Source organism: Aegilops tauschii, chromosome 2, assembly GCF_002575655.3.
Source record: "Aegilops tauschii subsp. strangulata cultivar AL8/78 chromosome 2, Aet v6.0, whole genome shotgun sequence".
In the NCBI taxonomy this organism is placed as follows: domain Eukaryota; kingdom Viridiplantae; phylum Streptophyta; class Magnoliopsida; order Poales; family Poaceae; genus Aegilops; species Aegilops tauschii.
The window spans coordinates 572,216,087-572,288,175 of NC_053036.3; positions in this window are offsets into that span (position 1 = coordinate 572,216,087).

The following is a 72,089-nucleotide window of genomic DNA, read 5'->3' on the forward strand; positions in this document are numbered from 1 at the left end:
GTAGATAGGGTTTTTGCCGCGGTAGTTCGGACTAGGATGCCAGCCTGGGGGCGGTTGAACAGATGACTATGCGGACGGCCCGGCGGCAGGAGCCGGCCTGGAAGGCGGCGCTGGTGTAGACGACAGAGGAGGACGAGCCGCAGCATGAAAGACCTTGGGGCGAGAGTCCTTGCGAGCTTGTGTTTCCGCCGCGAGTTGTAGCAAGGAACGAACTTTAGCGAAGGTAGGAGGGGGCCGTATCATCGGTATGAACGAGGCTTGCTTGTCAAAGTCTTCACTGAGGCCGACGACGACGATATTGATTAGCTGTGAGTCGCTAACTGTATCGCCGAGTTCGCGGAGCTCATCACCAATGGTCTTAACGCGCTGGCAGAACAGGTTCACCGGGGCGTCTCCTTGCATCATATTGCGAAGCTCGGTGTGGAGAGCGTTTTTCCAAGCGTCGGTGTTGCTTTGGAAGAGCTGACGGAGGGAGTGCCAGATGTTGGCAGCGGTGGCGCCGTCGTGATCAAGCATGTTGAAGATCTCGGTGGTGATGCGGGTGTAGAACCACTGGACGATCGCGAGATCGTCTTTCAACCATTGCGGATCGTCGGGGCGGGGAAGACAGTTGGCGGCGACATGCGAGCGCAGGTTGCAGCGGCCGAGGTGGAGATCGAAGAGATGTCTCCAATGGTAGTAGTTGTGGGCGGCGAGATCAAGAACTATGGGGATGTAGGGGCTGACGTCGGAGATTGTGTCAGCAAGAGATATTGGTGCGGCGAGGATGGGTGCAGGGTAGTTTTGTGGAGCTATGGTGAGGGCCGAGAGAGAGGCGGCCGCGGCGTTGGCAGCCTTGGCGACGAGTGCGGCCCGGCGCTCGAAGTAGCCGGGCGGCGGCGGCGGCGGTGGCGTTGGCGGAGCCATACCCTAAACCCTGGGACCGGTATCTGATACCATGAAAGTTGAATAAAACTGTTGCTTGTTGATGATTTGGTGCGGCATACAAGAGTATATAAGAGGGTACAAACCGACTTGGGGTAGGGGTACAAAACTGACTTGGACTAAAAGTCGTATACCATAATAACTACTCTAACACTCAATCTTGTGGGCTATCTGAATGAATGCAGAGACATAACTTGCTAGCTAGACATACTACTATCATTTGTGTGACCCTATTATGAAAATATAATGCTAAAATTATATATTGAATTTACTTGGGCGAATCTACTAATATTGTACGTATTTCTTCTTTTGCATAGACGATATCGGATAAAATGTTATGCGTCAACTAACCTGTGGGCACTTCTAATTCTTTCAGTGGTCAGGCTTCAAACTTGCATCAGCAGTTTATTTCGTTCTTTGAGTTGTTGATTCTCTCGCTTAAATTGTATGCACCATGCATAGTTGGCGGTGTTCATCTCTCTCTCTCTCTCTTCAATTTTATTCCTTCATATTGTGCAGATTGGAACTCGTGTCCAGATTGGAATTCGCCTGAATACTTTAGTGGCCTCCAAACATGTTTCTTTGTCCCTTTTTATTAATACAAAAAACATGAAATTGCTATGGTGTTACACCACAAATTCGCAACGGTGACTCGATTTTTTGTTTGCGTTGTTGAAGTTCATACATTGTCATTCAATTTAAGCGCGGCTTCAAGACACAAGGGTCAAGAGAAAGAGGAGAGAGCAGTAGCAGGCTAGCATTCTCTTTCTTTTGATGCAACAATGATTTATAGATCTGTTCACGCGCTCATATCTGTTAGATTAGATCATGAGAATGGACTTTTTGTTCCAGTTGGTAAAGTGCCTGTCAGACCATTTTTGATGCTGGGTAACAATGGATCACATCACAGGGAAAACTGAAACGGCGCTCTTCAGCTTTGTACGTGTTATACTCCCATTTGAAAATTCTTTTAGAAAAGAAGCATAAGGTTTAGGGTTTAGGGTTCAACTGAAACATCAAACATGTTTGGCCAATTGTCCATGGATATGAATATCGGGCGCTCTTTACCATTTCATCACGGGTACCAATTCTGTAGGAGGTCACACTAGAGTGACGTAGGACAAAAATGAGTGTACCACATTTTAGATTATTATAAATGTATCAACATGCACTTTCTGTCTTCCAAGATGCACTATACATGGTGACAATAAATTTATCCTTCCCGGTTTTGCTTCTATTCATAACTTTCCTTTTTGTGATTACGATCTTATACAAATAATTATCTTATTTAAAATTTATATTCACTACATACATAGAATAAAAACATTATATATAAACATGATCTATCAATGTGCGTGGCGTGCCGCCGCGCGGGCATGCTAGTATATATATGCGACTCAACCAACTCACACAAAACTAGGAAAGCAAAGCTACAGATTAGGTCTACAAAGTACATAGCACACGTTCGCTAAAGCCAACTCCAACGCACGACCCTAAACGGACGTCTGTGTAGGTCCGGATTCGGTCCATTTTGGGGTGGCAAAACAGACGCCCATGTCTTGTTTGGGCCGTCCGTGGGTCGGGGCACCCAACGCACATCCCAAAATTCGTCCGTGTTAGACTAAAAAACACACCAAAAAAGGAGTTAAAATTAAAAAAAGCATTGCAAAATAGCTTAAAACATACATAACTTAGTTAAAAAGTCCATCATAGTCACGGCCACGCACAATACTTAAGATGAAATTAACATAACAAAAAGATAATATGGTCGCCCCGCGCGCCGCAGAAGTAGTCGCCGCCGAGGCAGTAGCCGTTGAAGCCGTCCCCGTCGCCGTCTTCCAGCGCCACCATCCTCACTGTCGCTCGTCAGGTTGATGTAGGGTGAGGGCGTCTAGAGGTGGGGCGGCGGCCCCCAGAATGGGTCGGGCGCGTGCTGCGCAGACTGCGGCGGCGGTGACCACGACGCCCATGCACGCTCCTTCATGGCCTCCTCCTTCACCTTCACCTGCTGCTTCACGTCCAGCTCCGGCACGTAGACGTCTCTAGAGGCCGACAACTCGAGCATCTCCTGCATGCCCTCCCATTCCTCCTCATGGAGGCACTTGTACTCCCGCTCGGAGCCCTCCATGATGGCCTGCACGAGCCGCTCCTCCTCCTCGGCCGTCATGGCGGGAGGCCGCGGGGGCGGCAGCGACGGGGAGGGAGAGGGCGGCGGCGTCAGGCTGCGCGCTCTGGGCAGGCTTGGTGCGCGCACACGAGGCACAGGGGTCGGGCTACGACCACATCTCTGGGCGGACGACGAACCCGCCTCATGGTCGTACTTGCACTTCTTGTCGGGGTGCCACTTCCAGAACCCCATGGCCGGCGGCTAGGGTTTGGTGCGCGCGACGCCGGCGCGGGCTCGAGACGACACGCACCTCTCTCCATCTTGCTTGCGCTCCACAAAGCCAAGGTGGTACCGCCTGCCGATTTTAATGAGCCTCGGACCTATCTCGGGCCGTCCCTGCGCCCAGTCCATGCGCCGTCCCTCTCTGCAACTGGGCCACACCCCATCCACCCTAGGTCTGGTGCTGACGTCGTGCCTGCATGCTGGCCTTGCATACACGCACTCGAGTGCTCCTCACCCATCCACGCCTTGCCTTGTCACCTCCGCAGGCTAGCTACAGTCGCCCATCGCCAGCCGGCGAAAGCCTATCCACCTACCCTACCCTTCCCCAGAGGCGGAGCTGGAGCTAATCTTACCCTGATGCACCACTTAACCATTGCAAAAAAAAAATCTAGCAACCGATGTGTTAAACAAAGGTGCGTTTCATAGCTTGTAACACGGATTACCAAACATAATAAAAGTCGATTTATAAAAGGTTAAAAACAATCCAACAGTCACACTGCTCAATATAATGCTAAAATAAATGACAAAATTTATTGAAAAGGATGTCTTGCATCCTCAAATTCCAAAACACATTATCAGACACCAAGGCTCAGTAACCTACAATAACAAAACTAGAATTACAGTTTCAAGTACTACCTCTGTTCATTTTTATAAGACGTTTAGACATTCAGACACTGTTCAAAACAATACAAAGCAAGCTGTCTGAAACGTCTTATAAAAACAAACGGAGGGAGTAGAACATAATAAAATGCCTAAGAAAGTGTTTTTTCTTACCAGATCTTTCAGATTTTGGATGATAATGTTCTATCAATTTTATCTTGCCCGGGTCATTCAATCTGCTAGCAACAATTTCATTGATTTAATTGTGGCAACATACAAAAATATGTAGGACAAACAGCACAAATAAGGGGTAAATTCGACTCAATAGATGACCTTAATCTAGACAAAAAAAATCAAAAACACATTGATATATTGCTAAGAGAGAAGAAGAGAAAATTACGACGCCACCGGTGCCGGCTGCCGCTGCCGTGCGGACGTTCGGATCGACGACGAAGACAGGAACGGATCCGTGCTACTGCTGCGGGCTGCTTCGAATCGTCACTTCGTCAGGACTCAGGAATAGATCAATTCCAAATTTTAAATCGAACCCTGCAGAAAGAGTAGCTACAGTAGAAGTACCTACTAGCTAGCTCTTGCCTCTTGGAGTCTTGGTTCGATCGCCGCCCCCGCTGCACAGGTTCTCAATATCGACCGATCGCCGTCGGCCGCTGCACACGTCGCCGAATCGCTGTGCGCGGCGGTACGCCCTTTTTCTCGGATCGATTGTTTTGTTCGCTATACGGGAAGCCACGTAGATCGTTGACTAGTTGCTAAATGTCTAGTTGTCTAAGTAGATGGCTTCGTGCGTGATGGGCTGCTGGAAGCGGACTAAAGGAGGCCTGGGGCGCCTGGTATTATGGGCCCTGTAGCACTCTTTCCGGCCTACCCTGTTGCCCTGGGCCAAAAACTTGATATTTAGTACGTAAAAACAAATCGGACCCTGTAGCCTGTGCTACAGGGTTGGCCCATTGGGCTCCGCCCCCTGCCAGCAATCGCTTGGCCATGGCGTCTCATCTCGACACCGCTGCTGCCTCGTCTCTCGTGCGTGAGGTGAGGTGAGGTTGCACGCCTCGGCTTCGCTCGCTCACCTAGCCAAAGCCAACCCCATCCCAGCACACTAGCTAGCTCCTAGCTACACCCCCATGCCGTGACGCTCTACTCAGGCCACGCACCGCACCGTGTCAGCCCGCCCGTCGCGCGCGGTGACATTTCCCCTCTCCTCTCCTCCCACGACCTCGCCTGGTCCGTCGTCTTCTCCCACGACCTCGCCTGGACCGAGGCCTACTACTCAAAACCGATTATATAGGGGTAAACATTTGGTTTTAAGGGGTTATTAAACGGACCTAGCAATCCCTGATCGAATTTTTTTACTCCTCGCGTCGGCCACCACCTATATTTACTCGACCGAGGCACGTTCACTAGAAAAAAAAAAGAAAAATCTCCTTCTCCCTCGCTCACACCGCATCCACTCCAGTGCCACCCAAATCCACCCTCGCCGACACTTCCAATCGCTTTGCACAATGAGGAGTACATGGCTGAGCTCTGCCAGATGCATCCGGAGCTCATCACCGAGGAGCGTCGGCGGCTCAAGCTGCACAAGAAGGGGGCTACCGACAAGGACGAGGTCGAGCTGTCCGATGGGGAGGACGGACCGGAAGTGATCGATCTCCCCCACCCCGCCACGAAGGTGTGAATTGGAATATATCCTGGCCTAAAAATACTACAACTAGTTTTTTTTAGTTTTTCGTTCGAATCAACTGGTTTAAATCTGTGTTATGCAATGTAGTTTAAACCGAATTGTGTTATCTATGTTTATATTCTTTTTTTTGAGTGAACTCTATGTTTGTATACGTGTTATGCATTGTAGTTTGAACCGAATTGTGTTATCTATGTTCATATTCGTGTTATGCAATGTAGTTTGAACCGAATTGGGTTATCTATGTTTATATTTGTGTTAATGCAATGTAATTTGAACCGCAATGTGCTATCTATGTTTATATTCGTGTTATGCAATGTAGTTTGAACCGAATTGGGCTAGCGATGTTTAATTTGTGTGGTTTTTTAGGGAGTTAAATTCAAGAGTCCAACACCATCCACAACATTTGGGTCATACCTCTGGTCACCGGCCTAGACATCAACTTGTGTCCCACCATGGCCCTATCCATCATTCTATGGAAAATTTGGGACTCTCCAAATGCGCTTGTCCTCTGCAGTGATTTGCATGCTTCAAATGTAACGATTCAAATCCATTCAATGTTTATATACCCCGGCACTCGCTTGGCCATGCCAAACACCGGCGTCTCGTCTCGACACCGCTGCTGCCTCGTCTCTCGTGCGTGAGGTGAGGTGAGGACTGAGGAGGTTGCCAACCCCATCCCAGCACGTGATCACTCCCAGCACAGAGCACACTAGCTACGCCCGTGCCGTGACGCTCTACCCACGCACCGCACCGCACCGTGTCATCCCGCCCGTCGCGGTGACATCCTCTGCTCTGCTCTGCTCGTTGGGCACGCCGGCAACCGGTCCGCCGTCTATTTCCATGACCTCGCCTGGACCGAGGCCTACTACGAGGCGAGCTGTCGCACGCTGCCTGCCCCGCTCGCGACTGCTACCTTACCTGGAGCACATCGGCAGCGTCGGTCACGCTGATTTCAGCCGTTTGGTTTTAGACTAAATTTGCGCAAGGCGGTTGTCACATCTAAGATTAGACAAGTTTAACCAATTTAGGTGTGTGTTTGGTTCAAGCCACATTAGGGTCCTACATAACATACACTCAAAAAATGTGGCAAGATTTTTTTTAAATTTGTCAACTTATGGCTCTCATTTTAAAAAACTAATCTTAGACAAGTTTGATAATATTGTATAGCAAAATGTGACACTCCTAGGCCCTAGAACCAAACAACCCCGTTCGTCTCCGTTCGCGCCCGACGCGTGGTTATCAGCTCCCACCCGTTGTCTTACTCCGCCTGCCCGACCATTGTCGGCTCACCGGAGCTCCTGCCCGCCGTCATGACCTTCCTGCTCCCTCAAAACCGATTATAGAAGTAAAAATTTGGTTTTAAGGGGTTAAACCGACATAGTGATCCCCGACCGAACTTTTTTTACTCGCGTCGGCCACCGATTATATTTACTTGGCCGAGGCATGTTTACTGGAAAAAAAATCTCCTTTCCCCTCGCTCATACCGCATCCACTCTAGTGCCACCCCCACACTGCAACTACCCCCACACCCTCGCTCACACTTCCAATCGGTTTGCACAATGAGGAGTACATAGCCGAGCCTTGCCGGATGCATCCGGAGCTCGTCGCCGAGGAGCGTCGGCGGCTCAAGCTGCACAAGAAGGGGGCTACCGACGAGGAGGAGATCATGCCGTCCGATGGAGAGGACGAATCGGAAGTCATCGATCTTTCATCCATCTACTCTCACCCCGACCATGACGGTGTGAATTGGAAGGTATCCTTGCCTAAAAAGAATACAACTATTTTTTTAGTTGTTTCGTTCAAATCAACTAATTTAAATCCGTGTTATGCAATGTAGTCTTAACGGAATTGTGTTATCTATGTTTATATTCGTATTATGCAATGTTGTTTGAACCGAATTGGGTTATCTATGTTTATATTTGTGTTAATGCAATGTAGTTTGAACCGAATTGTGCTATCTATGTTTATATTCATGTGATGCAAAGTTGTTTGAGTCAGATTGGGCTAGCATGTTTAATTTGTGTGAATTTTTAGGGAGTTAAAATCAAGAGCCCAACACCATCCACAACATTTGGGCCATACCTCCGGTCACCGGCCTAGACATCTGCATGTGGCCCACCATGGCCCTATCCAACCTATGGAAAATTTGGGACTCTCGAAATGCGCATGTACGAGACATCTACCTGTGGCCCACCATGTTCCTATCCATCTTATGGAAAATTTAGGACTCTCGAAATGCACATGCCTTCCACAATGACATGCTTCAAATGTAACGATCCAAAATATTATTCGAGACATCTACTCGTGACCCACCATGTGCCTATCCATCCTATGTAAAATTTGGGACTCTCGAATTGCGCATGTCTTCCGCAATGATTTACATGCTTGAAATGTAACGATCCAAAACATTATTCGAGACATCTCCTTGTAGACCTTTGGATGTAATGCTCCCTCTCTAAAGGTGACGGCCATGTCTTTCGTTTCTAACAACTACACTTTGAGTAATGATTCAGTTGGCGGCCCTCTCCCCTCGGTGATTGTTAAAAAAACACACATGAAAAATTAGCATTAGCTATGACACAACTTATAAAAGCAATTCTCTATTCGGTATCTCCCCTATATCATCAACTATCATACACCGCAGAATTAAGAGAGATTTTTGTTTTTGAAGTTGAATTAAGAGACATTTTGATATAATCATCAAAATGTGTCCACGAACTTTGGAGCCATCTTGCCTCGACGCTGGCCCAACTTCTTGTCCCGCTGACGCGTGGGGCCTCCCAGCCAACAAAAAGTTTGCAGCAACCATTTCCGTTCGCCGTGGGACCCACTCGTCAGTAATCCCCAAACCACGACCACGAGGCTCCTCCGCCCCTCCAGGCCGCCGGCGAGCCGGGCCGCCGCGCAGCACGTAGCATCCCCGTCGCGCTTCGTGCGGAGCCACGGCGGTCGCCGACCTCAAGTGAGGGAAATGGAGGGAGGGGAGGCGCCTGGCTAGGCCAACTGCGGTCGAGCACCCTAGGGGCTTGGCCGACGGTGACGTGCGCCTCGTGGACGCAGTGCGCCGCCGCGATGCCCTGCAAGCTCTTCGGAATCGGCGGTAACTTGAATCTAAACCCGCCCCGTTTCCCGAAATCACGTTAAACTTACCGATTTCGCGGGAGGCGCCTCGCGGACAGACAGACTTCTTAATCTGAATTTTACTGACTGCAACTGTAATCTGGTCTGATCCAAGTCTTTAATTGCGGCATCCACCACGCAGCAGCACGACACACCACACAGCTTCAGTCTCCCTGCATATATCATTGTAGGTTTGATGGGATGGTGCCATGGAGTTACCTACAGCAAAATGCTAGCCAGAAGTTTTTTCTGAATTGTTGCTAGCCAGAAGTTCAGAACCATGCCATGATGATCATGCTTGTTAGTTTATTTAATTTCTGTTTCATTAGTGACCCACTTTGCTGAGACTAGCCAGAGGTAGTACTGAGTAGTAGTAGTAGTAGTAGTAGTACGTAATTCGACTTCAACGATGTTCTTGCTTATCTAAGAGGCGCAGGAGGGGTTGGTAGGTCTGATTAAACATACAAGTTTGCTGTACGTACGCTAAGTCGTTAATTGGGATCTGTAATACATTTAGTTGAATGGTGGTATGTATGAACACATCCGTTTATCATGTATCAGGAAGAAAAACGATTGGCACTCCTTGTCGCTTCCTGCCTGGCAAGGCACTATCTTGATGTGTATCCTGAGTGAGTGGGTGGGTCGGTGGGAGGCACAGATATTTTTTTAAATGCCCAAACACGTGACAAGAACAAGCCAAGCTTCCAAGTAGCATACAAAAAGTTGACCGACCAGTATTTGTAACATTCACGGTAGGTCCAAATTGATCGTTGTCCCACTGCAAAATGTATATTTAACCATCTTTGCATTTGTCTTTCTTTGGACTCCTTATGTTTTACATACGAGGGAATGACATCCCATATATGTGCAGTCTACTATTGCAGTGTTTGACCATGGAAATTGTTTGGGTTTTTCCAGATGAACTTCGGTAGAGAGAAGCAGCGGACAACTCATTGACAAAGAAATGGCATACACACTTTTATCTTGGTCAGTGTTGAGAATCACAATTCTTTACATTAGAAGTCTTTCAGAGCACATGTATAGTTTGTTTCTACATTTGCTCCTTTGGTTTTGTCAGAACCCAAAAATCGAACAGGAAGGCCTCAAGGAGGACCATGCGTCCCAAAATGAATTCTCTGCCAAAGAGGCATCTTGAACGGACTCTCACAAAACAAAGTGCCTTTTGTGATTATTTTCAGAGTATATAGGCAAATCCAGAAAACAGATTACACTTGCACCACTACATGTACATGCCACTAGATAAATGTAGAGTTCCCAGGATGTCAAAAAAAGTTGAATTCCAGGGTCCCACTTAATGGTGGCACTCGTGCTCAGTCTCACTTAATGCGCAAGCATGCGATCGAATAGGGCACACCACTAACCTGTGTATTCGTGTGGTTGTTGATCACACATTTACCACCATAGAAGTTTCGGAGATCATGCTGATAACGTATTTCAGAACCATAGAGAGTCTACCGAGAGTGGACTTTCTAATGATCCCATATTTGCCTCAAACTAATCAGTGGGTATTAATACAGATGGTCAAGAGGTTTAGCTACTACTTTGGTATATGTATGTACAGAAACAGAAAGTCTTAAAAGCTACTGGAATGAAAGGCCACCATCATCAATTAGTAGTAAAACTGGAATCAAAGGTGTCATAATCACTATTGGCGAAATGGGGACACATACGTGCACTGTTCTGTACGCTAGAGAGCCTTATACAGAAAATATATCTAGATACCATGATTCCTCTTGACTTCTATTCTTGATAACAGGACATGGCAAACAGGGAGCTGAGGTGATGAGCTGGGCACTGTAGAACAGAAGATGATGGTTTCATCATTAACCTTCCTATGCAGCCAGGGATACCAAATCATCAACCGTAACCTCCTTTGCAATACAGGTGATCATTATTACCAGTACTTATTATAGTAACTTTTGCTAGGAAAATCTGCTATAATATTTGATGATCAATCATTACAATTCTGATGTCCTATACTAGAGTAAAGTTCTATTTTATTTTTTGAGAAAAAAATACTGGTCTGAACATGAGAAATGTTTTGCAACGAGAAATGCTGGATGATAAGAGATAGAGATGAATACTATATTTCGAAGACATGCAAAATGTTTTTAAACCATTGACTGATGACAAGGACAAGCCAACTTGTCCAAGCATTTTAATGAAAAGACCGACTAGCATTTTTAATATTCGTGGTAGGTATGTCCAATTTAATTGTTTTCCATGTATATTTAATCATCTTCAGATTTGTCTTTCATTGGACTCCTACATTTTACATATGAAGGAATGGCAAGACCGAGACCTCTCCCATATACTCTGTGTAGACATCCAGAGGATCACTCATGGAGACTGATGGATGCTCATCTTCCAGAACAAGCAGACAGGTGAATTATCTTTATTTCTGCCCATATGAATCTCATATCTTTTGAACTGTTTGCTCTTTCAGTTTGTTATTTTATTTTCTGATTCATTGTGTCTGCATCTATTACCATGCATGCTTTGAATCTTTTCAATGACATTTCCTTAGCACATATACACACAAACAATTCAAGGCTAACATTTAGCACACATTGTTTTAAGAGGTTATGCATTTTCCGAGCAAGACGTTGACTACATACAGCAATATCATCAACTCATCATCGATGTTCAGTTAGTTCTTTATCAGAAGTTTAATTCTGGCCTTGTTATTATTTGTAACTACTAGCTGGATACCCATGTGTTGCTTAGAAATAAGGAAAGATGTATACGTGTGATTCCAAACAACAATAAACACCCCCCCCCGCTAGACTGCCATACACCCGTCCGGGCGTCTTCCTCCTTGTTGTGCATCCCCTTCTCCCTCTTATCCTTGCTAACTGATTGTGTGTTTGGTTCCTGCACGAGCTTGGTCCGTTCCGTCAGATACAATATCTTTATCCTTTTAGTGTTTGATTACATACACAAGTTCTCCCACAGTAGGGTTGAGTGTAGAAGAGGAGCAGAGGGTAGCTGATATAACTGTGAGATAGGCAAATTTCCAATAAAATATAATATCTGGGTCAAGCCTGAAAGTTGGCCATGGAGAAATGCTTAAATCGTCTGTTTCTCCAGGGCCAGCCGCGCATGCCCTATGGGGCAGGCTACCTCTCGTCCTCTCTTCACTCATGCAGAACGTAGCCAAACCAAGCAGCAGGCATTTTTGGAGGTTACAACAGATATGACTATTACCAAAGTGATGTTGGCAACCAAACACTTCTCAAGTGTATTTTTCATCCTGCGTCCCTTTCCACCTGCCTCTCAGGCTTGGCGCAACTATAATTTGGATATGGTCTTCACATTTACTTCCATACATGTCAATTACATTAACAAGCTACATCCAAAGAATGCCAGGTACATTAAAGAAAATGCGGATAGTGCAGGTGCGGTTGTCCTGGTGGCTTGTCACACTCTTAACAATAGAAACATGGAAAGGGACCATGCTGCCATAAATAGGTAAGAGAACAGTTTCATTCCTCTGATCCACTTGTATCACCAACTCTCTAAAATAAGGCACATCATTCACATTCTTTTATGAAACAAGCTCATTTGAAGACCTAGAAGGACCACGGCCATCGCCAGAACCAGAACCACCCCCAGCAAGCCTTCCAGCAGTCTCTTCATTCTTTCGACAAGCAAGTTCAGCCCGGTGCTGTCTCTGGAGCTCTTCCTTGGACATCTCGGGGTTGCCTGACCCAGGTGTTGCCTTGGATGGTAGTGCTTCCAGGCCATTTGACTCAACCTATAAGCCCGCTCCGGCTTCGGAACTTCCTCCTCATCATTAAATGAATATGCAACATCTTTAACAGCCTTGAAGCAATTGGTCAAGATCTCTGCAGTCTTGTCTAACTAAAGCTGTATCAGCTAATAACTTAAAGAACTGCTTTGTCTTCTCATTGTTTGTTTCTGCCTGTACATTACTCAAACCAAGGTTGACATTGAAAATCATGCCCTATTTTATCAGACGGTCATTCTTGGCTGTCAAGTTTAAGCCAGATTCTCGGAACTCAAGGCCAATTCCAGTTCCAGCTGACTTTGTTAGATTAGGAAGCATTTCAGGGGCATTCCTCTCAGACACTGCAACTGCAGCCTTAAAAACTGCAGATATCTGATTGCCTGGTTTACATGCTGCTAAAGCAGCTTCCTGGGCTTTCAAAAGTGTCTAATACGCCTTACTCTCTGCTGAGGTGGCATCTATCAGAAATGTTATGGCGACATTGGAACAGTAGTTACCGTACCTGGACCCAATTGCACAGATGATAATACTTGCAGGATCATAGTAGAGATAATCATCATTGCTGGAGCCACCTGGCCTAAGATCAAACTTCCCTCCACTTTGGAAGACAGGAGGGTAGCATATATCAATATTTTCAGGCTTCAACTTCACCTTGGCCTTCAAAGGATCAAGAATAACCTTCTCTGTGTCATCCATCAATGACAAGTGTGAGACTTTTCTCTCCTCGTCAATAACCTTCTCCATGGTCAGTACCACAAAGTTTTTCAGTACAGATGAAGTTAGGCAAGCAGCCTTTTATCACACATATAAGCTTGTGTTGCTAATTCGGATCAAAGAAGCATGGCCATATATAGATCAAAACTATAAGGACATTTTGTTTTCCAAATTGATATATCATGTTACATACGTGACATACTATTTAGCACTTGACACTGGATGTGTTTTCCTACTGCAGGTGGTGAAGCTGTTGTGACTTGTGAGCATACTGCAATTACAAATGTTTGTACTTATTTTTAGGCAGGGCATGGAAGCATATTTTGACCCAGTGAGTACACTGCAAGGCTTGGCAAGGTGCAGGCGAGGCCGCTCATCTCAAGTTCTTGTCGGTGCCCTTGTCTCCCTAGACTTTGTCTTGTTTCACATCCAAGGGACCGTCGTGGTGACGGGTGAAATATGAATGGAAGGAACGTTTCTGATAGTGTACTCATGATCTCACTATTGTAGGCATCGTAGTAAGAAACATGAATGGAAGGAATGTTTCAGGCAGGGAGAAGCAACCCCAGTTCAATCACATTGGATCTCGCTGTTCCACAGATGCCGTAACACCATCACGCCCTCCTCTGCTTCATCGACTTCTTCACTCTGCCATGCTGCTTCCAGGGCCGTTCCATGGTCACTCTGGCGCTTCTCGCCAGGGCGGAGTTGATGGTGTCATTGTTGGATAATGACACATCTAACAGTCATGACGCCTAGCCGGGGCTACAGCGATGCGGTTAAATAGGAGGTTGCTGCGTTCTATGGCAGCTCTTCCCTGAAGGCACATACCATATGGACGATGGTTATGTAGTTATTTTTGCAAAATTACCATCCACTTTCAACCTACATGCAAATCATTCAAGGAAGCTAGAATGTTGAGAGTACGCTGCTTCCCCTTCCCCTGCTACATGGTTTTTATGGCCATGAATTTTATTGTGAAGTTGAATGCCTTAGGCCATGTTCGGTTAATCCTCTTGCCACAGGGATTGAAGGGGATTGGGGAGGTTTGAGAAGGATTTTGACTTGCAAGGGATTTAATCCCCTTCAATCCCTTTCAAACCTCTTCAAACCCTGCCAAACCGAACAAGGCCTTATGTATATCATGTACCCTAATAGCTGGTCTCTAGTTCAAAAGAACGTGATACCATGAAAAAAGGTAGAGATTGAATTGTGCAATAGAATTTCCTCGCTCCATCCTGCACATATTATATTTCAAAAATATGTTGGCATTTTGGTTCCATTTTACGTATTTGTTTGGAATATACATATATGCAAACCAAATTGCATTGAGTTGTACTATTCATCTCTAGAACGTTGGGCAAGTGTTATGACATTTGATACTGTGATAGAATCGTTATGGTTTACAAAGAGGGTGGATTTAGTGAGCACATGGGCACATGGCCAGATATGTAGCCTTACCAATCATGCGGTGTGGGTTCTCAGCGGCGATGTAGAAGGGGAGGGGGTGTTAGAGTTATGGTCGAGGGAAACATTGGACCGAAAGAGAAAGCGGCTCGGGCAGGCGCCACACGGCATTCGCACCAAACGCAACCAGTGTCAAAAGCTGGGTCATGGGACGGAAGGAGGAAAGAAGACCACAAGCATGTAATTTTTTAGAGGGCGCGGGGGGGGGGGGGGGGGGGGGGATAGAGGGATGGTCAGGGGCAATGATGGATCTACAGAGAAGGCTGCTAGGGTAGGGTGGGCACGACATCGGCACCGGCCATTACCAGTGGTGGAGGATGGGCCATGGGGATAGAAGGAGGAAGACGATGATGATCACAAAAGTTTACCAACGAAAAAACAAGCGACTGGTGCATAGTTGCTCTCATGTATACGTTAAAGAAATAGATAAAAGGCGATGTATATTCGAAGGACTTGATTCATGTCACTTTGTTCGGAGTTCACAAACAAACTACTGGAATTTAACACGTACCCCTGCTATATATCTTCATTGAATGCCCAGGTCATCAAATCTTAAAGTGTAGAGGTGAAGCTAATGACAACACTATCAGCAAAGAAGAAAAGAAAAAACAGCCTTAAAACATGCGAAAGAGTGTCATCATGATGTGCAAGAAGTTGGGTACTGATATGACAAGGCGGCAGAGTAATTTGGTAGTAAAAATTGATTCCCGAACCATGATTGCGGATGAGCATCAATATCAGACTTGTACTATTCAACATGGGGCGGGGGGTGGGGGGTGGCCAAATATCTTGATTTCTATTAGCAAATATACATGAAGCAAACCGGATGCGATAAGCAAGCGTTGGAATTTTAATCGTTTTACAAACCTAAGCAAAATTACGGTAGCATGCCTGCCTGCCTGCAAATGAAAGCATGCATGTTGAGTGATGGTGAACATATATTATAAATGAAATGACAGCAGTATGCAAATGAAACTATAGAATCAAATGACAGGGTGAGATGCTGTAAACGCTGTGTGTTGGTGCGCACTGAATTCGCTGGCAAAGAGTTGGGAACAAATACGCCTTGTAGGCTGTGGAGAGACGTGGACCTCGTCGTTCTCCATGTCGAAACGAAGCAAATACTGGCCTTTGTGCACCAGTCGACGGTCCACGATGCTTTCGTCATTTACGACTAAGTAGACGACGCCGTCTTGGTGGATGCTGAGGACAGGGAGCGACGGAGCAAACTGTCTCAAACCTGCAGACTGGTAGCTCACGTTTGCCCAGATTTTTTCGACATTGTACTTGCAGGTCATGGTCCAGCCTGAGAGGTCAGGCGACAGCGTCCAGAGGATGAGTTCCAATCCATATTCATCCAAGGCGATGAGCTTGATGTGTGCAGCACAAACACATGTCATGGACCGGAACTCGTCTGGGCGGACGCTGTCTGGATACTCGGGGTTTACATCATAGGCTGGACAGTCTTGTGGCAGGTTGATAAAGCTGAACTTGTTGTTGCAGTCATGGTTGAGATCACAGAGCAACATGCCCTTGAGCAGATCCACCCAGCAAAGGATAGAGCCCCGGTAAGAGAAGCACAAATCAAGGAGAATCTGTTGGATGGAAGGGGATGGCTCCCGGACAGCAAGACCCATTCTTTGGCAGACGACTTCCACAGCCAGACCCCGGCTTGGGAGAATCCTGGCATGACGAGCTCAGCAAGAATGTAGCCCTCCCCTTGGGCGTCGCACATGATGACGGCCGACTGGTGCCCCATGACTCCATGCAAGTCGTCGTCGTCGGGGAGACGGGGGATGACGGACAGGGAGTCATTCCTGGCGTCGTAGATGAGGTAGCCTCCCCGCAAACTAGAGCCAGGGCGGTACCCGCCGGCGTAAAGGGCGACCAGGTTCTTGTCCGTGCTGGAGAAGTGGAGATGCGGCCCGAGTCCAGGCCCATGTATGGCAGCGGGAGCGGGAGGGATTGCGGCGGCACCAGTATGTGGAGGAAGGAGAGTTCCGGCGGGTTGTCGACGATTGCCCGGGCCTTGAAGGTCCGCAGGTACTTGATGACTTGATCACTTATGGCTTTGCGGTTTGGTGGTCCACTTCCTTCCCAGAATCCCCACGGGTAGGGGACTGACTCTCCGCGCGATGCCGCCTCGTCGGGGGTGAAATCAATCTCGTGGTCGAGCAGAACCATGGAAGAGCCCATAGCGGCTAGCTTAGCTAGCTTTTTTTTTTGCGGGGGCTAGCTTAGCTAGCTAGCTAGGGATTAGGGTTGGGTGGAGGTAGAAAGGATTTGGGGATTTGGGTTACAACAACTCTTTCCTGCAAAAACTTGTTCTGTACTAAAATATACGGTTCGCACTAAAATGGATAGGCTGTACCGCGCGGTGTCACAAATCCGTTACGGCAAACCAAGTTGTAGACTGAGTTGGAAACAGTCAAAGGTTCCGGTCCAAATTTTGTGATGTGGGTTTGCCGTATTTGTTTCGCCCGATGTCGTGTGGTACCACAAATCTGTTTTAGGGGAATAGGCAAAATCATGATTTCAAACAACAGTCTTGCTAAGACTAACATGGTGTTTGGTCCAGGGACTTTTTAGTCCCAGAGACTAGAAAAAGTCCCTAAAAAGTCCATAGGAACCAAACTGGAGGGACTTTTTCTACAGGGACTAAAAAAGACTCTACTAGAGAGTCTTTTTTGATTAGTCCCTGGGACTAGAAAAAGTCCTAGGACTTGTGAACCAAACACCCCCTAAGTCGACTAAGACTTAATAAAGTCTCAGTCGACACTATATCTGTGAGACCTTACATTGAGATTCGTGTATTTTTTTTAGTTTTTTCATTTCCGCTCTTGCACGTTATGTCACTTGACTAATACTTGGTTAAATCTTAGTCGACTGATACCTAGCCACACCCTTCAATATAATCTTAAAATAACAACAATATAAATCAAACTTAATAATGTTTTAGCATCATACAACACAACAATTACAAAAAATATTCAAATCCAAATAATTATTACAATAACAAATGGTCCAAAATTAAAAGAATTGTTCAAATCACACATGAATACAAATAAAATCAAATGACTAAAATGAGAGTTTATCTCCCAAACAGTTGTCACTAGTGCTCAATGAGATCATCACAAAGCTGGCTGTGTGTCGCATTGTCCTAGATCTTTCTATAGGTCGCAAGAAATACAATGATCTCATCTGGGTCCCTGTCATGCTTGACACGACTACCAATATAGTAAAACTCTAAGTTTAAATCTCATCCTCGACGATCATATTATGAAAAATTATACATGCAGTCATAATATCTGAGAGGAATTTCTTATCCCAGTAGCGAGCGAGGCTTTGAACAATGGCAAATCGAGCTTGCAACACACCAAATGTCCTCTGAATCTCCTTTCAGCAAGCTTCTTGAGCTTTGGCAAAAATAGTGTGTTTATTAGTTTCTGGCTTACTGATGGTCTTCACAAATTCTGCCCACGAAAGGATAGATACCGTCGGCGAGATAATACCTCTAGGGAAACACAGTAGTCAGGAACCACTATGAAGATGCATACAAGGTTTGATCTGATCATTAAACTGATAGCAGCGGAAGGAGAGTCGGTGAATATCATTGGTGCAGATCCCCACTGTTAATCGTGAGGATTTTCTCCCTTGGGCAGTTCTTCGGACAACCCCTCAGATAGTCCCTTGAACAGAAGATCGAACATATTATCTCTCTACCGGGTTGCACGCATACGGTGTCACATATCCAGCGGCGCTTCGCCGTCCAGAACTAATCGCTAACGGAGAACAGACAATCTTCCAGCGCTACGAAACTATTTCGTGCAGTAGCTAGAGAGGGAGAGAAGGCAGATCATTGCATACCATTTGATGAGAGTTCAAAGGCTCAAGTTGAAGTGAGTTTGGAGAGCTCCTCTCCTCTATTTCTAGGAGAAGGAGGTGGAGGAGGCAAGAAAAGGGCTGCCCAAAAGCACCCCCCCACCGCCACCAACATACTCCCTCCGTCCGGTGAAGAGTGTACATCTAGAAATTTTAGGACAAATTATGGAGTTGAGTAAAAAATGCATTGGAAAGGTGCAAGCCATCATCTCTCTCCTCTTTAATTACCCAACCCCCAATGAGCTAAGCGCATGTAAAAATTAAGAAGACCATGTGTAGATTGCTATTGGTCTTGATTATGGTGTGATGAGAGAGAAGTATTTTTCCCACTTTAAAATGCATTGGGAAGATAGAAGTACACTCTTTTGTGGACAAAATTTGAAGCTAGATGTATACTCATCACCGGGCGGAGGGAGTAGCTCCACAAAAGGAGGGAGCATGTCCCCAAAGGGGGCCCCCACCTTGGAAGAAATTCCATGGAGGAGGCTGCGCCAAGGGGGGCCCCTCCCAACACTCCTCCACCATTAGGGGGGGCTCCCCTCCCCCAATATGTTCCCACCAAAAAGGGGGGCGTCTCTTAAGCACTAGCCCACAAAAAGGGGGAGGCTGTCCCCCAGTGGGAACACCTCCCAACACTTGGTTCTTTTGTGTTTGCTATCCCTTGGGGCTGTCCAGAAAATTGCGGGACATCCCGCAAACATTTTCGGAACCCTCCGAAAATTTCTAGACATACTTCGAAACATTTCCGGCTGGATGGTATTTTGGTTTTCTCCAAAACTTTCACGTTACTGCGAAACACTTCCAACTTTCTCTCAAGCTCCTAACCTCCTAGTAGTCAGTGTATGTATGACCCTTAAGCGTGTGACACTGTGGATTAAGTGAAATATAGACATGACCGAAACTCTTTCCGATCAATGATCAATAGCGGAGCGGTAAACATCCTTATTGATATGCCCACACGATTTAATATTTGAGTGAACCTTTAGTTCCTGTGTGTTGTTCTTGTTGCTTTGCTATATGTTACAAAAACCTGAGGTGAGATTTATTGGCATCCCCGTGAATCAACAACTTGTTCACTATGCTAGTTTGCTCGTTGCAAGTTTTGTTCTCTTTTCTCATCCTCATGTTCTGGCATCCCTGTGATCAAATCACACTGTGTCTGACCAGACGATGATGGATACCATCAAACCAAGAGAGCCCCAAGAATATGTCTCCATCATCGGAGGAGTAAATCCTGATCTTGAGCTATCTAGCCCCGTATCATACTTTTTCTTGAACCCATAAGTTGCCGTAATAGCCACCCTATTACAGATGACGTTTAACAAAGACCAAAGTTCACGAAGCAAGTATGAAGGAACTGGATACTCTCATGGTATAAGGAATTATGCAAACGTTTAACTTTCTCTTTGTTATAAACCATTAAATTGTGATAGAACGTATCTGATAGCATAACATCAATTGGGTTAGTTGAACACAAGTGTTCTTCTAACATTGTGTCCTCAAATTTGCCGCCATGGTCATGCCCATGCACTACTAGGGAAAACCTTACACACAGAATCTTAGCAGCAGCGCGACACAAAAAGAGGCGCTACTGCTAATTAGCAGTAGCGAGGTTAAGAAAAGCGCGCTGCTGATGAAAATTTAGCAGTAGCGCTTGATGGAAAAAACGCGCTGCTACAAAAATGTACCGACAGAACCCAACAACCTAAGTTTACCAGCAGCGCGGTGGCGCGATGCGCGCTACTGCTAAAGCAATAGTAGTAGCGCGCTTTTTTGTCACGTCACTGCTGCTAATTTTGAAATTGTCCACATGGTTGGCCCGTTTAGCAGTAGCGCGTGTTTGGAAAGCGTGCTGCTGCTACACCCTTAGCAGTAGCGCGCTTTTCCCCCCACGCTACTGCTAAGGCGCAGCACCCCACCACCTTTTCCCACCCGTCCTCCCCTCCCCCATCTCCTCTCCTCCCTTTCCCCTACCTCCCACATCCTCCCTCTCTCACTCTTCTTCTTCCTCAAGACTTCTCCCCCCATTACTCTCCCTCTTCTACCTACCTTTCTCTCTCTTCATTACTCCTAGCTAACTACACCACCTCCATTAATGCATCTCCTTTATCTTTTTCCTTCCCTCCACTAGTTGAAGTTGTCTCCTCCCAAATTAGCTAGCTAGGTAGATGTAGCATTTATTCAAGTGACCTATTTGCCCCATAACTAGATCTATCTTTGTCAAGAAGAGCTTTGTGCACTTTTGATCTCTCTACATCATCATCTCCACCGTGTGCTCGATCTCGAGATAGAGGTGATTAAAATTTCATGCTTTTGCAAAATGGAAATATGTGTATGTGTGTGTGATATTATAATTGGGCAATATTATGGAAATTGTGTGTGTGGCATGAGTTGACGCCAAATTGTGCTTTTGAGTTGCCTATGTTTTGCCGAAATGTCGATTTATTTCCTTTTCGGCAAATTCCGGGCAAACTCTAGATCTATATATGTCCTATTTTTAGGGAAGGTCATGCTGAATTTTTGTATGACTTTGATGCATGCACGCATTTTTATAATCAATTTTTTTATTACCGTGCAGAAATTCATGATGGTCAGTGGAACGATGGTGGACAGGTGGTTGCGGTCGGCGGTGCAGGACATGAAAGAAAATAACCGGACAAAGGTTTTATGTCCGTGTCGAAAATGCAAAGGAATAGTTTGGCTCGACCCCTATGACGATGGTTGTGTCGAAGCGCACCTGCTCATGATTGGTTTCATGGATGGCTATACTCGGTGGATAATTGAAGATGAGGATGATGATGTTGAGGACGCCGACGGGGCAGGCAATGATGACACGGGGCAAGACGAAGAGATGATCGATAATGGCGGCGGGGAAGAGGCCGGACATGGCGGCGGAGAAGGGGCCAGACATGGCGGAGGAGAAGGGGCCGGACATGGCGGCGGAGAGAACGACGTGGACTCCACGCAGCAGAGTTCGTCGGTACTAAGTTCAATCGTGCGGGACCCTGATGTTCAAGTACTGCTTCGCAAGGAGACGAGTACTGAGAGAGCTGCTTCTAGAGAGGAGGCTAAGCTGGAGCAACTGGTGGTAGACTCGAACACTCCATTGTATGATGGTTGCAATCCTGAGGTGACCCGCTTTAGTTTCACGCTCCAAATCCTGAAGACAAAGGCTAAAAACAAATGGACCGACACTAGCCTCGATGAGCATCTCAAGTACCTAAAGGATGTTCTTCCCGCGGGGAATCTATGTCCTACTAGTGTTGATGAGGCCAAGAAGATCGTGTGCCCTCTTAATCTGCCGCACGTTAGATACCATGCATGCATCAACGATTGCATAATTTATCAGAAGGAGCACGCGGGAAAAACAAGCTGTCCGGTGTGCAATGCTTCTCGATACAAGAAGGCCGGGAAGAAATGTCCACAGAAAGTTGTATGGTACTTACCGATCACTCCCCGTCTCCAGCGGTATTTTGTAGATCCCAAGGAAGCAAAGCTAATGCGCTGGCACGCGGAGAGGAAGAAGCCCGACGATGGAGATGATCCGAAGCTGAGACACGTCAAGGATGGAAGCCAGTGGAGAGCGTTGAATAGCTTCTATCGGTATTTCGAATGTGATGCAAGGAACATCGTGCTCGGCGCGTGTACCGATGGCATGAATCCGTTTGGCAACCAGAACACCAACCATAGCACAAGGCCCGTGTTTGTATGGATGTACAACCTCCCCCTGGTTGTGCATGAAGTCGAAGTACATTCACATGAGCATGCTTATTCAAGGGCCGAAACAACCAGGAAATAATATTAATTTGTATCTGGGGCTACTTCAAGAGGAGTTAGACACGTTATGGAAAACACCGACCAAGACATGGGACGCTGATACGTCCATTTTGCATCATGTTTTTATATCGATATTTATTGCATTATGGGCTGTTATTACACGTTATGTTACAATACTTATGGCTATTCTCTCTTATTTTACAAGGTTTATCATGAAGAGGGAGAATGCCGACAGCTGGGATTCTGGGCTGGAAAAGGAGCAAATATTGGAAACCTATTTTGCACGGCTCCAAAAGTCCTGAAACTCCACGAAAGTCATTTTTGGAATTACTAAGAATTATTGAGCGAAGAAAATACCAGAGGGGGCCCACACCCTGGCCAGGAGGGTGGGGGCCGCGTCCCCCTGTCTCCTGGGCCCCCTGGTGGCCCTCTGGTGCCCATCTTCTGCTATATGAAGGCTTTTACCCTGGAAAAAATCATAAGCAAGCTTACGGGACGAAACTCTGCCGCCACGAGGCGGAACCTTGGCGGAACCAATCTAGGGCTCCGGCGGAGCTGTTCTGCCGGGGAAACTTCCCTCCGGGAGGGGGAAATCATCACCATCGTCATCACCAACGATCCTCTCATCGGGAGGGGTTCAATCTCCATCAACATCTTCACCAGCACCATCTCCTCTCAAAACCCTAGTTCATCTCTTGTATCCAATCTTGTATCAAAACCACAAATTGGAACATGTGGGTTGCTAGTAGTGTTGATTACTCCTTGTAGTTGATGCTAGTTGGTTTATTTGCTGGAAGATCATATGTTCAGATCCTTAATGCATATTTATACTCCTCTGATCATGAACATGAATATGCTTTGTGAGTAGTTACGTTTGTTCCTGAGGACATGGGTGAAGTCTTGCTATTAGTAGTCATGTGAATTTGGTATTCGTTCGATATTTTGATGAGATGTATGTTGTTTCTCCTCTAGTGGTGTTATATGAACGTCGACTACATGACACTTCACCATTATTTGGGCCTAGAGGAAGGCATTGGGAAGTAATAAGTAGATGATGGGTTGCTAGAATGACAGAAGCTTAAACCCTAGTTTATGCGTTGCTTCGTAAGGGGCTGATTCGGATCCACTAGTTTGATGCTATGGTTAGGTTTACCTTAATACTTCTTTTGTAGTTGCGGATGCTTGCAATAGGGGTTAATCATAAGTGGGATGCTTGTCCAAGTAAGGGCAGTACCCAAGCACCGGTCCACCCACATATCAAATTATCAAAGTACCGAACGCGAATCATATGAGCGTGATGAAAACTAGCTTGACGATAATTCCCATGTGTCCTCGGGAGCGCTTTTCTCATTATAAGAATTTGTCCAGGCTTGTCCTTTGCTACAAAAAGGATTGGTCCACCTTGCTGCACTTTATTTACTTTCATTGCTTGTTACCCGTTACAAATTATCTTATCACAAAACTATCTGTTACCTACAATTTCAGTGCTTGCAGAGAATACCTTACTGAAAACCGCTTGTCATTTCCTTCTGCTCCTCGTTGGGTTCGACACTCATACTTATCGAAAGGACTACGATAGATCCCCTATACTTGTGGGTCATCAGACGCCAACAAAGGCGAGTATTTCTACATGAGAGCCGCGCTGACCATGACGGTGCACGACTATCTCGGTTACAGATATGTCGCAGGCCAGGTGTGCCATGGATATTGCGGATGCACGCGGTGCATGGATGATACGACGTCTCAGCAGCTAACATCAAGGAAAGATGGCGGGTCTGGGAAAATCATGTACATGGGGCATCGAAGATGGCTCGAACAGGACGACCCGTGGAGAAACCGTGGAGATCTATTCAATGGTCACGCTGAGCATCGAGGACCTCCACGTAAGCGGAGCAGTGCCGAAATCGATGAGCTGTTGAAAAACTGGAAGGAGTGCCCCGCGCCGGGAAACACGATGAGAAAGGCGCCGGAGCCGCTGCTGAAGGTATGGAAGACGAGGTCTGTGTTCTGGGACTTGGAGTACTGGCACAAACTCGATACACCTCATTGCCTTGATCAAATGCATATCTGTAAGAATGTTCTTGAGAGCTTGCTCGCGACCCTGATGAACATGCTGGATAAGACCAAGGATGGGCCGAAGGCAAGAAAAGACTTGCAAGATTTCAAAATCAAGGAAGATCTGCACATGCCGCCCCGTAAAACGTCAGACGAGACAGAGACGGAGACAGAGGCACTTGAGAAGAAGGGCAAGTAAATAAAGAAAGAGGATTATTGCCCCCTTCTTGCTTCACCTTAAGTCAGGCTGAGATCGGTCAATTCTTTAAGTGCCTTACCGGAGTCAAAGTTAGTTCCGGTTACTGTGGCAAGATAAGCAGATATCTAGACACGGACAAGAAAAGGTTCAGCGGGATGAAGTCCCATGACTGTCATGTGATGATGACGCATATACTACCTATTGCCCTTAGAGGGATAATGGACAAGCACGTCCGTGACACGCTTATTGGTCTCTGCAACTTTTTCGACGTCATGTCTCGAAAGTCGATCCGTGTGAAGCAGCTCCGAAGGCTACAGGAAGAGATCATTGTGATACTGAATGAGCTTGAGATGTACTTCCCTCCCGCGTTCTTTGACGTGATGGTGCATCTGTGTGTCCATATTGTGGACGACATAATAGACCTGGGGCCGTCATTTCTGCACAACATGATGCCGTTTGAGAGGATGAATGGGATCATCAAAGGATTCGTTCGTAACATGTCCCGTCCAGATGGAAGCATCGTCCAGGGCTATCTGACACAAGAGTGCATCTCTTTCTGCGAGAATTTTCTATATGGCGCAGACCTGCAGCCGCCTGGTGTTAGTGTTGGTTTGCCCGTTAACAAGCACGATGGGAGGCTCGAAGGAGAAGGTCACTCCAACGGTCGCAGGGAACTACATGTGGCATACTCAGATCGATGCAGCGACTTTGACAGAGCAAACTTGGTAGTGCTACGACACCTAGACGAGGTAGATCCTTTCGTGGCACTGCACAAAGAAATTATCGCAAAGAAGTATCGTGACCAGGGGGTATGCAGGACGGACGCCGAAGTTACTAGAGAGCACAACTCCACTTTCCTTCATTGGTTCAAAGAGCATATTATTGCTAATCCCCCGGAGGAGGGCTCTAAGGATGGATTGCTCATATACGCCTTAGCACATGGCCCCTCGCCCAACCTCGTAACCTATCAGGCATACAATATCAACGGATACACGTTCTACACGGAGGCCAAAGATATGGACAGTGATGATCAGAACTCAGGGGTGACGATGGAATGCATGACCGGCAGCGACAACGACGCAACTGAAAGATTTTATGGAAGGGTCGAGGAGATCTGGGAGCTTGACTACGCTGGACTGCACAACACGAGGATGTTCCGCGTCAGATGGGCTAAGAATGTCGAAAGAGAAAACCGGAATTTCACTACCATGACTATACCCGACGCCAAGAGCGCTACCATGAATGCTATCGCAAAAAACGATCCATGGGTACACGCTAAGCACGTGACACAATGCTTCTTCATAACCGACCCGTGCAATCCCAACCGTGTTGTTGTGAGGAGAGGCAAAAGGAACATCATTGGAATGGATGGAGTCGCCAACGAGGAAGACTACGATCAGTACGGCAACCCAATGAGGGAAGATGACGATGATGATGAAGTATACATCAAAAGAAGAATCAATACTACATTACCTAAGAAAAATCGTACTCCATGGAAAAGGCAAAGTCACAATGAGGGGCTCAATTATTCTTCAACAAACAAGAAGGGAAAGAAGCTGACTCAAAAACAAAAACGTCAACGCTGAGGAACCATATGTTATCAGTCAAATGATGTAATATGTATATATATATATATGTTATATATATATATGTTCCTATTTTGTATACACACTTAGCCATTATTATGCATGGGTCCAATGATGTAATATATATGTTCCTATTTTGTATACATACTTAACCGTCAAATGATGCAATATATATCGCCTTCCCTTCGTTCACTGCTCTCGAAAAAAAAAGAAAAGTGAGAGAACATAAAGGAAAAGAAAAAGGAAAACTGGTTATAGCAGTAGCGCTTTACTGAAAAAGAGCTACAGCTAGTCAAGGTAGCAGTAGCGGTTTCCATATAAAACCGCTATAGCTGCCTGTAATAGTAGTAGCGCGTTTGCTCTAAACGCACTACTGCTACGTCCACTTAACCCAAAATCATCACTCTCTCTGCTTCATCCCGCCTCTTTTCCCCCCAAATCCCCACTCTTTCTTCCCCGACCCCGGCACTCGCCCCCGACCCCGGCGCTCGCCCCCGACCCTGACGCGCCACGCCTCCCTCCTCTGCTTCCTCCCCTCCCAACCTCGGCCGTCGTCGGGCCTGCCTCCTCGCCCCTGCACCCTCTGTAACCCCCCCTCTCTCTGCTAGCTAGGCTTCTTCGGTTAATTTACCTAGGTTTTAGTTAGGGCAGTAGGTTAATTCACTACAGGAATCAGCTATTTTGCCGTCCGCCACGGCGGACGGCAAAGACATGAACGGCGGACGGCAAAAGGCTCCGGCAAAGAAGGCTACGGTAAACAGCTACTTTGCCGTCTGCTTCCTGGCGGCTGACGGCAAAGGCCGTGTGCCGTCTGCAGCGGACGGCAAAGAGAGCGGACGACAAAAATTGCGCTGTCAGTCCGTTAAGTGGCTAAGGGCAGGCCTTTGCCGTCCGCCGCTGACGGCAAACTTTCTAGTGCCTTTGCCGTCCGCCGCTGACGGCAATAACAGTTTGTTTTTTTTTTCAAGACAAATTACCTAAACAACATAAAAAAACTACTCGGCGTCGCTATCGAGGTCAATCACGGCCGGGCCGTTGCCGCCGTCATCGTCGCTGTTGGACCGGTTCGCGACGACGTCCCAGTCCACCGGGACGTCGTCCGAATCCTCTTCCTCCTCCGCCATCGCCGCCTGCGGCGCCGCCATCGCCTTGGCCGCCTGGATTGCGGCCGCAATCTCGGAGGCTTCCTTGGCCTCTCGCGCCGCCGCCGCGGCGGCTTCTTCCGCTGACCGCGCTAGGGCTGCGAGCAGTCCGGGCGTGTCCTCCGGGTCGCCGTCCTGTCGGAGCGCCGCAACCTCCGGCGGGATCACGGCCTCGGCCGGGGCTGGTGGGGCGGGGCCAGGCGGCGGGGCGCGTCCGCGCCCGCGCAGGCCGGATGGCCCGGCTTCGCCTGTGATGTCGCCGACGGGGAGCCCACGGGCGGCGCGCTTGAAGGCGCCGATAACATCGTTGAACCGCTTGCCCTTCCAAAATCGGCGGCGGTTCTTACGGTTGAACCGCCCACCGGGGTGCGCGCTCAGCTCGGCATTCGTCGCCGGCGGGCCCTGCGTGGGGTAGCCGTCGGTGGAGATCCTCCACGGCCGCGGCACCTTCGCCACCGGCGGCACGAATAGCCCGAACCGGAAGAGATCTTCCGTCCGCCCTTCTGTGAGGCTCGAAGGCCAGACGCCGCCCGGTGCCGCGCCGTCGGAGTCCGAGTCGCTGGACGCCATCCCGCGCAGATCAGTGAAGAAACGCACGTGTGAAGAGGGAGAGGAGGGATGGACGGGCGGTGTGACCAAACTCGCCGCGCAGGGCGGGTTTTATAGCGCCGGCACGGAGCGGGGCATTAAACTGCGGCAGGTGAGGCGACGGGGCGGGGCGGAGCGGGGCATTAAACTGCGGCAGGGAGGCGACGGGCCGCGGCAGCGGTGGCGTGCGGCAGGCGCGGTCTCCGACGGCGCGGTCTCAGACGGCGCCGTGGCGGGGCGGAGCGGGGCATTAATGCGGCAGGGAGGCGACGGGCCGCGGCAATGCTGCCGTGCGGCAGCGGCGCGGTCTCCAACGGCACGGTCTCCGACGGTGGCAGCGGCGCAAGATGGGACGGGGCGGCGCGCGGAAGACGAGATCCCATGCAGCCGCGTTGACCGCGAGCTGTCGCGTTGATCGCGGGCGAGTGGATAAACCGTGTGCGCAGTGGCCGGCCGGGTCGGTTGGACTACTAAATATCTACGCGTGGGCAGGCGGGTTGACCAGAAGAAAAAACTAAACTAAAAGTAATCTAAACTAAAAAAACAGAAAAAACAGAAAAAAAGGAGAAGAGGGGTGGGGCTCACCTGCGGCAGGGGTGGGGCGCTCGCCGACGGAGGGGCGCTCGCCGACGGAGGGGCGGCGGGGTGGCGCTCGCCGACGGAGGGGCGGCGGGGTGGCGCTGGCCGGGCGGAGGGGTGGGGGGCGACGGGGCGGAGGGGGAGACGGGGCGGCGGGGTGGCGCTGGCCGGGCGGAGGGGTGGGGGGCGACGGGGCGGAGGGGGCAACGGGGCGGCGGCGGGCGGCGGGTGGGGGGCGATGGGTGGCGGGGCGACGGGGCGGCGGCGGTGGGGTGGGATGTGGTGGGGTGGGATGTGGTGGCGGGGCGCGTCGGGGAGGAGAGAGAGGGAGAGAACAGAGAGTAACGGGCGGGGGGGGGGGGGTGCGGGCCGTTAGTTACTCTTCTCTTTGCCGTCCGCCGGTCTTTGCGGTCCGCCTTTTTGCCGTCTGCTAGCAGACGGCAAAGAGGTGGGGCGTTAAGTTTTTTCCAAACGGGCGGGGGGTGGGGGCCACCTCTCTCTTTGCCGTCTGCCAGCGGACGGCAAAGATTCTTTGCCGTCTACCAGCGGACGGGAAAGAGCTCGCCGATGGCAAAGAGCTTCTTTGCCGTCTGCTTTTAGGCAGCTGATGGCAAAGAGCTTCTTTGCCGTCAGCTAGTAGACGGCAAAGAGCTGGCAGATGGCAAATTAGCTGATTCCAGTAGTGATTAGGTTATCTATTTAGTTACGAATTTAGCTAGGTTTTAAAATAGGACAGAAATTTAGGGTTAAGCAATTTTAGTTAAAAGAAAAGGTAGCATTTAAGCAATTGTCCAAATCAACATCCCTTGTTAAAGCAAATTTAGGTAGGCTGAATTTAGGTAGGCTGAATTTATATGCTAATTTGAACTGGACATGTGATATGTGGACATGTCATGTTTGGAATTTAGACATGTCATTTGGACATGTGATATTTTGGTTCATTTTTGGTAAATGATCCGAGTGGCCTATGTTATGCCCATGTTTTGGTAAATGATCCGAGTGGCCTATGTTACGCCGGAATGTTGATTCATTTCCGTTCCGGTGAATTTCAGGCGCTCGATATGTCCATTTTTTAGCAAAGGTCATGCTGAAATTTTTCGTGAATTTTGGCATGATTTGTGCTAGATAGTAGGCATATCGAGTGCTGGGAGTTGCTGGGAAACGACATTCCGGCAAACATATATTTCTTTTTATGTCATTTCTCATTTTTTCATACTTTTAGAATTAAACAAGGAGACTTAATCATAGGAAACATGTCGAACAACGAAGAAACTGGGCCTTCTGACCAAGATGCAGACGAGATGGATTATGAGGGTGAACAAGAGTACCTCGACTATTTGACTGCTAAGCAAGGTTTGTAGGTCGGCCTCGATGATGGTACTGACGCCGACATTGACACCGACGGCGCCGGCACCGATGGCGGCGCTGAGACCGGCGGGGAAGGTACCGGTGGGGAAGATACCGGCGGGGAAGGTACCGGCTCCGATGCCGCTACCGAAACGAAGAAGCAGAGGATACGAAAACCTAAAAAACTAGGGATTGGACGACTAGTGATCACAAAGATGGCACCTGGCAAGTTTGAGCCATTAGAGCCGGAAGAACCTCGCAAGTGCTATGGGAACCAAGTAGGATGCATCCTATGGGAATGCGCGAGCATCAACGACGATGACTTAAGGAGTAAAGAACATTTGACGCAGTTGCTCCTGACGAAGTTGCACAAGAGATTCAAGTTCCTCGACCGGGATGATAACATAGAACAACCGTGGGATGATCCGAAGATGAAAAAGATTAACAATCACGCCATGGGCATGTTCAGCAATGATTTGGCCTCCTGGAAAGGGAGGGTGAAACGAGCTATTGAGGCTGAGGAACCCCTGTCCAAGATTCTGGAGGAAAATCCGACACTTACGGAAGAGGAGTTCGAAAAGTTCAAGGACACTTGTGCTACCGAGGCAGCCAAGGCTAAGGCTGCGAAATTCAAGAGCCTTCAGCAAAGGAACATGGGGAAGCATCGCCTCGGAAGCCGTGGCTACCTCGGTAAAAGGCCCATATGGGATAAGGAGGATGCGGAACGTGAAGCCACGGGTATCCCAGATCCCTTTGTGAAGTTCACCAACCCCTTGGAGCGTGACTTCATCAGGGCCCGCTACAAGTGGGACAAGGAAAAAAGGTTTTTTACACGGACCAGATCACGAGGAAATTGATTAGACTACTGGTAATTATTCTTTTACCACCTTACATTTAGCTCCATATCTAGTCGACTACACATTCCTAAACGGTTCACGCTCCTTCTGCAGGAGAAGCAACACCAGCTTGCAGCCGAAAGCCCTACTTCTCAGATGAGGCCCAAGTGGGACACCCCTCTCAACCGGGCCTTGAACGAACTTAAGGGACTCCCTTTGAGCCAGCGGCCGCAATATGGTCCTGTGCACGGCGCTGGAGACGGCGCCACATGGAATGTGTTTTACAACGAGGGCCCGGAGGCCAAGAAGCAGAAAAAGAAGTTTAGTCAGGCGGACATCAACGCGAAGGTGAAGATTGCGGTCAAGAAAAAAGCAGCTGAGGACGCGAAAAAAACAGCCGAGGAGAAAAATGAGTTGCTACAACAGGCATTCAATGCAGCTGTAACTGCCTGCAGAAATGATTTCGCTACTAACTTGGTTCCAGCTATCATCAACTGGACGAAGGAAAATCCAGACAAGACGGTACATGATTTCCCGTTGCCCAGTTTCGTCGGGAGCAACTCCATGAAGAACAACAACATCGCACCATCACTTGCTCACGCAACCGGGCCTCCTCTCGCAGTCGGTCCCGCTCATAGCAGCCCGTCCTCAGTCTCTGGCGCGCTAGGTGGGCCTTTGTCTTTGGCTGAGCTCGACGCCGTCACGGTAATTACATGTCGCACCAACATATATATATATAGAATATTCCATTTTCGTTGCCTTTCGGATGTTTTACGCCACAGACATATGTGTTTGCAGGCCGAAGAAACCCCGTGCACCATACTCTACTTGATGAAAGGCCAGAAGGTGGACGTGGGAAAGGGGATGATAATGAACCCCTTGCAACCCACATTCCACAACCAGCCGATCCCCGCTAGGCACTCCAGCGTTAGCTTGCACAGTGTGAAATCGGGGCACGAGGATTTGCCTCCTCTAGTACAGCATGTGGGAGAGGACGACGAGACCCCGCCGCAGATTGGAAGCTGCAAGGGTTGGGTGCTGCTATGGCCGAAGAATCTTATTCGTCTGGAGCCGGCCGAGAGCACACCAATAACCACACATCAACAAGCATGTGAGGAGACCACCACCCCGCCTACGCAATTACCAGCTCCTGTAGTGCCGGGTGAGAGCGGCGGACGACGTGATGAAGGGGGTGCAATAGAACTGGCTGATGTAATCGGTCCTGTAGAACAGAGAATGGATGATGAGACGGAGGTCGACCCTATGGGTTTCCTCAATACAAACGCGTATGACTGTGACATAGATATGATGAGTCAACCATATGACGAATCGGGCTATCAGCATGCTAATGAGGATATGGATGATATGCCCGGGCAGGAAGGTCGTAGCAGGGATTGCAAAAAGTCTCTCTTCATGAAATCCTCACAGGACACGCCTGGAGATGCCGCCTCAACACAGGCTCAACTAGCCGGGGGTCGTACAATGCTTAGCCCGGGAACCCTGGGGCAGGGGTTAAGGAAGGGTCTGGAAGGTGTGCCCAAGAAAAAGGAGAGGAAGAGATCGGGGAAGATAGCTGCCTCCAAACAAGCCAGGGCACATAGCAGCCAGACGATGGATTCTGAAGAGTGTGTACCCGTGAAAGGTGCGGCCATGTTCCATCTCACGGGCGAGCCGATGATACCGCCGAAACCGCTGGAGGCACTATCAGGGGATCTCAGGATACTGCACGACCATGTGCTGTCGACTGAGAAAAGCCTACTAGCCTCAAAGGATCCAGGATATCCGACATACGCGGCTCGTGTGCCCGAGGGGAAGTGCTACGTCGACACACGGCCCGCGGAGGTGTTCTTCCTGCGGTTTGACCATATCTTTGAGATGTTTCTGACAAGGCGGCTCGATTTTACAATCGTCCGCCTTTTTGCGCTACATATGAGCTCCGTCATGAAGAGATAAGAAGTCTCGCAAATCTGTGTGGCGGATCCGTACTACATGCACGAGTCTTTCTTGAGTCTCGGCGACTTTGAGCGTGAAACTTCTAGGGACTACCTCCAAAACTTCATGGTACAGAATAAGGACCAGGAAATTGTCCTCCTGGCTTATCATCCAAAGTAAGTCAGTTCTGGACAACCCTTTCGTACATTTCAATCATTCCTTCTCGCTCATATGGAGAATAATTTGAGGTGTCTTTTCCCCGTAGCAACGGGCGCGCCGTCCTTATCGTTCTTTACCCACGAGTCTCCCACGCCGTGTATTTTGACCCTTCCAGAGACTACGAGAAAAAGGACTACACCCACATAATGAATATTCTAGATGATGCTCTCCAAGGCTTCAGCATTAGAGGTGGCCACATGCAGATCAGGAAACAAAGGAACAAGAAGATGGGTTTCACGCATAAAACTAACTTCTCCTGCATCCATGTCCCAAAACCAAGCAAGAAGGATGAATTCTACATCGTCCATCTCATGATTGAGTTCAGCACGGATCACCAAAAGCTTCGCATGACAAGCAGAAATGATGATCATATCCACAAGTGGCTAGAATCTCATGGAGAAGCGGATTATAAACATAGAGATGACTTCTTTCGCATCCAAAGGGACATTGCGACGATCATCATGAAAGAAGTCGTCGATGAGAAGGGGATGTTCCACCACGGCCCTATATCGCGAGCTGACGTCTGAACTCGCATAGGCATGCAACGTCTAGACCTCATGTCGTTCAAGAAGCTAGGGTCCATCCTCGATGATATGGAAGGATGGAACTTCTAGTGATTTACGATGCTGATGATGATGATATGTGTCGGTTGAACTTGTATACTTTCTGTAGCGATGAAACTTTCTGATGTCCACGGTCCCTGTCGAACTTGCGTAACGCTACTTTGTTAGTTTGCGTACGATGACCTGCGTACCTCTAGCTAATTAGTTTGCATACTGTATGTTGCATCTAGTTGCTAACCCTTTATTTTTCGTGTTGCTCTAGTATATTTTGTTGCATATGATTGTACATCCTCTTCATGAAGATGCATCTCTAACAGGTACCTAGTTTCTTGATGGCGAAGTGCTATGTCGTGTACGAACAGAAGGTTCCGGGAGTGTATGACGAGTGGCATGAGTGTCAGGCGCAAGTGCAGGGGGTCTCGGGCGCCAGCCATAAAGGCTTCAAAAGCAGACAAGAAGCACAAGCTAGTTACTTGAGGTTCAGGCGAGCGCGAGAGAGGACTCATGACCGCCGCCTCATGTACTGCATAGTTCCACTATCACTCATAGTGATAGCACTTCTCGCGTATATCATTGTTTAGATGGATGACGTTGTAGTTGCAAGTATTCGAGACTTGCATGTATCGCTATTTTTGAGATGATGACGAGATACCACTTTGTGTTGGATGATGATTATGATGAGACTATTTGTATGTATATGCTATGATTACATTTGTGGTCCCGCAGCGATTTGTATGTGTATGATGATGACATTTGTATGTGCTAAAGATTCTTGTATAAAGCCTGTTCAGATACAAAACAAATATGCAGAAAAAAATAAATAAAAAACTACTAAATTAGCAGTAGCGAGTGGAGGAAAGTTAGCAGCAGCGTCACTATAGCAGTAGCGCGTACGGCCAAAGCGCGCTAGAGCTATTAGCAGTAGCGAGCTTCCACGCAGCACGCTGCTGCTACACTTGTATAGCAGTAGCGCGGGCACGCACGCGCTGCTGCTATGGGTTAGCTGTAGCGCCCTATTAGTAGCGCCGGTGCCCGCGCTACTAGTAGGCCAAAAACCCGCGCTGCTGCTAGGCTTTTCCCTAGTAGTGATGATCAGGAAACCAGAACCATCATGCAACACTTGAGTTAGTATTAAAGGCGGGACTAGGAATCTATTTATCCATTAATTATTTTACACGTGCACATGAGATTCCTTACGAGCCTCGTAGTTATTGCAGACTCGTGAATCATTGCAATTATATCATAGAACGTAAACATCAATTACAATGTGGGAGATAAATAATAATAATAATAATAATAATAATTACCTTTGGGGCATCTCTCCTACAAACTCCCACTTACATTAGAGTCAATAATCCAGTTACATAGCTTCTTTAACACCAATGGCTATCTGGTGCTGCTGATGCTTTGCTTGTGGTAAAGGACGTGAACATGATTTACGTCACTCACATCCCCAAACCGGAGCGAAAACGGGTACTTCGGGACGTTTACGCCTTAGAGCCTGTCGCCCCGAAGTATAACCCATGGTCTGCCTACCGGATCACGTTCGACAAGCGCGACCATCCGACCATACGACACGAAGGATTGGCGGCCTTAGTCTTGGATCACATTGTTGACGGATTCCATTTAACACGCGCCCTCATGGATGGAGGCAGCAGCCTCAAATCGATTTATGCGGATACGGTCAGAAAGATGGGCATTGACTCATATTGGATCAAGCCCATCACAACCACCTTTAAAGCTATCATACCTGGTGTCGAAGCTCGCTGCACAGGAACAATCACGCTGGAAGTAGTCTTCGGCTCACCCGAAAACTTCCGGAGTGAAGAGATATCATTCCCTTTCGAAGCGGCTACCACACACTGCTAGGGCGCACCGCATTCGCTCGCTTTAACGCAGTCCTGCACTACACATATTTAAAGCTAAAAATGCCGGGACCAAACAGTGTTATCATAGTGAATGGTAACACCGAACGCTCCCTCCACATAGAGGAGCAAACCGCGGCTTTCGCAATCGAGGTCCAGGCAACCGAGGAGGCGGCCCGTGCAACAAAAAGCATGCCCGGCTCGTCGAAGCGTACACGGGCCACACTGGCCGACCTTGGACAGCCATCCACCCACCCCAAATAGGGATACGGGCTCCTCCTTCGCCTCCCTCTAGAAGGGCACTACATCCCTAGGGTGCATAATTTTGCACTCAAAATCCTATGGGAGGCCGAGGAGCCGAAACACATGACACGTCGTTCTCGGCTCAACCAAGCAACGACAAATTAAAGACTCGCACACCAATAAGGCATTGTAAAAGGCCTAAACGGGAGCGACATGACTACATGGCTTCAACCATCAAGCGGCAACTGCAGGCCTTTTTAAGGACCCAACCGTCAACAGCATCAAGCAAATGAACGGCTGAGGTGGCAGACCGCACACACCAGCCTCGCCTTAAACGAGGTTAAGCTGGTCAACAGCAAGGAGGCGCAGACGTGCGACAGGGAAGGATCCGGACAAACTAACCCGGCAGCGTCCACCCTATTCTCACTCCATTTCTTTTTTATCTCCTTTTCTCACCACATTGTATCTTTTATAAGTCTATTTTGATAAAGCTCGGCATGTACGCTTGAGCATATGAAATAAAGGAGAATAGACCCTTCGAGGTCACCATGCACATTCTTATGTTCCTTTCATTGACTGCCTTTGAGTTAAGATACTACCTTATGGGGTCAACTTTAACACTAGTCCCAAATTACAAGTCCGAAGTGTCTATTCGTCGTCTCGGATGATGTGTTATATGAATCAGTTTTGGTCCTCGATTTTGGTCAATAGTTGGGTTGCCCGACTCCTGTACCTACCTCTTATGTTCCCAATCTATTCGGCTAAGAGTGTAAAGGGAGAACCATTGCGATTGCGCTTCCAACTCTTATGGTAAAGCGCCTCAGTGGAGAAAAGCTGAAAATTGACTATTGTGGTAAGCGTAAACTGGTCGGCTAGCCGATGACAATGTCAAGCAAAGGATCGTTAGAGATCCCCTGTGACAAACGAAGGGCTTTTTTTATTAAAATAAGCCAAAGTGACTAGTGGTGTAAACCCTAACAACCACCAAGCACTTCACACACCGGGGGCTTGTCACCAGCCCCCACAATTAAGCTTCTATGACTAAGTGAAAGCTATACAACCAATATAGTATGATTGCCTTATTTCATATGCACGAACCGCCTTCGGGAACCGAGACATCAGCCAAGGGTCAAGACTGCATATGAGACACCCTTCGTATCTTGTAAAAAGGGGCCGAAGCCGACGGCTGGTTGCTTTCAGTTTTAAATCGGTCGCACAGGAGTAAAAAATATATAATACACACTGACACGTCGGAATTTAAAGCCGCATTCATTCTAAACGAAAGCATGTCTTTACATCTTGCAAATTCGGCATTCCAAAGTATAATCTAAAAATACAAAGAGTCCTTGGGACATTAGTCCTCGGTGATCCGAGCTCCCTCTCCATCACCCCAGCGAAGAACTGCTCCGCCGTTCGGTCCTTCCCTTCGGGGGGGGGGGGGGTCCCGAGGCCACGAGTGTCGCATCAAGATGCGGATAGTGCATCTTCATGCAAGCATACGCCCGTTGGACGCCGTCCAAGCACGAGGACCGCTTCCAGCATCACTTGAGGGCTGACCTCTTGCAGACGGGCCACCAGTCTGGAGAAACTGGTCTGCATAGCCTCCGTGGGGCATGCTACTTCTTGAGCTTGCATTGGTTTTTCCCTTGAAAAAGAAATGGTGATGCAACAAAGTAGAGATAAGTATTTCCCGCAGTTAGAGAACCAAGGTATCAATCCAGTAGGAGGCACAAGCAAGTCTCCAATCTATGCACCTACACAAACAATCAAACACTTGCACCTAACGCGATAAAGGGGTTGTCAATCCCTTCACGGTCAATTGCAATGGCGAGATCTGATAGAGATAGAAATAAAAGATTACTAAAACGTAAAATAAAATAAAAGTAAATAAATTGCAGCAAAGTATTTTTGGGTTTATAGGTCTGAAAAATATATAATGGAAAATAGACCCGGGGGCCATAGGTTTATCGAGGCTTCTCTTTTGAAGGAAAATAATACGGTGGGTGAACAAATTACTGCCGAGCAATTGATAGAAAAGCGCAAAGTTACGATGATATCCAAGGCAATGATTATGCATATAGGCATCACGTCCGTGTCAAGTAGACCGAAATGATTCTGCATCTACTACTATTACTCCACACATCGACCGCTATCCTGCATGCATCTAGAGTATTAAGTTCATAAGAACGGAGTAACGCCTTAAGTAAGCTGACATGATGTAGATGGATAAACTCAAGCAATATGATGAAAACCCCATCTTTTTATTCTTTATGGCAAAAATACAAATACGTGCCTCACCACCCCTACTTTGTCACTAGGTGAGGACGCCACAAGATTGAACCCAAAACTAAGAACATCTCCCATTGCAAGAAATACCAATCTAGTTGGCCAAACCAAACCTATAATTCGAAGAGAAATACAAAGATATCAAATCATGCATATAAAAATTCATAGAAGATTCAAATAATATCCATAGAATCTGATCATAAATCCACAATTCATCGGATCTCGAGGAACTCACTACAAAAGAATATTACATCAGATAGAGCTCCAAGAATATCGAGGAGAACATGGTATTGAAGATCATAGAGAGAGAAGAAGCCATATAGCTACTAGCTATGGACCCGTAGGTCTGAGGTAAACTACTCACGCTTCATCAAAAGGGCAATAGGGTTGATGTAGATGCCCTCCATGATCGAATCCCCCTCTAGTAGATCGCCGGAAAAGGCCCCAAGATGGGATCTCACATGAACACAGGCTTGTGGTGGTGGAAAAATATTTTCATGGATGCCTCCGGTGGTTGGGAATATTTGGGAATTTATAGGCCGAAGATTAGGGTTAGGGGAGCTCCGAGGGACCCACAAGGCAGGGGGCGCGCCCCCTGGGGCGCGCCCTGCACCCTTGTCGTCGCCGTGGGACTCCTTTTCCTTGGTCTCCAAGTCCTACGTGTGTTTTCTAGTCCAAGAAAAATCATCGTAAAGTTTCATTCCGTTTAGACTCCATTTGATATTCTTTTTCTATGAAACTCAAAAACAAGGAAAAAACAGAAACTGGCAATGGGCAAACATCCAAAACAAATAATATAATAGCATGGAACAATAAAAAGTTATAGATACGTTGGAGACGTATCAAGCATCCCCAAGCTTAATTCCTGCTCATCCTTGAGTAAGTAAATGATAAAAACAGAATTTTTGATGTGGAATGCTACCTAACATATTTATCCATGTAATTTTCTTTATTGTGACATGAATAATCAGATCCATAAGATTCAAAACAATAGTTTAATATTGACATAAAAACAATAATACTTCAAGCATACTAACAAAGCAATCATGTCTTCTCAAAATAACATGGCGAAAGAAAGTTATGCCTACAAAATCATATAGTCTGGCTATACTCCATCTTCATCACACAAAGTATTAAATCATGCACAACCCCGAAGACAAGCCAAGCAATTGTTTCATACTTTTAATGTTCTCAAACTTTTTCAAATTTCACGCAATACATGAGCGTGAGCCATGGATATAGCACTATAGGTGGAATAGAATATGGTGGTTGTGGAGAAGACAAAAAAGAAGGAGATAGTCTCACATCAACTAGGCGTATCACTGGGCTATGGAGATGCCCATCAATATATATCAATATGAGTGAGTAGGGATTGCCATGCAACGGATGCACTAGAGCTATAAGTGAAGGAAATATGCCCAGAGGCAATAATAAAGTTGTTATTTATATTTCCTTATATCATGATAAATGTTTATTATTCATGCTAGAATTGTATTAACCAGAAACTTAGTACATGTGAGAATACATAGACAAACAAAGTGTCACTAGTATGCCTCTAATAGACTAGCTCGTTGAATCAAAGATGGTTAAGTTTCCTAGCCATTGACATGAGTTGTGATTTGATTAACGGGATCACATCATTAGAGAATGATGTGATTGACTTGACCCATTCCGTTAGCTTAGCATTTGATCGTTTAGTATATTGCTATTGCTTTCTTCATGACTTATACATGTTCCTATGACTATGAGATTATGCAACTACCGAATACCGGAGGAACACTTTGTGTGCTACCAAACGTCACAACGTAACTGGGTGATTATAAAGGTGCTCTACAGGTGTCTCCCATGGTACTTGTTGAGTTGGCATAGATCAAGATTAGGATTTGTCATTCCCATTGTCAGAGAGGTATCTCTGGGCCCTCTCGGTAATTGATACATCCATTTTGCATCATGCTTTTATATCGATATTTATTGCATTATGGGCTGTTATTACACGTTATGTCACAATACTTATGCCTATTCTCTCTTATTTTACAAGGTTTACATGAAGAGGTAGAATGCCGACAGCTGGAGTTCTGGGCTGGAAAAGGAGCAAATATTAGAGACCTATTCTGCACAACTCCAAAAGTCCTGAAACTTCACGGAGGCAGTTTTTGGAATTAATAAAAAATACTTGCCAAAGAATTAACCATAGGGGGCCCACACCGTGGCCACGAGGGTGGGGGGCGCGCGCCCTGCCTCGTGGGCCCCCTGGCAGGCCTCCGGTGCCCATCTTCTGCTATATGAGGTCTTTTACCCTGGAAAAATTATAAGCAAGCTTTCGGGACGAAACACCGCCGCCACGAGGCGAAACCTTGGCGGAACCAATCTAGGGCTCCGGCGGAGCTGTTCCGCCGGGGAAACATCCCTCCGGGAGGGGGAAATCATCACCATCGTCATCACCATCGATCCTCGCAGCGGGAGGGGGTCAATCTCCATCAACATCTTCACCAGCACCATCTCCTCTCAAACCCTAGTTAATCTCTTGTATCCAATCTTTGTATCAAAACCTCAGATTGGTACCTGTGGGTTGCTAGTAGTGTTGATTACTCCTTGTAGTTGATGCTAGTTGGTTTATTCGGTGGAAGATCATATGTTCAGATCCTATATGCATATTAATACTCCTCTAATTATGAACATGAATATGATTTGTGATTAGTTACGTTTGTTCTTGAGGACATGGGAGAAGTCTTGCTATAAGTAGTCATGTGAATTTGGTATTCGTTCGATATTTTGATGAGATGTATGTTGTCTCTCCTCTAGTGGTGTTATGTGAACGTCGACTACATGACACTTCACCATTGTTTGGGCCTAGAGGAAGGCATTGGGAAGTAATAAGTAGATGATGGGTTGCTAGAGTGACAGAAGCTTAAACCCTAGTTTATGAGTTGCTTCGTAAGGGGCTGATTTTGATCCATATGTTTCATGCTATGGTTAGGTTTACCTTAATACTTCTCTTGTAGTTGCGGATGCTTGCGATAGGGGTTAATCATAAGTGGGATGCTTGTCCAAGAAAGGGCAGTACCAAGCACCGGTCCACCCACATACCAAATTATCAAAGTAACGAACGCGAATCATATGAGCGTGATGAAAACTAGCTTGACGAGAATTCCCATGTGTCCTCGGGAGCGCTTTTCTCTATATAAGAGTTTGTCCAGGCTTGTCCTTTGGTACAAAAAGGATTGGGCCATCTTTCTGCACCTTATTTACTTTTTTTACTTGTTACCCGTTACAAATTACCTTATCACAAAACTATCTGTTACCGATAATTTCAGTGCTTGCAGAGAATACCTTACTGAAAACCGCTTGTCATTTCCTTCTGCTCCTCGTTGGGTTCAACACTCTTTTTTATCGAAAGGACTACGATAGATCCCCTACACTTGTGGGTCATCAAGACTCTTTTCTGGCGCCGTTGCCGGGGAGTGAAGCGCCTTTGGTAGGTGGAATTTGGTAAGGAAAAATTTATATAGTGTGCTGAAATTTACCGTCATTTGTTACTATGGAACATAATCCTTTGAGGGGCTTGTTCGGGGTATCTTCACCCCGACTAGTAGAGCAAAGAGTTGCTCCTCAACCTACTGAACCTACTGAAAATGTTTACATTGAAATTCCTTCGGGTATGATAGAGAAACTGCTAGCTAATCCATTTATAGGAGATGGAACATTGCATCCTGATTTACACCTAATCTATGTGGATGAAGTTTGTGGATTATTTAAGCTTGCAGGTATGCCCGAGGATGTTATCAAGAAGAAGGTCTTCCCTTTATATTTGAAGGGAAAGGCATTGACATGGTTTAGGCTATGTGATGATATGGGATCATGGAACTACAAATGATTGAAATTGGAATTTCATCAGAAGTTTTATCCTATGCATCTTGTTCATCGTGATCGCAATTATATATATAATTTTTGGCCTCGCGAAGGAGAAAGCATCGCTCAAGATCGGGGGAGGCTTAAGTCAATGTTATATTCATGCCCCAATCATGAGCTCTCAAGAGAAATTATTATTCAAAAATTTTATGCTCGGCTTTCTCTCAATAATCACTCCATGCTCGATACTTCTTGTACTGGTTCTTTTATGATGAACACTATTGGATTCAAATGGGATTTATTGGAAAGAATTAAACACAACTCTGAAGATTGGGACCTCGACGAAGGTAAGGAGTCAGGTATAACACCTAAATTTGATTGTGTTAAATCTTTTATGGATACCGATGTTTTTAGTGAATTTAGGACTAAATATGGACTTGACTCTGAGATAGTAGCTTCTTTCTATGAATCATTTGCTACTCATGTTGATATCCCTAATTAGAAGTGGTTTAAATATAATCCTCCCATTGAAGTAAAGGTAGTTGCACCTATTAAAGTTAAAAACTATCAGTTATAATGATCCTGTTGTTCCTACTGCTTATATTGAGAAACCACCTTTCCCTGCTAGAGTAAAGGATCATGCTAAAGCTTCAACTGTGGTTTGTAAGAGTAACACTAGAACACCTACACCCCCTGAGCAAATTAAAATTGAACCTAGTATTGCTATGGTTAAAGATCTCTTGGCTGATAATATTGATGGGAATGTTATTTACTTCTGTGATGAAGCTGCTAGAATTTCTAGACCTGACACTAAAAATAAATATAGACCTGTTGTAGGCATGCCTGTTATTTCTGTTAAAATAGGAGATCATTGCTGTCATGGCTTATGTGATATGGGTGCTAGTGCAAGTGCAATACCTCATTCCTTATACAAAGAAATTATGCATGATATTGCACCTGCTGAGTTAGAGGAAATTGATGTTACAATTAAGCCTACCAATAGAGACACTATTTCACTAGTTGGGATTGTTAGAGATGTTGAAGTCTTGTGTGGGAAAGTTAAATATCCTGCTGATTTTCTTGTTCTTGGTTCCCCACAAGATAACTTTTGTCCCATTATATTTGGTAGACCCTTCTTGAATACTGTTAATGCTAGGATAGATTGCAAAAAGGATGTTGTTACTATTGGTTTGGGGGATATGTCTCATGAGTTTAATTTTGCTAAATTTCGTGGACAACCCCGTGATGAGGAATTGCCTAGTAAAGATGAAATTATTGGTCTTGCTTCTATTGCCGTGCCTCCTAATGATCCTTTAGAACAATATTTGCTAGACCATGAAAATGATATGTTTATGAATGAAAGAAGGGAAATAGATGAAGTATTCTTTAAACAGGGACCTATTTTGAAAGACAACTTGCCTGTTGAAATCCTAGGGGATCCTCCTCCACCCAAGGGTGATCCCATGTTTGAGCTTAAGCCATTATCTGATACTCTTAAATATGCTTATCTTGATGAGAAAAATATATACCCTGTTATTATTAGTGCTAACCTTTCAGGGCATAAAGAAAAGAAATTATTGAAAAATTTGAAGAAGCACCGTGCTGCTATCGGATATACTCTTGATGATCTTAAGGGCATTAGTCCCACTTTATGCCTGCACAAATTAAAATTGGAGAAAGATGCTAGACCAGTTGTTGATCACCAACGACGGTTAAATCCTAAGATGAAAGAAGTGGTATGAAAAGAAATACTAAAGCTTCTGGAGGCAGGTATAATTTATCCTGTTGCTGATAGTCAGTGGGTAAGTACTGTTCATTGTGTCCCTAAGGGAGGTATTACCATTGTTCCTAATGATAAAGATGAATTGATCCCACAAAGAATTATTACAGGTTATAGAATGGTAATTGATTTCCGCAAATTAAATAAAGCTACTAAAAATGATCATTACCCTTTACCTTTTATTGATCAAATGCTAGAAATATTATCCAAACATACGCACTTTTGCTTTCTTGATGGTTATTCTGGTTTGTCTCAAATACCTGTGTCAAAAGAAGATCAAGAAAAGACCACTTTTACTTGCCCTTTCGGTACCTTTGCTTATAGACGTATGCCTTTTGGTTTATGTAATGCACCTGCTACCTTTCAAAGATGCATGATGGATATATTATCTGACTTTTGTGAAAAGATTGTTGAGGTTTTCATGAATGATTTCTCCGTATATGGAACTTCTTTTGATGATTGCTTGAGCAACCTTGATCGAGTTTTGCAGAGATGTGAAGAAACTAATCTTGTCTTGAATTGGGAAAATTGCCACTTTATGGTTAATGAAGGTATTGTCTTGGGGCATAAAATTTCTGAAAGAGGTATTGAAGTTGATAAAGCTAAAGTTGATGCTATTGGAAAGATGCCGTGTCCTAAGGACATTAAAGGTATAAGAAGTTTCCTTGGTCATGCCGGTTTTTATAGGAGGTTCATTAAAGACTTCTCAAAAATCTCTAGGCCTCTGACTAATCTCTTACAAAAAGATATTCCTTTTGTCTTTGATGATGATTGTGTAGAAGCATTTGAAATACTTAAGAAAGCCTTGATTTCATCACCCATTGTCCAGCCACCTGATTGGAATTTACCCTTTGAAATTATGTGCGATGCTAGCGATTATGCTGTAGGTGCTGTTCTAGGACAAAGAGTTGATAAGAAATTAAATGTTATCCAATATGCTAGTAAAACTCTAGACAGTGCCCAGAGAAATTATGCTACTACTGAAAAAGAATTTTTAGCAGTTGTATTCGCTTGTGATAAGTTCAGACCTTCTATTGTTGATTCTAAAGTAACTGTTCACACTGATCATGCTGCTATTAAATACCTTATGGAAAAGAAAGATGCTAAACTTAAACTTATTAGATGGGTTCTCTTGCTACAAGAATTTTATTTGCATATTACTAATAGAAAGGGAGCTGAGAACCCTGTTGAGACAACTTGTCTAGGTTAGAGAATGTTCCTGATGACCCACTACCTATTGATGATAGCTTTCCTGATGAACAATTAGCTATCATAAATGCTTGTAGTACCGCTCCATGGTATGCTGATTATGCTAATTACATTTTTGCTAAATTTATACCACCTAGTTTCACTTAACAGCAAAAGAAAAAGTTTTTCTATGATTTAAGACATTACTTCTGGGATGACCCACACCTTTATAAAGAAGGAGTAGATGGTGTTATTAGACGTTGTATACCTGAGCATGAACAGGAACAGATCCTACGCAAGTGTCACTCCGAGGCTTATGGAGGACACCACGCTGGAGATAGAACTGCACATAAGGTATTGCAATCCGATTTTTATTGGCCTACTCTCTTCAAAGATGCCCGTAAGTTTGTCTTGTCTTGTGATGAATGTCAAAGAATTGGTAATATTAGTAGACGTCAAGAAATGCCTATGAACTATTCACTTGTTATTGAACCATTTTATGTTTGGGGTTTTGATTATATGGGACCGTTTCCTTCCTCTAATGGATATACACATATTTTAATTGCTGTTGATTACGTTAGTAAGTGGGTAGAAGCTATTCCAACTAGTAGTGCTGATCATAACACCTCTATTAAGATGCTTAAAGAAGTTATTTTTCTGAGGTTTGGAGTCCCTAGATACTTAATGACTGATGGTGGTTCACATTTTATTCATGGTGCTTTTCGTAAAATGCTTGGTAAGTATGATGTTAATCATAGAATTGCATCTCCATATAACCCGCAGTCTAGTTGTCAAGTAGAATTGAGTAATAGAGAGCTCAAATTAATTTTGCAAAAGACTGTTAATAGATCTAGAAAGAATTGGTCCAACAAACTTGATGATGCATTATGGGCCTATAGAACTGCATATAAAAATCCTATGGGTATGTCTCCGTATAAAATGGTTTATGGAAAAGCATGTCACTTACCTCTCGAACTAGAACATAAGGCATATTGGGCCATTAAAGAGCTCAATTATGATTTCATACTTGCCGGTGAGAAGAGGCTATTTGACATTAGCTCACTTGATGAATGGAGAACCCAGGCCTATGAGAATGCCAAACTGTTTGAAGAAAAAGTTAAAAGATGGCATGACAAAAGAATACAAAAGCGTGAGTTTAACGTAGGTGACTATGTGTTGCTATTCAACTCTCGTTTAAGATTTTTTGCAGGGTTACGTTATCGAGGAGGTCTATCGTTCTGGTGCCATAAAAATCAACAACTTCGAAGGCACAAATCCAAAGGTGGTGAACGGTCAAAGAATCAAACATTATATCTCAGGTAATCCAATAAACGTTGAAACCAATGTTATTGAAACCGTAACCCCGGAGGAATACATAAGGGACACTCTCTAGAACGTTTCAGACTCCGAAAAGGTATAGGTATGTGGTACAGTAAGTAAACCGACTCCAAAATAGTTCTAATGGCAATTTTTCTCCATTTTGGAATATTTAAGAAAATAGGAAAATAAGAAGTAGTCCGGGAAGGACACGAGGCGTCCACGAGGGTGGAGGGCGCGCCCTACCCCCTGGGCGCGCCCCCTGCCTCGTGGGCACCTCGTGTGCCCTTCGGACTCCGTTTTCTTGCACGATACTTCTTTTGGTCGGTAAAAATTCATTATATAATCTCCCAAAGGTTTTGACCACCATACCACGCAAATATCCTCTGTTTTTGTTTTGAGCTGTTTTCTGCCAGAGTTGTCAAGGCCAGGCATCATGTCGCCCCCCTCCTCCAACAATGGTGACAACAATTCTTGGCTAATGAAGATAGAGATGAAGAGAGAAGAGCCCGGGGAGATCAACAAGGATGATGGGATCAAGAAGGCCATGGAGGGCCAAGTTCCGGCAGCAGAAGATGAAGACATCCTCCAACCTCATCACAATCTTCTTACCCCAATGGAGATTGAAGCTTTCAAGATGATTGAGTTAGCTCGCATACAAAATAAGTATCTCACACGTGAAAATATTTTTTTGAAGGAGCATATCACCACACTCAAGGGAGTTATTCGCAAATTGGAGGATCTCCTACGCACGATGTGTGACTATCCATGATCACCACCATCTCCTTCACCAGCAAAAGAGATATAATCACATGGGTATGGGCACTCTCCTTGGCAACTGCCAAGCTTGGGGGAGGTGCCCCGGTATCGTATCACCATCACACTCCTATCTTTACCATTTTTCTTAGTTCGGTCCTTTTAGTAATATCTTGATCTAGTAGAATAAAGTTTTAGTATGATTTAGTTTTGAGTTTTGCCTTATGATCCTTCTATGTAATCGAGTCCGTGAGCTATATATAATAAAGATTAGTGTTGAGTCAAGGGCTTGATTATCTTGCCATGATTGTGAGGGAATAAAAGAAAAATAAAGAATAAAAAGAAACAAAGAGATCATATTGATCTTATGGGGTGTGATGACTTCACATATAAAGAGTATGATGAATAAAAGTTGTTGAGAGTTGACAAACATAGTTTTGGTCATCGTTGCAATTAATAGGAAGTAATAAAGAAAGAGAGGTTTTCACATATAAATATACTATCTTGGTCATCTTTTATGATTGTGACCACTCATTAAAATATGACATGCTAAAGAGTTGATGTTGGACAAGGAAGACAACGTAATGGATTATGTCTTCTTATATCTGAAATAAAGTATATTGTCATGGATCATCCAACATTTTGAGCTTGCCTTTCCCCCTCATGCTAGCCAAATTCTTTGCACCAAGTAGATATACTACTTGTGCTTCCGAATATCCTGAAACTCAGTTTTTCCATGAGTGTCCACCATATCTACCTATGGATTGAGTAAGATCCTTCAAGTAAGTTGTCATGTTGCATGCAATAAAAATTGCTCTGTAAATATGTATGGTTTATTAGTGTGGAGAAAATAAGCTTTATACGATCTTTTGATATGGAAGCAATAAAAGCGACGGACTTCATAATAAAGGTCCATATCACAAGTGGCAATATAAAGTGACGTTCTTTTGCATTAAGATTTCGTGCATCCAACCATAAAAGCACATGACAACCTCTGCTTCCCTCTGCGAAGGGCCTATCTTTTATTCTTGTCTCTTACCTTATACAAGAGTCATGGTGATCTTCACCTTTCCTTTTTACATTTTATCCTTTGGCAAGCACATTGTGTTGGAAAGATCCCGATATATATATATATATATCCAATTGGATGTGAGTTAGCATGAACTATTATTGTTGACATTACCCTTGAGGTAAAAGGTTGGGAGGCAACATTATAAGCCCCTATCTTTCTCTGTGTCCGATTAAAACTCCATAACCATAAGTATTGCGTGAGTGTTAGCAATTGTGAAAGACTAAATGATAGTTGAGTATGTGGACTTGCTGAAAAGCTCTTATATTGACTCTTTCTGATGTTATGATAAATTGCAATTGCTTCAATGACAAAGATTATAGTTTGTTGGTTCTCAATGAAGTTTCTGATTCATACTTGACATTGTGAATAGATTATTACTTGAGCATAAGAAATCATATAACAATATATATGTTGCTGTTAGAAGAATGATCATGATGCCCTCATGTTCGTATTTTATTTTATCGACACCTCTATCTCTAAACATGTGGACATATTTTTCGTTATCGGCTTCCGCTTGAGGACAAGCGAGGTCTAAGCTTGGGGGAGTTGATACGTCCATTTTGCATCATGCTTTTATATCGATATTTATTGAATTATGGGCTGTCATTACACGTTACGTCACAATACTTATGCCTATTCTCTCTTATTTTACAAGGTTTACATGAAGAGGGCGAATGCCGGCAGCTGGAGTTCTGGGCTGGAAAAGGAGCAAATATTAGAAACCTATTCTGCACAACTCCAAAATTCCTGAAACATCACGGAGGCAGTTTTTGGAATTAATAAAAAATACTGGCAAAAGAATTAACCAGAGGGGGCCCACACCCTGGCCACGAGGGTGGGGGCACGCCCCCCTGCCTCGTGGGCCCTCTGGCAGGCCTCCGGTGCCCATCTTCTGCTATATGAGGTCTTTTACCCTGGAAAAAATCATAAGCAAGCTTTCGGGACGAAACACCGCCGCCACAAGGCGGAACCTTGGCGGAACCAATCTAGGGCTCCGGCGGAGCTGTTCTGCCGGGGAAACATCCCTTCGGGAAGGGGAAATCATCACCATAGTCATCACCATCAATCCCTCAGCGGGAGGGGGTCAATCTCCATCAACATCTTCATCAGCACCATCTCCCCTCAAACCCTAGTTCATCTCTTGTATCCAATCTTTGTATCAAAACCTCATATTGGTACCTGTGGGTTGCTAGTAGTGTTGATTACTCCTTGTAGTTGATGCTAGTTGGTTTATTCGGTGGAACATCATATGTTCAGATCCTATGTGCATATTAATACTCCTCTAATTATGAACATGAACATGAATATGATTTGTGAGTAGTTACGTTTGTTTTTGAGGACATGGGAGAAGTCTTGCTCTAAGTAGTCATGTGAATTTGGTATTCGTTTGATATTTTGATGAGATGTATGTTGTCTCTCCTCTAGTGGTGTTATGTGAACGTCGACTACATGACACTTCACCATTGTTTGGGCCTAGAGGAAGGCATTGGGAAGTAATAAGTAGATGATGGGTTGCTAGAGTGACAGAAGCTTAAACCCTAGTTTATGAGTTGCTTCATAAGGGGCTGATTTGGATCCATATGTTTCATGCTATGGTTAGGTTTACCTTAATACTTCTCTTGTAGTTGCGGATGCTTGCGATAGGGGTTAATTGAAGGAAATATGCCCTAGAGGCAATAATAAAGTTATTATTTATTTCCTCATATCATGATAAATGTTTATTATTCATGCTAGAATTGTATTAACCGGAAACATAATACATGTGTGAAAACATAGACAAACATAGTGTCACTAGTATGCCTCTACTTGACTAGCTCGTTGATCAAAGATGGTTGAGTTTCTTAGCCATAGACATGAGTTGTCATTTGACTAACGGGATCACATCATTAGGAGAATGATGTGATTGACTTGACCCATTCCGTTAGCTTAGCACTTGATCGTTTAGTTTACTGCTATTGCTTTCTTCATGACTTATACATGTTCCTGTGACTATGAGATTATGCAACTCCCGATTACCGGAGGAACACTTTGTGTGCTACCAAACGTCACAACGTAACTAGGTGATTATAAAGGTGCTCTACAGGTGTCTCCAATGGTACTTGTTGAGTTGGCATAGATCGAGATTAGGATTTGTCACTCCGATTGTCGGAGAGGTATCTCTGGGCCCTCTCGGTAATGCACATCACAATAAGCCTGGCAAGCAATGTGACTAATGAGTTAGTTGCGGGATGATGCATTACGGAACGAGTAAAGAGACTTGCCGGTAACGAGATTGAGCTAGGTATTGAGATACCGACGATCGAATCTCGGGCAAGTAACATACCGATGACAAAGGGAAAAAGTATGTTGTTATGCGGTTTCACCGATAAAGATCTTCATAGAATAGGTAGGAACTAATATGAGCATCCAGGTTCCGCTGTTGGTTATTGACCGGTAACGTGTCTCGGTCATGTCTACATAGTTCTCGAACCCATAGGGTCCGCACGCTTAAATTTCTGTGACGATCGGTATTATGAGTTTATATGTTTTCATGTACTGAAGGTAGTTCGGAGTCCCGGATATGATCACGGACATGACGAGGAGTCTCGAAATGGTCGAGACATAAAAGATTGATATATTGGAAGCCTACATTTGGACATCGGAAGAGTTCCGGGTGAAATCGGGATTTTACCGGAGTGCCGGAGGGGTTACCGGAACCCCCCGAGGGTTAATGGGCCTTGTTGGGCCCTAGTGGAGAGAGAGAGGGGCCGGCCAGGGCAGGCCACGCGCCCCCTCCCCCTCCGGTCCGAATTGGACTACATCAACCGCGTTGTCATAACGCTTCCGCGTAATGGTCTACGAGGGTATGTGGACGACACTCTCCCCTCTCGTTGCTATGCATCACCATGATCTTGCGTGTGCGTAGGAATTTTTTTGAAATTACTATGTTCCCCAACAGTGGCATCCGAGCCAGGTTATTGCGTAGATGTTATATGCACGAGTAGAACACAAGTGAGTTGTGGGCGATACAAGTCATACTGCTTTCCAGCATGTCATACTTTGGTTCGGCGGTATTGTTGGATGAAGCGGCCTGGACCGACATTACGCATATGCATACGCGAGACTGGTTCTACCGACGTGCTTTGCACACAGGTGGCTGGCGCGTGTCAGTTTCTCCAACTTTAGTTGAACCGAGTGTGACTACGCTCGGTCCTTGAGAAGGTTAAAACAACACTAACTTAACGAACTATCGTTGTGGTTTTGATGCGTAGGTAAGAACGGTTCTTGCTCAGCCCGTAGCAGCCACGTAAAACTTGCAACAACAAAGTAGAGGACGTCTAACTTGGTTTTGCAGGGCATGTTGTGATGTGATATGGTCAAGACATGATGCTATATTTTATTGTATGAGATGATCATGTTTTGTAACGGAGTTATCGGCAACTGGCAAGAGCCATATGGTTGTTGCTTTATTGTATGCAATGCAATCGCCCTGTAATTGCTTTACTTTATCACTAAGCGGTAGAGATAGTCATAGAAGCAATAGTTGGCGAGACGACAACGATGCTACGATGGAGATCAAGGTGTCGCGCCGGTGACGATGGTGATCATGACAGTGCATTGGAGATGGAGATCAAAGGCACAAGATGATGATGGCCATATCGTATCACTTATATTGATTGCATGTGATGTTTATCCTTTATGCATCTTATTCTGCTTTGTTTGACGGTAGCATTATAAGATTATCTCTCACTAAATTTCAAGATAAAAGTGTTCTCCTTGAGTATGCACCGTTGCCAAAGTTCGTCGTGCCGAGACACCACGTGATGATCGGGTATGATAAGCTCAACGTTCATCTACAACGGGTGTAAGACAGTTTTGCACACGCAGAATACTCGGGTTAAACTTGACGAGCCTAGCATATGCAGATATGGCCTCGGAACACTGAGACCGAAAGATCGAGCGTGAATCGTATAGTAGATATGATCAACATAGTGATGTTCACCATTGAAAACTACTCCATCTCACGTGATGATCAGTTATGGTTTAGTTGATATGGATCACGTGATCACTTAGATGATTAGTGGGATGTCTATCGAAGTGGGAGTTCTTAAGTAATATGATTAATTGAACTTAAATTTATCTTGAACTTAGTACCTGATAGTATTTTGCTTGTCTATGTTGTTGTAGATAGATGGCTCGTGCTGTTGTTCCGTTGAATTTTAATGCGTTCCTTGAGAAAGCAAAGTTGAAAGATGATGGTAGCAATTACACGGACTGGGTCCGTAACTTGAGGATTATCCTCATTGCTGCACAGAAGAATTACGTCCTAGAAGCACCGCTGGGTGCCAGGCCTGCTGTAGATGCAACTGACGACGTTAAGATCGTCTGGCAGAGCAAAGCTGATGACTACTCGATAGTTTAGTGTGCCATGCTTTACGGCTTAGAACCGGGACTTCAACGATGTTTTGAACGTCATGGAGCATATGAGATGTTCCAGGAGTTGAAGTTAATATTTCAAGCAAATGCCCGGATTGAGAGATATGAAGTCTCAAATAAGTTCTACAGCTGCAAGATGGAGGAGAATAGTTCTGTCAGTGAACATATACACAAAATGTCTGGGTATAACAAATCACTTGATTCAACTGGGAGTTAATCTTCCGGATGATAGTGTCATTGATAGAATTCTTCAATCACTGCCACCAAGCTACAAGAGCTTCGTGATGAACTATAATATGCAAGGGATGGATAAGACAATTCCCGAGCTCTTCGCAATGCTAAAGGCTGCGGAGGTAGAAATTGAGAAGGAGCATCAAGTGTTGATGGTCAACAAGACCACCAGTTTCAAGAAAAAGGGTAAAGGGAAGAAGAAGGGAAACTTCAAGAAGAACGGCAAACAAGTTGCTGCTCAAGAGAAGAAACCCAAGTCTGGACCTAAGCCTGAGACTGAGTGCTTCTACTGCAAACAGACTGGTCACTGGAAGCGGAACTGCCCCAAGTATTTGGCGGATAAGAAGGATGGCAAGGTGAACAAAGGTATATGTGATATACATGTTATTGATGAGCACCTGGGTATTTGATACTGGTTCTGTTGCTAATATTTGCAACTCGAAACAGGGACTACGGATTAAGTGAAGACTAGCTAAGGACGAGGTGACGATGCGCGTGGGAAATGGTTCCAAAGTCGATGTGATCGCCGTCGACACGCTACCTCTACATCTACCTTTGGGATTAGTTTTATACCTGAATAATTGTTATTTGGTGCCAGCGTTAAGCATGAACATTATGTCTGGATCTTGTTTGATGTGAGATGGTTATTCATTTAAATCTGAGAATAATGGTTGTTCTATTTATATCAGTAATATCTTTTATGGTCATGCACCCTTGAAGAGTGGTCTATTTCTGTTGAATCTCGATAGTAGTGATACACATATTCATAATGTTGAAGCCAAAAGATGCAGAGTTGATAATGATAGTGCAACTTATTTGTGGCACTGCCGTTTGGGTCATATTGGTGTAAAGCGCATGAAGAAACCCCATACTGATGGACTTCTGGAATCACTTGATTATGAATCGCTTAGTACTTGCGAACCATGCCTCATGGGCAAGATGACTAAAACGCCGTTCTCCGGAACAATGGAGCGAGCAACGGATTTGTTGGAAATCATACATACTGATGTATGTGGTCCAATGAATATTGAGGCTCGCCGTGGGTATCGTTATTTTCTCACCTTCACAGATGATTTGAGTAGATATGGGTATATCTACTTAATGAAACATACGTCTGAAACATTTGAAAAGTTCAAAGAATTTCGGAGTGAAGTGGAAAATCATCGTAACAAGAAAATAAAGTTTCTACGATCTGATCATGGAGGAGAATATTTGAGTTACGAGGTTGGTCTACATTTGAAACAATGCGGAATAGTTTCGCAACTCACACTACCCGGAACACCACAGCGTAATGGTGTGTCCGAACGTCATAATCGTACTTTACTAGATATGGTGCGATCTATGATGTTCCTTACTAATTTACCGCTATCGTTTTGGGGTTATGCTTTAGAGACGGCTGCATTCACGTTAAATAGGGCACCATCGAAATCCGTTGAGACGACGCCTTATGAACTGTGGTTTGGCAAGAAATCAAAGTTGTCATTTCTTAAAGTTTGGGGCTGCGATGCTTATGTGAAAAAGCTTCAACCTGATAAGCTCGAACCCAAATCGGAGAAATGTGTCTTCATAAGATACCCAAAGGAAACTGTTGGGTACACCTTCTATCACAGATCCGAAGGCAAGACATTCGTTGCTAAGAATGGATCCTTTCTAGAGAAGGAGTTTCTCTCGAAAGAAGTGAGTGGGAGGAAAGTAGAACTTGATGAGGTAACTGTACCTGCTCCCTTATTGGAGAGTTGTTCATCACAGAAACCGGTTCTTGTGACACCTACACCAATTAGTGAGGAAGCTAATGATGTTGATCATGAAACTTCAGATCAAGTTACTACCGAACCTCGTAGGTCAACAAGAGTAAGATACGCACCAGAGTGGTACGGTAATCCTATTCTGGAGGTCATGTTACTTGACCAAGGCGAACCTACGAACTATGAAGAAGCGATGGTGGGCCCAGATTCCGCAAAATGGCTTGAGGCCATGAAATCTGAGATGGGATCCATGTATGAGAACAAAGTGTGGACTTTGGTTGACTTGCCCGATGATCGGCAAGCCATAGAGAATAAATGGATCTTCAAGAAGAAGACTGACGCTGACGATAAGGTTACTGTCTACAAAGCTTGACTAGTTGCGAAAGGTTTTCGACAGGTTCAAGGAGTTGACTACGATGAGACTTTCTCACCCGTAGTGATGCTTAAATCTGTCCGAATCATGTTAGCAATTGCCGCATTTTATGATTATGAAATTTGGCAAATGGATATCAAAACTGCATTCCTGAATGGATTTCTGGAAGAAGAGTTGTATATGATGCAACTGGAAGGTTTTGTCGATCCAAAGGGAGCTAACAAAGTATGCAAGCTCCAGCGATCCATTTATCGACTGGTGCAAGCCTCTCGGAGTTGGAATAAACATTTTGATAGTGTGATCAAAGCATATGGATTTATACAGACTTTTGGAGAAGCCTGTATTTACAAGAAAGTGAGTGGGAGCTCTGTAGCATTTCTAATATTATATGTTGATGACATATTGCTGATTGGAAATGATATAGAATTTCTGGATAGCATAAAAGGATACTTGAATAAGAGTTTTTCAATGAAAGACCTCGGTGAAGCTGCTTATATATTGGGCATCAAGATCTATAGAGATAGATCAAGACGCTTAATTGGACTTTCACAAAGCACATACCTTGATAAAGTTTTGAAGAAATTCAAAATGGATCAAGCAAAGAAAGGGTTCTTGCCTGTGTTACAAGGTGTGAAGTTGAGTCAGACTCAATGCCCGACCACTTCAGAATATAGAGAGAAAATGAAAAGTGTTTCCTATGCTTCAGCCACAGGCTCTATCATGTATGCAATGCTGTGTACCAGACCTGATGTGTGCCTTTCTATTAGCTTAGCAGGGAGGTACCAAAGTAATCCAGGAGTGGATCACTGGACAGCGGTCAAGAACATCCTGAAATACCTGAAAAGGACTAAGGATATGTTTCTCGTTTATGGAGGTGACAAAGAGCTCGTCGTAAATGGTTACGTCGATGCAAGCTTTGACACTGATCCGGACGATTCTAAATCGCAAACCGGATACGTGTTTACATTGAACGGTGGAGCTGTCAGTTGGTGCAGTTCTAAACAAAGCGTCGTGGTGGGATCTACGTGTGAAGCGGAGTACATAGCTACTTCGGAAGCAGCAAATGAAGGAGTCTGGATGAAGGAATTCATATCCGATCTAGGTGTCATACCTAGTGCATCGGGTCCAATGAAAGTCTTTTGTGACAATACTGGTGCATTTGCCTTGGCAAAGGAATCTAGATTTCACAAGAGGACCAAGCACATCAAAAGACGCTTCAATTCCATCCCGGATCAAGTCCAGGTGGGAGAAATAGAGGTTTGCAAGATACATACGGATCTGAATGTTGCAGACCCGTTGACTAAGCCTCTTCCACGAGCAAAACATGATCAGCACCAAGACTCCATGGGTGTTAGAATCATTACTGTGTAATCTAGATTATTGACTCGAGTGCAAGTGGGAGACTAAAGGAAATATGCCCTAGAGGCAATAATAAAGTTATTATTTATTTCCTCATATCATGATAAATGTTTATTATTCATGCTAGAATTGTATTAACCGGAAACATAATACATGTGTGAATACATAGACAAACATAGTGTCACTAGTATGCCTCTACTTGACTAGCTCGTTGATCAAAGATGGTTGAGTTTCCTAGCCATAGACATGAGTTGTCATTTGATTACGGAGATCACATCATTAGGAGAATGATGTGATTGACTTGACCCATTCTGTTAGCTTACCACTTGATCGTTTAGTTTACTGCTATTGCTTTCTTCATGACTTATACCTGTTCCTGTGACTATGAGATTATGCAACTCCCGATTACCTGAGGAACACTTTGTGTGCTACCAAACATCACAACGTAACTGGGTGATTATAAAGGTGCTCTACAGGTGTCTCCAATGGTACTTGTTGAGTTGGCATAGATCGAGATTAGGACTTGTCACTCCGATTGTCGGAGAGGTATCTCTGGGCCCTCTCGATAATGCACATCACAATAAGCCTTGCAAGCAATGTGACTAATGAAGGAATTTCAGAGTGAAGTTGAGAATCAACGTGACAGGAAAATAAAATTCTTACGATCAGATCGTGGTGGAGAATATTTAAGTCACGAGTTTGGTGCACACTTAAGGAAATGTGGAATAGTTTCACAACTCACGCCGCCTGAAACACCTCAGAGAAAAGGTGTGTCCGAACGTCGTAATCGCACTCTATTGGATATGGTGCGATCTATGATGTCTCTTACCGATTTACCGCTCTCATTTTGGGGCTATGCTTTAGAGACTGCCGCATTCACTTTAAATAGGGCTCCGTCGAAATCCGTTGAGACGACACCGTATGAATTATGGTTTGGGAAACCTAAGCTGTCGTTTCTAAAAGTTTGGGGATGCGATGCTTATGTCAAGAAACTTCAACCTGAAAAGCTCGAACCCAAATCGGAAAAATGCGTCTTCATAGGATACCCTAAGGAAACTATTGGGTATACCTTCTACCTCAGATCCGAAGGCAAGATCTTCGTTGCCAAGAACGGGTCCTTTCTGGAGAAGGAGTTTCTCTCGAAAGAATTGAGTGGGAGGAAAGTGGAACTTGATGAGGTGATAGTCACCCCTTCCGAACCGGAAAGTAGCGCAGCGCGGGAAAATGTTCCTGTGGTGCCTACACCGACTAGGGAGGAAGTTAATGATGATGATCATGAAGTTTCGGATCAAGTTACTGAACTTCGTAGGTCCACAAGGACACGTTCCGCACCAGAGTGGTACGGCAACCCTGTCCTGGAAGTCATGTTGTTAGACAACGGTGAACCTTCGAACTATGAAGAAGCGATGGCGGGCCCGGATTCCGACAAATGGCTAGAAGCCATGAAATCCGAGATAGGATCCATGTATGAAAACGAAGTATGGACTTTGACTGACTTGCCCGTTGATCGGCGAGCCATAGAAAACAAATGGATCTTTAAGAAGAAGACGGACGCGGATGGTAATGTGACCATCTACAAAGCTCGACTTGTCGCTAAGGGTTATCGACAAGTTCAAGGGGTTGACTACGATGAGACTTTCTCACCCGTAGCGAAGCTGAAGTCCGTCCGAATCATGTTAGCAATTGCCGCATACTATGATTATGAGATATGGCAGATGGACGTCAAAACGGCATTCCTTAACGGCTTCCTTAAGGAAGAGTTGTATATGATGCAGCCGGAAGGTTTTATCGATCCTAAGAATGCTAACAAAGTGTGCAAGCTCCAACGCTCAATCTATGGGCTGGTGCAAGCATCTCGGAGTTGGAACATTCGCTTTGATGAGATGATCAAAGCGTTTGGGTTCACACAGACTTATGGAGAAGCCTGTGTTTACAAGAAAGTGAGTGGGAGCTCTGTAGCATTTCTCATATTATATGTGGATGACATATTATTGATGGGAAATGATATAGAATTCTTGGAAAGTATTAAGGCCTATTTGAATAAGTGTTTTTTCAATGAAGGACCTTGGAGAAGCTGCTTATATATTAGGCATCAAGATCTATAGGGATAGATCAAGACGCCTCATTGGTCTTTCACAGAGTACATACCTTGACAAGATATTGAAGAAGTTCAATATGGATCAGTCCAAGAAGGGGTTCTTGCCTGTATTGCAAGGTGTGCAATTGAGCACGGCTCAATGCCCGACCACGGCAGAAGATATAGAAAAGATGAGTGTCATCCCCTATGCCTCGGCCATAGGGTCTATTATGTATGCCATGCTGTGTACCAGACCTGATGTAAACCTTGCCGTAAGTTTGGTAGGAAGGTACCAAAGTAATCCCGGCATGGAACACTGGACAGCGGTCAAGAATATCCTAAAGTACCTGAAGAGGACTAAGGATATGTTTCTCGTTTATGGAGATGACGAAGAGCTCGTCGTAAAGGGTTACGTCGACGCTAGCTTCGACACAGATCTGGATGACTCGAAGTCACAGACCGGATACGTGTATATTTTGAATGGAGGAGCAGTAAGCTGGTGCAGTTGCAAGCAAAGCGTCGTGGCGGGATCTACATGTGAAGCGGAGTACATGGCAGCCTCGGAGGCAGCACAGGAAGCAGTCTGGATGAAGGAGTTCATTACCTACCTAGGGGTGATTCCCAATGCGTCGGGCCTGATGACTCTCTTCTGTGACAACACTGGAGCTATTGCCCTTGCGAAGGAGCCCAGGTTTCACAGGAAGACCAGGCATATCAAGCGTCGCTTCAACTCCATTCGTGAAAGTGTTCAAAATGGAGACATAGATATTTGTAAAGTACATACGGACCTGAATGTAGCAGATCCGTTGACTAAACCTCTCCCTAGGGCAAAACATGATCAACACCAGGACGCAATGGGTGTTCGATTCATCACAATGTAACTAGATTATTGACTCTAGTGCAAGTGGGAGACTGTTGGAAATATGCCCTAGAGGCAATAATAAATGGTTATTATTATATTTCTTTGTTCATGGTAATTGTCTATTATTCATGCTATAATTGTATTGTCCGGAAATCGTAATACATGTGTGAATACATAGACCACAAAGTGTCCCTAGTAAGCCTCTAGTTGACTAGCTCGTTGATCAACAGATAGTCATGGTTTCCTGACTATGGACATTGGATGTCATTGATAACGGGATCACATCATTAGGAGAATGATGTGATGGACAAGACCCAATCCTAAGCATAGCATAAAAGATCGTGTAGTTTCGTTTGCTAGAGCTTTTCCAATGTCAAGTATCTTTTCCTTAGACCATGAGATCGTGCAACTCCCGGATACCGTAAGAGTGCTTTGGGTGTGCCAAACGTCACAACGTAACTGGGTGACTATAAAGGTGCACTACGGGTATCTCCGAAAGTGTCTGTTGGGTTGGCACGGATCGAGACTGGGATTTGTCACTCCGTGTGACGGAGAGGTATCTCTGGGCCCACTCGGTAATGCATCATCATAAGGAGCTCAATGTGACTAAGGCGTTAGTCACGGGATCATGCATTGCGGTACGAGTAAAGAGACTTGCCGGTAACGAGATTGAACAAGGTATTGGGATACCGACGATCGAATCTCGAGCAAGTAACATACCGATTGACAAAGGGAATTGCATACGGGATTGATTGAATCCTCGACACCGTGGTTCATCCGATGAGATCATCGTGGAACATGTGGGAGCCAACATGGGTATCCAGATCCCGCTGTTGGTTATTGACCGGAGAGGCGTCTCGGTCATGTCTGCATGTCTCCCGAACCCGTAGGGTCTACACACTTAAGGTTCGGTGACGCTAGGGTTGTAGAGATATATGTATGCGGAAACCCGAAAGTTGTTCGGAGTCCCGGATGAGATCTCGGACGTCACGAGAGGTTCGGGAATGGTTCGGAGGTGAAGAATTATATATAGGAAGTCAAGTTTCGGCCACCGGGAAAGTTTCGGGGGTTACCGGTATTGTACCGGGACCACCGGAAGGGTCCCGGGGGTCCACCCGGTGGGGCCACCTATCCCGGAGGGCCACGTGGGCTGAAAGTGGAAGGGAACCAACCCTTAGTGGGCTGGGGCGCCCCCCCTTGGGCCTCCCCCCATGCGCCTAGGGTTGGGAACCCTAGGGGGAGTTCCCCCTTGCCTTGGGGGGCAAGGCACCCCTTTCCACCCCTTGGCCGCCGCCCCCCAACCCTAGATGGGTTTTGGCCGGCCCCCCCTCCCAAGGGGGCCTATATAAAGGGGGGGAGGGAGGGCAGCAACCTACAGCCTTGGGCGCCTCCCTCCTCCCCTGCAACACCTCTCTCTCTCTCTCTCTCTCTCGCAGAAGCTCGGCGAAGCCCTGCCGGAGACCCGCTACATCCACCACCACGCCGTCGTGCTGCTGGATCTCCATCAACCTCTCCTTCCCCTTGCTGGATCAAGAAGGAGGAGACATCGCTGCACCGTACGTGTGTTGAACGCGGAGGTGCCGTCCGTTCGGCACTCGGTCATCGGTGATTTGGATCACTTCGAGTACGACTCCGTCATCCACGTTCATTGGAACGCTTCCGCTCGCGATCTACAAGGGTATGTAGATGCACCCCTATCCCCTCGTTGCTAGTAGACTCCATAGATGCATCTTGGTGAGTGTAGGAAAATTTTAAATTATGCTACAATTCCCAAACAGTGGCATCATGAGCCAGGCCTATGCGTAGTTACTATGCACGAGTAGAACACAAAGCAGTTGTGGGCGTTGAGTTTGCCAATTCTTCTTGCCGCTACTAGTCGTTTCTTGTTTCGGCGGCATTGTAGGATGAAGCGGCCCGGACCGACCTTACACGTACGCTTACGTGAGACAGGTTCCACCGACTGACATGCACTAGTTGCATAAGGTGGCTAGCGGGTGTCTGTCTCTCCTACTTTAGTCGGAACGGATTCGATGAAAAGGGTCCTTATGAAGGGTAAATAGAAATTGGCAAATCACGTTGTGGTCATACGTAGGTAAGAAAACGTTCTTGCTAGAAACCTACAAACCACGTAAAAACTTGCAACAACAATTAGAGGACGTCTAACTTGTTTTTGCAGCAAGTGCTATGTGATGTGATATGGCCAGAAGATGTGATGAATGATATATGTGATGTATGAGATTGATCATATTCTTGTAATAGGAATCACGACTTGCATGTCGATGAGTATGACAACCGGCAGGAGCCATAGGAGTTGTCTTTATTATTTTGCATGACCTGCGTGTCATTGAATAACGCCATGTAATTTACTTTACTTTGTTGCTAAACGCGTTAGCCAAACAAGTAGAAGTAATCGTTGGCGTGACGACTTCATGAAGACACAATGATGGAGATCATGATGATGGAGATCATGGTGTCATGCCGGTGACGAAGATGATCATGGTGCCCCGAAGTGGAGATCAAAGGAGCATGATGATATTGGCCATATCATGTCACTATTTGATTGCATGTGATGTTTATCATGTTTTTGCATCTTATTTGCTTAGAACGACGGTAGTAAGTAAGATGATCCCTTATAATAATTTCAAGAAAGTGTTCACCCTAACTATGCACCATTGCGAAGGTTCGTTGTTTCGAAGCACCACGTGATGATCGGGTGTGATAGATTCTAACGTTCGAATACAACGGGTGTTGACGAGCCTAGCATGTACAGACATGGCCTCGGAACACACGCAATACACTTAGGTTGACTTGACGAGCCTAGCATGTACAGACATGGCCTCGGAACACGGAGGACCGAAAGGTCGAGCATGAGTCGTATAGAAGATACGATCAACATGGAGATGTTCACCGATCTTGACTAGTCCGTCTCACGTGATGATCGGACACGACCTAGTTGAATTCGGATCATGTTTCACTTAGATGACTAGAGGGATGTCTATCTGAGTGGGAGTTCATTAAATAATTTGATTAGATGAACTCAATTATCATGAACTTAGTCTAAAATCTTTACACTATGTATTGTAGATCAAATGGCCAACGTTGTCCTCAATTTCAACGCGTTCCTAGAGAAAACAAAGCTGAAAGATGATGGCAGCAACTATATGGACTGGGTCCGGAACCTGAGGATCATCCTCATAGTAGCCAAGAAAGATTATGTCTTAGAAGCACCGCTAGGTGAAGCACCAATCCCAGAGAACCATGACGTTATGAACGCTTGGCAATCACGTGCTGATGATTACTCCCTCGTTCAGTGCGGCATGCTTTACAGCCTAGAACCGGGTCTCCAAAAGCGTTTTGAGAAACATGGAGCATATGAGATGTTCGAGGAGCTGAAACTGGTTTTTCAAGCTCATGCCCGGGTCGAGAGATATGATGTCTCCGACAAGTTCTTCAGCTGTAAAATGGAGGAGAACAGTTCTGTTAGTGAGCACATACTCAGAATGTCTGGGTTGCACAACCGCTTGTCTCAGCTGGGAGTTAATCTCCCGGATGACGCGGTCATTGACAGAATCCTCCAGTCGCTTCCACCAAGCTACAAGAGCTTTGTGATGAACTACAATATGCAGGGGATGGAAAAGACCATTCCCGAGGTATATTCAATGCTGAAATCAGCGGAAGGGGAGATCAGAAAAGAACATCAAGTGTTGATGGTGAATAAAACCACTAAGTTCAAGAAGGGCAAGGGTAAGAAGAACTTCAAGAAGGACGGCAAGGGAGTTGCCGCGCCCGGTAAACCAGTTACTGGGAAGAAGTCAAGGAATGGACCCAAGCCCGAGACTGAGTGCTTTTATTGCAAGGGAAGTGGTCACTGGAAGCGGAACGGCCCCAAATACTTAGCGGACAAGAAGAAGGCCGGCAACACCCAAGGTATATGTGATATACAAGTAATTGATGTGTACCTTACCAGTACTCGTAGTAGCTCCTGGGTATTTGATACCGGTGCGGTTGCTCATATTTGTAACTCAAAACAGGAACTACGGAATAAACGGAGACTGGCGAAGGACGAGGAAACGATGCGCGTCGGGAATGGTTCCAAGGTTGATGTGACCGCCGTCCGCACGCTACCTCTGCATCTACCCACGGGATTAGTTTTAAACCTCAATAATTGTTATTTAGTGCCAGCTTTGAGCATGAACATTGTATCTGGATCTCGTTTAATTCGAGATGGCTACTCATTTAAATCCGAGAATAATGGTTGTTCTATTTATTTGAGAGATATGTTTTATGGTCATGCCCCGCTGGTCAATGGTTTATTTTTGATGAATCTCAAACGTGATGTTACACATGTTCATAGTGTGAATACCAAAAGATGTAAAGTTGATAACGATAGTCCCACATACTTGTGGCACTGCCGCCTTGGTCACATTGGTGTCAAGCGCATGAAGAAGCTCCATGCATATGGACTTTTGGAGTCTCTTGATTACGAATCATTTGACATGTGCGAACTATGCCTCATGGGTAAGATGCCCAAGACTCCGTTCTCCGGAACAATGGAGCGAGCAACCAACTTATTGGAAATCATACATACCGATGTGTGTGGTCCAATGAGTGTTGAGGCTCGCGGAGGATATCGTTATGTTCTCACTCTCACTGATGATTTAAGTAGATATGGGTATGTCTACCTAATGAAACACAAGTCTGAAACCTTTGAAAAGTTCAAGGAATTTCAGAGTGAAGTTGAGAATCAATGTGACAGGAAAATAAAATTCTTACGATCAGATCGTGGTGGAGAATATTTAAGTCACCAGTTTGGTACACACTTAAGGAAATGTGGAATAGTTTCACAACTCACGCCGCCTGGAACACCTCAGAGAAATGGTGTGTCCGAACGTCGTAATCGCACTCTATTGGATATGGTGCGATCTATGATGTCTCTTACCGATTTACCGCTCTCATTTTGGGGCTATGCTTTAGAGACTGCCGCATTCACTTTAAATAGGGCTCCGTCGAAATCCGTTGAGACGACACCGTATGAATTATGGTTTGGGAAGAAACCTAAGCTGTCATTTCTAAAAGTTTGGGGATGCGATGCTTATGTCAAGAAACTTCAACCTGAAAAGCTCGAACCCAAATCGGAAAAATGCGTCTTCATAGGATACCCTAAGGAAACTATTGGGTATACCTTCTACCTCAGATCCGAAGGCAAGATCTTCGTTGCCAAGAACGGGTCCTTTCTGGAGAAGGAGTTTCTCTCGAAAGAATTGAGTGGGAGGAAAGTGGAACTTGATGAGGTGATAGTCACCCCTTCCGAACCGGAAAGTAGCGCAGCGCGGGAAAATGTTCCTGTGGTGCCTACACTGACTAGGGAGGAAGTTAATGATGATGATCATGAAGCTTCGGATCAAGTTACTGAACTTCGTAGGTCCACAAGGACACGTTCCGCACCAGAGTGGTACGGCAACCCTATCCTGGAAATCATGTTGTTAGACAACGGTGAACCTTCGAACTATGAAGAAGCGATGGCGGGCCCGGATTCCGACAAATGGCTAGAAGCCATGAAATCCGAGATAGGATCCATGTATGAAAACGAAGTATGGACTTTGACTGACTTGCCCGTTGATCGGCGAGCCATAGAAAACAAATGGATCTTTAAGAAGAAGACGGACGCGGATGGTAATGTGACCATCTACAAAGCTCGACTTGTCGCTAAGGGTTATCGACAAGTTCAAGGGGTTGACTACAATGAGACTTTCTCACCCGTAGCGAAGCTGAAGTCCGTCCGAATCATGTTAGCAATTGCCGCATACTATGATTATGAGATATGGCAGATGGACGTCAAAACGGCATTCCTTAACGGCTTCCTTAAGGAAGAGTTGTATATGATGCAGCCGGAAGGTTTTGTCGATCCTAAGAATGCTAACAAAGTGTGCAAGCTCCAACGCTCAATCTATGGGCTGGTGCAAGCATCTCGGAGTTGGAACATTCGCTTTGATGAGATGATCAAAGCGTTTGGGTTCACAGAGACTTATGGAGAAGCCTGTGTTTACAAGAAAGTGAGTGGGAGCTCTATAGCATTTCTCATATTATATGTGGATGACATATTATTGATGGGAAATGATATAGAATTCTTGGAAAGTATTAAGGCCTATTTGAATAAGTGTTTTTTCAATGAAGGACCTTGGAGAAGCTGCTTATATATTAGGCATCAAGATCTATAGGGATAGATCAAGACGCCTCATTGGTCTTTCACAGAGTACATACCTTGACAAGATATTGAAGAAGTTCAATATGGATCAGTCCAAGAAGGGGTTCTTGCCTGTATTGCAAGGTGTGCAATTGAGCACGGCTCAATGCCCGACCACGGCAGAAGATATAGAAAAGATGAGTGTCATCCCCTATGCCTCGGCCATAGGGTCTATTATGTATGCCATGCTGTGTACCAGACCTGATGTAAACCTTGCCGTAAGTTTGGTAGGAAGGTACCAAAGTAATCCCGGCATGGAACACTGGACAGCGGTCAAGAATATCCTAAAGTACCTGAAGAGGACTAAGGATATGTTTCTCATTTATGGAGGTGACGAAGAGCTCGTCGTAAAGGGTTACGTCGACGCTAGCTTCGACACAGATCTGGATGACTCGAAGTCACAGACCGGATACGTGTATATTTTGAATGGAGGAGCAGTAAGCTGGTGCAGTTGCAAGCAAAGCGTCGTGGCGGGATCTACATGTGAAGCGGAGTACATGGCAGCCTCGGAGGCAGCACAGGAAGCAGTCTGGATGAAGGAGTTCATTACCTACCTAGGGGTGATTCCCAATGCGTCGGGCCTGATGACTCTCTTCTGTGACAACACTGGAGCTATTGCCCTTGCGAAGGAGCCCACGTTTCACAGGAAGACCAGGCATATCAAGCGTCGCTTCAACTCCATTCGTGAAAGTGTTCAAAATGGAGACATAGATATTTGTAAAGTACATACGGACCTGAATGTAGCAGATCCGTTGACTAAACCTCTCCCTAGGGCAAAACATGATCAACACCAGGACGCAATGGGTGTTCGATTCATCACAATGTAACTAGATTATTGACTCTAGTGCAAGTGGGAGACTGTTGGAAATATGCCCTAGAGGCAATAATAAATGGTTATTATTATATTTCTTTGTTCATGGTAATTGTCTATTATTCATGCTATAATTGTATTGTCCGGAAATCGTAATACATGTGTGAATACATAGACCACAAAGTGTCCCTAGTAAGCCTCTAGTTGACTAGCTCGTTGATCAACAGATAGTCATGGTTTCCTGACTATGGACATTGGATGTCATTGATAACGGGATCACATCATTAGGAGAATGATGTGATGGACAAGACCCAATCCTAAGCATAGCATAAAAGATCGTGTAGTTTCGTTTGCTAGAGCTTTTCCAATGTCAAGTATCTTTTCCTTAGACCATGAGATCGTGCAACTCCCGGATACCGTAAGAGTGCTTTGGGTGTGCCAAACGTCACAACGTAACTGGGTGACTATAAAGGTGCACTACGGGTATCTCCGAAAGTGTCTGTTGGGTTGGCACGGATCGAGACTGGGATTTGTCACTCCGTGTGACGGAGAGGTATCTCTGGGCCCACTCGGTAATGCATCATCATAATGAGCTCAATGTGACTAAGGCGTTAGTCACGGGATCATGCATTGCGGTACGAGTAAAGAGACTTGCCGGTAACGAGATTGAACAAGGTATTGGGATACCGACGATCGAATCTCGAGCAAGTAACATACCGATTGACAAAGGGAATTGCATACGGGATTGATTGAATCCTCGACACCGTGGTTCATCCGATGAGATCATCGTGGAACATGTGGGAGCCAACATGGGTATCCAGATCCCGCTGTTGGTTATTGACCGGAGAGGCGTCTCGGTCATGTCTGCATGTCTCCCGAACCCGTAGGGTCTACACACTTAAGGTTCGGTGACGCTAGGGTTGTAGAGATATATGTATGCGGAAACCCGAAAGTTGTTCGGAGTCCCGGATGAGATCTCGGACGTCACGAGAGGTTCGGGAATGGTTCGGAGGTGAAGAATTATATATAGGAAGTCAAGTTTCGGCCACCGGGAAAGTTTCGGGGGTTACCGGTATTGTACCGGGACCACCGGAAGGGTCCCGGGGGTCCACCCGGTGGGGCCACCTATCCCGGAGGGCCACGTGGGCTGAAAGTGGAAGGGAACCAACCCTTAGTGGGCTGGGGCGCCCCCCTTGGGCCTCCCCCCATGCGCCTAGGGTTGGGAACCCTAGGGGGAGTTCCCCCTTGCCTTGGGGGGCAAGGCACCCCTTTCCACCCCTTGGCCGCCGCCCCCCAACCCTAGATGGGTTTTGGCCGGCCCCCCTCCCAAGGGGGCCTATATAAAGGGGGGGAGGGAGGGCAGCAACCTACAGCCTTGGGCGCCTCCCTCCTCCCCTGCAACACCTCTCTCTCTCTCTCTCTCTCTCTCGCAGAAGCTCGGCGAAGCCCTGCCGGAGACCCGCTACATCCACCACCACGCCGTCGTGCTGCTGGATCTCCATCAACCTCTCCTTCCCCTTGCTGGATCAAGAAGGAGGAGACATCGCTGCACCGTACGTGTGTTGAACGCGGAGGTGCCGTCCGTTCGGCACTCGGTCATCGGTGATTTGGATCACTGCGAGTACGACTCCGTCATCCACGTTCATTGGAACGCTTCCGCTCGCGATCTACAAGGGTATGTAGATGCACTCCTATCCCCTCGTTGCTAGTAGACTCCATAGATGCATCTTGGTGAGCGTAGGAAAATTTTAAATTATGCTACAATTCCCAAACAGTGGCATCATGAGCCAGGCCTATGCGTAGTTACTATGCACGAGTAGAACACAAAGCAGTTGTGGGCGTTGAGTTTGCCAATTCTTCTTGCCGCTACTAGTCGTTTCTTGTTTCGGCGGCATTGTAGGATGAAGCGGCCCGGACCGACCTTACACGTACGCTTACGTGAGACAGGTTCCACCGACTGACATGCACTAGTTGCATAAGGTGGCTAGCGGGTGTCTGTCTCTCCTACTTTAGTCGGAACGGATTCGATGAAAAGGGTCCTTATGAAGGGTAAATAGAAATTGGCAAATCACGTTGTGGTCATACGTAGGTAAGAAAACGTTCTTGCTAGAAACCTACAAACCACGTAAAAACTTGCAACAACAATTAGAGGACGTCTAACTTGTTTTTGCAGCAAGTGCTATGTGATGTGATATGGCCAGAAGATGTGATGAATGATATATGTGATGTATGAGATTGATCATATTCTTGTAATAGGAATCACGACTTGCATGTCGATGAGTATGACAACCGGCAGGAGCCATAGGAGTTGTCTTTATTATTTTGCATGACCTGCGTGTCATTGAATAACGCCATGTAATTTACTTTACTTTGTTGCTAAACGCGTTAGCCAAACAAGTAGAAGTAATCGTTGGCGTGACGACTTCATGAAGACACAATGATGGAGATCATGATGATGGAGATCATGGTGTCATGCCGGTGACGAAGATGATCATGGTGCCCCGAAGTGGAGATCAAAGGAGCATGATGATATTGGCCATATCATGTCACTATTTGATTGCATGTGATGTTTATCATGTTTTTGCATCTTATTTGCTTAGAACGACGGTAGTAAGTAAGATGATCCCTTATAATAATTTCAAGAAAGTGTTCACCCTAACTATGCACCATTGCGAAGGTTCGTTGTTTCGAAGCACCACGTGATGATCGGGTGTGATAGATTCTAACGTTCGAATACAACGGGTGTTGACGAGCCTAGCATGTACAGACATGGCCTCGGAACACACGCAATACACTTAGGTTGACTTGACGAGCCTAGCATGTACAGACATGGCCTCGGAACACGGAGGACCGAAAGGTCGAGCATGAGTCGTATAGAAGATACGATCAACATGGAGATGTTCACCGATCTTGACTAGTCCGTCTCACGTGATGATCGGACACGACCTAGTTGAATTCGGATCATGTTTCACTTAGATGACTAGAGGGATGTCTATCTGAGTGGGAGTTCATTAAATAATTTGATTAGATGAACTCAATTATCATGAACTTAGTCTAAAATCTTTACACTATGTATTGTAGATCAAATGGCCAACGTTGTCCTCAATTTCAACGCGTTCCTAGAGAAAACAAAGCTGAAAGATGATGGCAGCAACTATATGGACTGGGTCCGGAACCTGAGGATCATCCTCATAGTAGCCAAGAAAGATTATGTCTTAGAAGCACCGCTAGGTGAAGCACCAATCCCAGAGAACCATGACGTTATGAACGCTTGGCAATCACGTGCTGATGATTACTCCCTCGTTCAGTGCGGCATGCTTTACAGCCTAGAACCGGGTCTCCAAAAGCGTTTTGAGAAACATGGAGCATATGAGATGTTCGAGGAGCTGAAACTGGTTTTTCAAGCTCATGCCCGGGTCGAGAGATATGATGTCTCCGACAAGTTCTTCAGTTGTAAAATGGAGGAGAACAGTTCTGTTAGTGAGCACATACTTAGAATGTCTGGGTTGCACAACCGCTTGTCTCAGCTGGGAGTTAATCTCCCGGATGACGCGGTCATTGACAGAATCCTCCAGTCGCTTCCACCAAGCTACAAGAGCTTTGTGATGAACTACAATATGCAGGGGATGGAAAAGACCATTCCCGAGGTATATTCAATGCTGAAATCAGCGGAAGGGGAGATCAGAAAAGAACATCAAGTGTTGATGGTGAATAAAACCACTAAGTTCAAGAAGGGCAAGGGTAAGAAGAACTTCAAGAAGGACGGCAAGGGAGTTGCCGCGCCCGGTAAACCAGTTACTGGGAAGAAGTCAAGGAATGGACCCAAGCCCGAGACTGAGTGCTTTTATTGCAAGGGAAGTGGTCACTGGAAGCGGAACGGCCCCAAATACTTAGCGGACAAGAAGAAGGCCGGCAACACCCAAGGTATATGTGATATACAAGTAATTGATGTGTACCTTACCAGTACTCGTAGTAGCTCCTGGGTATTTGATACCGGTGCGGTTGCTCATATTTGTAACTCAAAACAGGAACTACGGAATAAACGGAGACTGGCGAAGGACGAGGAAACGATGCGCGTCGGGAATGGTTCCAAGGTTGATGTGACCGCCGTCCGCACGCTACCTCTGCATCTACCCACGGGATTAGTTTTAAACCTCAATAATTGTTATTTAGTGCCAGCTTTGAGCATGAACATTGTATCTGGATCTCGTTTAATTCGAGATGGCTACTCATTTAAATCCGAGAATAATGGTTGTTCTATTTATTTGAGAGATATGTTTTATGGTCATGCCCCGCTGGTCAATGGTTTATTTTTGATGAATCTCAAACGTGATGTTACACATGTTCATAGTGTGAATACCAAAAGATGTAAAGTTGATAACGATAGTCCCACATACTTGTGGCACTGCCGCCTTGGTCACATTGGTGTCAAGCGCATGAAGAAGCTCCATGCATATGGACTTTTGGAGTCTCTTGATTACGAATCATTTGACACGTGCGAACTATGCCTCATGGGTAAGATGCCCAAGACTCCGTTCTCCGGAACAATGGAGCGAGCAACCAACTTATTGGAAATCATACATACCGATGTGTGTGGTCCAATGAGTGTTGAGGCTCGCGGAGGATATCGTTATGTTCTCACTCTCACTGATGATTTAAGTAGATATGGGTATGTCTACCTAATGAAACACAAGTCTGAAACCTTTGAAAAGTTCAAGGAATTTCAGAGTGAAGTTGAGAATCAACGTGACAGGAAAATAAAATTCTTACGATCAGATCGTGGTGGAGAATATTTAAGTCACGAGTTTGGTACACACTTAAGGAAATGTGGAATAGTTTCACAACTCACGCCGCCTGGAACACCTCAGAGAAATGGTGTGTCCGAACGTCGTAATCGCACTCTATTGGATATGGTGCGATCTATGATGTCTCTTACCGATTTACCGCTCTCATTTTGGGGCTATGCTTTAGAGACTGCCGCATTCACTTTAAATAGGGCTCCGTCGAAATCCGTTGAGACGACACCGTATGAATTATGGTTTGGGAAGAAACCTAAGCTGTCATTTCTAAAAGTTTGGGGATGCGATGCTTATGTCAAGAAACTTCAACCTGAAAAGCTCGAACCCAAATCGGAAAAATGCGTCTTCATAGGATACCCTAAGGAAACTATTGGGTATACCTTCTACCTCAGATCCGAAGGCAAGATCTTCGTTGCCAAGAACGGGTCCTTTCTGGAGAAGGAGTTTCTCTCGAAAGAATTGAGTGGGAGGAAAGTGGAACTTGATGAGGTGATAGTCACCCCTTCCGAACCGGAAAGTAGCGCAGCGCGGGAAAATGTTCCTGTGGTGCCTACACTGACTAGGGAGGAAGTTAATGATGATGATCATGAAGCTTCGGATCAAGTTACTGAACTTCGTAGGTCCACAAGGACACGTTCCGCACCAGAGTGGTACGGCAACCCTATCCTGGAAATCATGTTGTTAGACAACGGTGAACCTTCGAACTATGAAGAAGCGATGGCGGGCCCGGATTCCGACAAATGGCTAGAAGCCATGAAATCCGAGATAGGATCCATGTATGAAAACGAAGTATGGACTTTGACTGACTTGCCCGTTGATCGGCGAGCCATAGAAAACAAATGGATCTTTAAGAAGAAGACGGACGCGGATGGTAATGTGACCATCTACAAAGCTCGACTTGTCGCTAAGGGTTATCGACAAGTTCAAGGGGTTGACTACAATGAGACTTTCTCACCCGTAGCGAAGCTGAAGTCCGTCCGAATCATGTTAGCAATTGCCGCATACTATGATTATGAGATATGGCAGATGGACGTCAAAACGGCATTCCTTAACGGCTTCCTTAAGGAAGAGTTGTATATGATGCAGCCGGAAGGTTTTGTCGATCCTAAGAATGCTAACAAAGTGTGCAAGCTCCAACGCTCAATCTATGGGCTGGTGCAAGCATCTCGGAGTTGGAACATTCGCTTTGATGAGATGATCAAAGCGTTTGGGTTCACAGAGACTTATGGAGAAGCCTGTGTTTACAAGAAAGTGAGTGGGAGCTCTATAGCATTTCTCATATTATATGTGGATGACATATTATTGATGGGAAATGATATAGAATTCTTGGAAAGTATTAAGGCCTATTTGAATAAGTGTTTTTTCAATGAAGGACCTTGGAGAAGCTGCTTATATATTAGGCATCAAGATCTATAGGGATAGATCA